The sequence below is a fragment of the Cryptomeria japonica genome, chromosome 10 (genome assembly GCF_030272615.1).
Source record: "Cryptomeria japonica chromosome 10, Sugi_1.0, whole genome shotgun sequence".
Taxonomy (NCBI): Eukaryota; Viridiplantae; Streptophyta; class Pinopsida; order Cupressales; family Cupressaceae; genus Cryptomeria; species Cryptomeria japonica.
The window spans coordinates 156,244,632-156,316,720 of record NC_081414.1 but is presented as its reverse complement, the minus strand read 5'-3'; the positions used below and the strand labels follow the sequence as shown (position 1 = coordinate 156,316,720).

At 36.8% G+C, this 72,089-nt stretch overlaps 1 protein-coding gene across 1 annotated transcript; it reads right to left on the bottom strand.

Annotated features, from left to right (window-relative positions):
* Positions 1-20,689: 20,689 nt before the first annotated feature.
* Positions 20,690-61,997, bottom strand: LOC131057699 (uncharacterized). Its single transcript, XM_057991848.2, has 11 exons — positions 58,468-61,997; positions 57,940-58,179; positions 50,445-50,577; positions 33,797-33,949; positions 33,429-33,673; positions 33,252-33,321; positions 30,099-30,305; positions 23,108-23,343; positions 22,109-22,187; positions 21,842-21,979; positions 20,690-21,595 (listed from the first exon to the last, which is right to left on the bottom strand). The coding sequence occupies exons 1-11, from the start codon at positions 61,704-61,706 to the stop codon at positions 21,320-21,322; spliced, it is 5,016 nt and encodes a 1,671-aa protein (XP_057847831.2). The 5' UTR covers positions 61,707-61,997; the 3' UTR covers positions 20,690-21,319.
* Positions 61,998-72,089: the final 10,092 nt, after the last annotated feature.

Genomic DNA, 72,089 nt, shown 5'->3' with positions numbered 1-72,089 from the left:
TGGTAACACATCCTTGATCACTTGGCATGAATTATTGTACAACAATCTATGAAAGCGAGCTATGTTATAAGAGTATTTTTTGCATTATAAGATGTGTAAGATGGAAATCACAAAATTGATGTTTTATCTTTTAGCGGGCTACATTTGTCCTTTTATGAAGATTGATGACTAGGTTGATGGAAAAGGTCAAGAACCTTCTAGAATGGTGCTTGTACTTATTGGACCCATGTCATGTTATCTCCTTGGTGACTTTTTGGTTGAGTTACAATCCTAGTGGTTTTGATTAACCTATGGGTAAAAGTACGGACCTCTTTGAACCCTCAAGATTACTGAGACCTCTTTGAACCCTCAAGACCACTATGACCCCTTAAGACCCCTATGACTAGGCTTAAGACCATTAAGACCTCTTTGACCCCAAGTAAGAGCCCTTAAGACCCCTAATAGGACCTATTATGTGATAATGGGTATTGTTATGACATAATGTGACCTATTGTCACATAATAGGTCTTATTACGATATAATAGGCCCTATTGTCACATAATAGGTCCTATTACGACATAATAGGACCTATTATCACATAAAAAGACATAACGGGACCTATTATCACATAATAGGCCCTATTATGTGATAATAGGTCCTAGTATCACATAATAGGCCTCATTATGTCGTAATAGGACCTATTATGATATTAAGACCCAGGTTTGACCACTTAAGACTACTAAGACCTCTTTGAACCCTTGAGACCACTATGACCCCTTAAGACCCCTATGATCGGGCTTAAGGCCACTAAGACCTCTTTGACCCCAAGTAAGACCCCTTAAGACCCTTAATAGGACCTATTATGTGATAATAGGTACTATTATGACATAATAGTGTTAGGTCCCAGAGACAACTGAGAGGGGGGGTGAATCAGTTGTCAAATAAATTCAAACCAAAAACAACTTAACCAACTTAATGCTTAATACCGGTAAACTAGTTCAATATGTCGGTAGACAGTTTTAACAGTTAATTGCTATACCAGTAAGGATTAGTTCATGAAACATAAAGACAAAGTCATCCACAACACATAACACCAATATTTGTACGTGGAAACCCTGTAAGGGGAAAAACCACGGTGGGAAACCTTACCCACAATCAGATGATACTACTGCAGATAGTAAGTGTACATAAATGGGGTCTGCACATGCAGAAAGGCCAAGCGCCTAGAGCTCACTGCTCAATCACAATATGGGAGTCACACTGACTACAATTGGATGGTTAAATCCAATAAGAATTTACTACTAAAATTAGCATCTTCATATGCTGGATTCAGTACCGGTGTAGTTCTGATTGTCTTCACAAAAACCCTCCTTCAATCTTCAAATGATGTCTGCATGTATAGCTCTGCTTATTCTCGCATATACCTTCACACAATCCTTTTTCGCATTCCACACTTGATCTTACAAATAAGATCTTACATTTATACCATAACCTAAGACCAATTTTAGTAGGTTGTCTCTACAAGATATTACAATAAAATTAATTTGCATATCAATTAATACCTGATGCAATAACTGATTCAATATGTTGGCTTAATTCATTTACAATAATAATAAGTCATCTCCATAGCGTGCCATGTTGATCTGGAAAAGATAAATTTGTCGGTGTAACCTGGACCTATTTGCCGGTAACAGCAAATATGCAAATGATAATGTACCAATAAACAAAACTCCAAGACAAAGTGTCCACATAATGTCTTCGACATAACCAAGTGTTTTCCATATCATTCCAAGTATTGGTGATCATTATATCTTGCCGATGTACCAGATACCGATGACTATGCATGAGTCACTTGCTTGCCGGTGAATGTTGTTGATTCCAAAGTGCTAGAGTTGATAAGTGTTTAGTAGGTGTTGACATCAATGACAAAACCATACCAAAATACCAACAATCTCCCCCTGTGGCATTGATGGCAACACAAGATGGAAAAACCATCAAAGTGCCATAATAGAAATGTCAAATACCCAAAAACCAACAATCTCTGAAATCGAGATACAGAGAGTAATAATCTCTCCCAAACAACAATCTCTCCCCCTCGGAGCAACATGTGTTTTCCTTGTGTTTTTCCATACCAATCTCTCCCCCTTTGACATCAAATGCCAAAGTTCTTACCAAGCCAAGTTCACATACAAAATACCAATCAATTTAGTATACCAACTAATCCCCCTGAGAAGTAGCTTCCCATCAAAGTTGGAATAAAAGATTTCTCTGTTAATTCTGTCGGTTGATGACAATCATCAACTTCCTAAGTCTTTACCGGTGGGGGTATGACCCCAAGCTGATCTCTGAGATATTCAAAAGTCTCCTTGGGCAGAGGTTTAGTAAAGATATCTGCAATATGTTCTTTAGTATTCACATAAACCAGTTTTATTTCCTTTGCTTCAACATTTTCCCTTAGAAAATTCAGTTTGATAGAAACATGTTTGGTTTTGGAATGTAATACCGAATTCTTAGATATATCAATTGTTGCAGTGTTATCACAATAGATAGTAATAGGTTCCTTGCATTTCACTTTTATGTCTTTCAACATTTGCTTGAGCCATAGTACCTGTGTACAGTTAGTTGTTGCTGCAACATATTCTGATTTTGTTGTTGATAAAGATGTACAACTTTGTTTCTTACTCAACCAAGAAACTAGTCTATTTTTGAGAAAGAATGCTCCATCGGTGGTGCTTTTTCTATCATCCACATCTCCTACCCAATTTGCATTTGTGTATGCACATAATTCAAAGTTTTCATCTCTAGGATACCATAATCCAAGATTTATAGTACCTTGTAAGTACCGGAAAATCATTTTTACTGTTGATTCATGATTTTCTCTAGGATTACTTTGAAATCTTGAAACAATACATATTGCATTCATAATATCAGGTCTGGTTTGTGTTAAATACAGTAAACCTCCTATCATAGATTTGTATCTAGTTGGATTAATAGGTGTAGATTCATCCCTTAGTGATAATTTGTCATTTGTGGTCATAGGTGTGCTTACCGGTTTAGAGTTCTCCATCCCAAATTTCTTTAGTAACTCTTTTAAGTACTTGGATTGACTCAAGAATATACCTTTATCAGTCTATGAGATCTGCATTCCTAAAAAGAATTTTATTTCTCCAATCATAGACATTTCAAATTCTTGCTGCATTTTAATAGAAAATTCTTTACATAATCCATCTTCTCCTCCAAAGATTATATCATCAACAAATACTTCTATAACCAGGATGTCATCATTAGTCACTTTATAGTATAAATTGTTGTTTGCATTACCTTTAGAAAAACCAATCTTCAAAAGATACTTCTCCAATCTTGCATACCAAGCTCTTGGAGCTTGCTTCAATCCATACAAAGCTTTTCTTAACCTGCAAACCATATCTTTGTTATTTGTCAAAGAAAATCCATCAGGTTGTTCAATTTAAACTTCTTCTTCAAGATCTCCATTCAAAAATGCACATTTAATATCCATTTGATATATCTTGTAGTTCTTATGTGCTGCAAAAGCCAAAAATAATCTGACTGCCTCAATTCTAGCTACCGGTGCAAAGGTTTCATTGTAATCAATTCCTTCTTTCTGAGAATATCCCTTACACACTAGTCTTGCTTTATTTCTGATAACCTTACCATTTTCATTAAGTTTGTTTCTGAATACCCATTTGGTTCCAATTACATTTTTATCTTTAGGCCGGGGAACTAATGTCCAAGTGTTATTTTTCTCAATTTATTCTAATTCTTCTTCCATAGCTTTAGTCCAAAATTTATCTTTACATGCCTCATTAACCGATGATGGTTCAATTTGAGAAATAAGACATACCTCTTCATTTGCCAATCTTCCTCTTGTCATAACTCCTTTAAACTTGTTTCCAATTATCTGATCTTCAGAATGATTCAGTCTTACATACCGAGGTGTCTTTGTTTGTTGTCGTTCCTCAGTTACTGTGGAATTCTCAGATGATACCGAGGTAACTGGATCTTCATTTTGTATCAGTGGATTCAGTGTAGGTTCATTTGTCAAAATTTCTGTTGTCGGTTCAGAGTCTATATACCTTGAAGTTTCTCTGAATTGTTCATCAATCTTTACATTTGTACTTTCAACAATTTTCTGCAATCTTTTGTTAAAACATCTATATACCTTTCTTTTAGATGAATAACCAAGAAATATTCCTTCATCACTTCTAGGATCAAATTTGCCAATATACTCATCTCTTCTGATATAACATTTACTTCCAAAAATTCTGAAATATTTAAGAGTAGGAGTAATACCAAACCATAGTTCATGAGGGGTCTTACCGGTTTCACCTTTGATGTGAACTTTGTTGAATGTATAGACCGATGTACTGACTGCCTCTCTCCAATAAACATGTGGTAGGTTTGCTTCTGATAACATACTTCTTGTTGCATCCAAGATAGTTATGTTTTTCCTTTTAGCAACTCCATTTTGTTGTGGTGTCGAGGTGCTGATAGTTGTCTTCTGATTCCATTTACTTCACAGAATGTATTAAATTCCTTAGATGTAAATTCTCCTCCTTGATCTGATCTTAGACATTTGATTTTCTTACCGGTTTCATTTTCTACCATTGCTTTGAACAATTTGAACTTTCCAAGTGCTTCTGATTTTTCTCTGAGAAAAGTAACCCAACACATTCTAGAATAGTCATCAATGCTTAACATGAAATATCTATCTCCTTGTAAGCTTTTAGTTCTAGCTGGACCACATAAATCAGTGTGAATTAAATCAAGAGCATTATTGGATTTTTCTGGAATACTTTTGAAACTAGCTCTAACTTGTTTTCTAAATTGACATTCCTTACATACTGTATTGTGAGGTTTGACAATTTTAGGTAAATCTCTAGCTGCCTTAATAGTACTGATTTTCACCATGCAATCAAAGTTTACATGACAGAGTCTCTTATGCCATAACCAACTTTCATCAATATGTGTTATTAAGCATGCATTTTCACTGTTATTCAAATGAAAGATATTACCTCTAGTCTGATTACCGGTTACAATTTCTAAACCAGTTCTATTCATGATTTTGCATTTTCCATTTTTGAATTGTAACTGAAATCCTTTCTCAACTAATTGACCAACACTCAAAAGATTATTCTTTAATCCTTCAACATAGTAAACATTGTCAGTGTTATGCTTACCATCAAGAGATATTGTACCCTTACCTTTGATCAAACAAGCTTTGTCATCTCCAAATCTCACTAAGCCTCCATTGTATTCTTGAAAGTTCAAAAATTTACCTTTGTCTCCAGTCATATGATGTGAGCATCCTAAATCAATGATCCATTCATCCTTTACTTCAACTTAGCTGCCAAGGCCTGTTCTACCGATTGAGAAGTAGGTGTCGGTTGATCTTCTGTTATAGCAACAAAAACCCATCCATTGTCTGTCGGATCCTCATCAGAATCATCAGTCACACCTTCATCAGCAATGTAACAAGATTTGTCTTTATTCTTCTTAAATATGTATCTCTGATATTTAGGGTTAGGCTTGTATGTTCTTCTAGCTTCTTCTCTTAGTCTAGCATGTCTATCAGGGCATCTTGAAGCCATATGACCAATCTTATTCCAGTTAAAACATTTAAAGGGTGCTTTACCTTCATACTTACTTCCAACTAGACCTTTAGGCATTTTCCTTGCAAATAGTGCTTCAAGTTCTTCAAGTTCTTCATTTTCTTTCCTGCTTTCTTCAAGTTCTCTTGCATAAAAGGCTTTCCAATCAGATTTTTCAAATGATGGAGCAGATGATGTTGATGCTTTAAAGGCCAAATCTATCTTTATAGTAGCAACAAGACCAAATTCTTCAATTTCAAAAGCTGAAAGTTTCCCAATCAATGTATCCCTAGTTACTGATGTATTAGGCATTGTTCTTAACTCGTTTATAGCAGTGACTTTCATTTTATATGTCGGTGGCAATCCTCTTAAAACTTTTGAAACAATTTCATCCTCACTTAAGGTTCCTCCACAACATTTAATACCCAAAACAATCTCATTTACTCTTTCCATAAAAGCAGAAATCCTTTCATCTTCTTCCATTTTCAGATGTTCATACCTGACCCGGAAGCTTTCAAGTTTTGCAATTTTGACTGTGGAATCTCCTTCATTTAGTGTTTCCAAATGATCCCAAATAGCTTTAGCAGTGGACCTATCTGATAGTCCCATGATTTGTTGATCAGATAATGCGCTCAAAAGTGCTTCTCTTGCTTTGCAATCATTTTCTTCATCCTTTCCCAAGGTAGGTGGATTAGGTTGACCTGGAGTAGGAGCAATATAACCATTCTTTGTAACATCCCAGATATCCTTTCCAATGCAATTTAAATGTGTCTCCATTCTGATCTTCCATATGCCATAGTTGGTTCCATCAAGTTTTGGACTGTCCTTCCTAAAATAGTTAGTAGACATTGGATCTCCTCAAGCTGTTCAACTTCTGCAAAAGAGGACTAGGCTCTGATACCAATTGTTAGGTCCCGGAGACAACTTAGAGGGGGGTGAATCAATTGTCAAATAAATTCAAACCAAAAACAACTTAACCAACTTAATGCTTAATACCGGTAAACTAGTTCAATATGTCAGTAGACAGTTTTAACAGTTAATTGCTATACCGGTAAGGATTAGTGCATGAAACATAAAGACAAAGTCATCCACAACACATAACACCAATATTTGTATGTGGAAACTCTGTAAGGGGAAAAACCATGGTGGGAAACCTTACCGACAATCAGATGATACTACTGCAGATAGTAAGTGTACATAAATGGGGTCTGTACATGCAGAAAGGCCAAGCGCCTAGAGCTCACTGCTCAATCACAATATGGGAGTCACACTGACTACAATTGGATGGTTAAATCCAATAAGAATGTACTGCTAAAATTAGCATCTTCATATGTTGGATTCAGTACCGGTGTAGTTCTGATTGTCTTCACAAAAACCCTCCTTCAATCTTCAAATGATGTCTGTGTGTATAGCTCTGCTTATTCTCACATATACCTTCACACAATCCTTTTTCGCATTCCACACTTGATCTTACAAATAAGATCTTACATTTATACCATAACCTAAGACCAATTTTAGTAGGTCGGCTCTACAAGATATTACAATAAAATTAATTTACATATCAATTAATACCCGATGCAATAACCGATTCAATATGTTGGCTTAATGTATTTACAACAATAATAAGTCATCTCCATAGCGTGCCATGCTGATCTGGAAAAGATAAACCTGCCGGTGCAACCTGGACCTATTTGTCGGTAACAACAAATATGCAAATGCTAATGTACCAATAAACAAAACTCCAAGACAAAGTGTCCACACAATGTCTTCGACATAAACAAGTGTTTTCCATATCATTCCAAGTGTCGATGATCATTATATCTTGCTGGTGTACCAGATACCGATGACTGTGCATGAGTCACTTGCTTGTCGGTGAATGTTGATGATTCCAAAGTGCTAGAGTTGATTAGTGTTTAGTAGGTGTTGACATCAATGACAAAACCATACCAAAATACCAACAAATAGGACCTATTGTCACATAATAGATCCTATTACGACATAATAGGACCTACTGTCACATAATAGGTCCTATTACGACATAATATGACCTATTATCACATAATAAGACATAATAGGACCTATTGTGTGATAATAGGTCCTATTATGTGATAATAGGTCCTATTATGTCGTAATAGGTCCTAGTATCACATAATAGGCCTCATTATGTTGTAATAGGACCTATTATGATATTAAGACCCAGGTTTGGCCCCTTAAGACTACTAAGACCTCTTTGAACCCTCAAGACCACTATGACCCAGGTTAAAACCCCTATGGCTGGGCTTAAGACCACTAAGACCTCTTTCACCCCAAGTAAGACCCCTAATACGACCTATTATGTGATAATAGGTCCTATTATGACATAATAGGACATATTATCACATAATAGGTCCTATTATGACATAATAGGTCCTATTATGACATAATAGGACATATTATCGCATAATAGGTCGTATTACGACATAATACCTATTACGCCATAATAGGGCCTATTATGTGATAATAGGCCCTATTATGGCGTAATGGCGTAATAGGTCCTAGTATCACATAATAGGCCCTATTAGGTCATAATAGGACATATTATTTGATAATAGGTCCTATTATGACATAATAGGTCCTATTACGACATCATAGGTCCTATTACAACTTAACATGGCCTATTATGTGATACTAGGACCTATTACGACATAATAGGACCTATTGTCAAATAATAGGCACTATTATGTCATAATAGGTATTAGGTGATATCATATAATAGGCCCCATTATGTCGTAATAGGGCCTATTATGTGTAATAGGACCTATTATGTCATAATAGGACTTATTATCACATAATAGGTCATATTTCGATATTATAGGACCTATTATCACATAATAGGCCCTATTATGTTGTAATAGGACCTGTTATCACATAATAGGACCTATTATGTCGTAATAGGACCTGTTATCACATAATAGGCCCCATTATATCGTAAGACTCCTAGAGACCCCTATGACCCCTTAAGACCACTATGACCCCTTAAGACCACTAAGACCTCTTTGAACCCTTAAGACCAAGTTATGACCCCTTAAGACCATTATGACCCCTTAAAACCACTAAGACCTCTTTGACCCCTTAAGACCACTATGCCTCTTTATCCCGCACTATCTCTGGCATTGTTAAATGGAGACAAGTAGATAAGGATGTATCCTCTACAAATGTCAAATCCATGTTCCCCTTTTACATGGATATGAGAGTCGTTAGAGGTTATTGAATCACTAGGTGCAAGGATGATCTTGTCGCACCGTTCGTCTACCCGAGATGGTTGGCGGCACATCATATGTGGTCGCAAAAGGATGAGCTACGACGGTATTTCTGCAAACAATTGTTTGTAGAATTTCACCTAGGTTGTGTTTTTGACTACAATGATTATCCACAACATGTTGGCCAGGGTAAGGGGAGATTCGGAGACAAATTCAGACACCCTGATTGACCACAGCCCCTAGTAAGAGGGCAATGGTGGGTCAAAACCTTTTGGTTCTTCCAAAAGGATTTGATTTTGCCACAAGCGATGCAGGAGATATGGCAGTTGAGGACGCGTGAGTCGACATGTATTCTAGCATAGCCACCATTGTGACTCGGGTTGATGAGATGACCTCTGATCGCGTTGGTAGATATATATTGTGTTCTCGTACCACACCTGCAATTGATCCTTCAGATCTATTTTATGATCCTTATATTCGTCATGAGCTATCGTCGCCTATGGAGATTGCACAGTTACCTGAGGATCATCTGCGAGAGATGAGCTCCTTTTTAGTGAGTGATCTTGTTGAATCATATCAGGATTTTTCTACAGTACTTGGTATCCCTCCCCAAGAGATTCTAGAGTTCATTAGATGAGTACTCCGGAGACCCTCCACTAGTAGTAGCCATGAAGGTGGAGATGTAGGGCCAAGTCGTAGTTTGAGGCAAGAGGATATTTTGATACCTCCTGTAGCTCCTCATTAGCAGACATGTGTTGATCCTACACCTCCTGAGACAATAGTTGATCCTACGCTATAGACACCAGGAGTTCGGAGAGGAGGTTTTTCATCTCTTCTTATGGATGAGGGTACTGATCCAGATGTAGTGTCATTACACTCTTCTGAGATATTTGGCATCAGGCATGCATTCGAGGAGAGGAATAAGGTAAGAAACCAAATTTAGAATTTGATTTAATTGTATATATATTACAATTTAGAATGACATATTTAAAGTTTAGAATGACATATTTTTTGAATTTTCAATTTATTATAGGATATTATGATGACCGCGAGCTATGGAGATTTGCAGGCACCTGGTGATCCTGTTCATCGGGATACACAGGTAAATTTATATAAATATATTTAAATTTAAATTCATGTGTCTTATTTTTTTCTTATATATATATATAGTAAATTGTACATGTACACACATGTTTGTACACTGTAATTTTTTAACATGGAGATTGTGTACAATGTAGGCACCTCGAGCAGGCGATGGATTAGATCAAGGATCGGGTCAGGGCATGAGATAGAGATATATTATTGTACATGCTCGCTTGATATATTCCATATACATTTGTAGATCTGACATTTCTATTACACATGTTGTGGACATTTCTCTAGATACATTGTGGACATTTCAATCATTTTTATGTACTTTTGTAGACTTATTTTAGACATTATATCTAGACATTTCATGTTTATATAGATACATTTCATTTGTTACACATATTTATTTCACATTTATAAATCATGTTTTACGTAGAGTTTAAATTATGCCAATGATATCATCTCAAAAGCTTATGTAAATTTGTGTGTATTTTCTATTACATATGCATGCATGATGTGTATTCTTAATAATCTTTCTTTTTCACCAATAGATTAGCAATTTTTGACATAAAACTCTATTTTTTAACATGGTATAGTATTTTAATGAAAATAGTTTTCCTTGAGATTGAATATAATGACAAAGAGAGTTTATATGTAATGTTTTAATACATTGCAAACTAGACACAATTAATTATTTAGCATTACAATTTTTTAACATTATATTACCAATCTAACAATGTACATAAAAGCATACTTCTAGAAGAAATGTTCACTTGAAAAAACATACTTGACAAAGATCCAATACTTAACATTCTTGAAATGTCAATGAAAAATCAAAATGTATTTTCTAAATCAAGTAATATAAATAATCACTAATAAATATGAATAATGCAATTATGACTAGTGCCTTGTTCTTAATCAAGAAAAAGTCTTGAGTTTAAAACTACAAAAAATATGTACATAATTTATTAATCAAGCAATATAAATAATTACTAATAATCTAATTCAAGTAATATAAATAATCACTAATAATCTAATGTAACAAAGAAAGGAATTTGCATGTGTGTGAACTCATGAAAAATCAAATATCAATGTATATATAATTTAGCATGTGTACTTAACATAAAGGGATCTAAAGTTAGGACCTATTAGGAGGTCTTAAGGGGATGGCCAAAGAGGATGTCTTAAGGGGGTGTATAACATAAAAGAAAACATATAAAATCTTTTCAACCAAGCATGCATAACAATTTATATAATTTAGCATACTTAACATAAGGGGATCTAAAATTAGGACCTATTAGGATGTCTTAAGGGGATGTCCAAAGAGGACGTCATAAGGGGATGGCCAAAGAGGATGTCTTAAGGGGATGTATAACATAAAAGAATACATTTAAAAGCTTTTCAACCAAGCATGCAAAGCAATTTATATAATTTAGCATACTTCACATAAGGGGATCTAAAGTTAGGACCTATTAGGATGTCCAAAGGGGATGTCTTAAGGGGATGTCCAAAGACGATGTCTTAAGGGGATGTCCAAAGTGCATGTCTGAAAGGGATGTATAACATGTAAAAGCATGTACATGTAATTGAAGAATACATAAAATCATTTCAACCAAGCATGCATAACAATATATGAAAACCATTGTTCACCATGTCAAAAAAAATAACTAGATATGATCCAATATTAAAAAATCATCTCTAAGTTTATATATATATATATATATATATATATATATATATATATATATATATATATATATATATATATATATATATATATATATATATATATATATATATATACTGTCCTAGTTCAAATTAAACATGAGTTCAAACTCTAGTTCAAATATAAAAGTATGAGTTACAAAAACAAGTTAGATAGCCTAAGTTAGCTCCTGATACATATAGTCTGGATCCTCTTTATCTTTTATTATCTCCAAAACAATTTCATGTTCTTCAAAAGGTAACCTCCACTTTTGGTTGCCACGTCCTTTTTCTGGCAATGTCTCAAATTGCAGCTTTGTCACTATAACCAAGTGACTGTAATGTAGAATTGGTTTTCCAGATATGTATTCAATAAATTGAACACCATTTTTGTCTATCTTAGTTTGCAACTAATAGGTGCCTTCTTTAACAATTGAAGCAGTTGGATATGACTGTCCATCACCGTCTACAGTTACTTCTAGCAATTTGAATTTTGTTTTCATGCATCTTAGTAGATAATAATCTACACCTTCCACATTGTCAGGATCTGCAACCACAACAAAAATATCACCTATGTATGTACATCCAGATGACACCATATAAATTTAAAACAAAAGTAAGATGTAGATAAAATTTGAACATCATTGTGATCTAAATTAAAACTAAATAAAAGAACATGTATGCACACACGCACCTGTAACGACTAAATCAGAAACACGTTCATAATCAGCTGAATATATATGATCATGAATGTCTATGTCATTTTCATCATCTTCATAAGGAGGCATTCTCATTAACTCTTTCATATCCCATTGTGAGACATGTCCATTTGCAATATTCTCACATTGACTCATTGGATTGTCCTCAACACAATCAGCACAAAAGCATGATTTTTCTCTTACTTGAATCAATGGAGGCTTGTGGTGTCCTATAGTCATCACTTGATGTAAACTTCTAATACTAACAATTGTTTGACAATTGTAAGGATTAGATCGATCAATACTTGTTACAAATATGAAATAAAATTTGCACATTTTTTGATCAACAACTTTAGGATAAAAGTGAAATGCAGCTAATGAAATTTTTAAGAATTCTTGAGAACAAAAATATTTTACCTTTCACTTCCCAAAAATAATGTTTGTTGTATGGCATGTCTCGACTAGCAAAATGACTTTGACACCATTCAACAGTTTTGTTTGAATTCTCTATGCTATTACCTACATAAAAGAACTTAAAGATGTTGTTATGTGTACTTCCTTTTAAATGAAATTATATTAAGAAATAGATACAAACAAATTGAAAACAAAATTAATAGTACCTGCAAGTTCATGTTGGCGAAGTGCACGCTTCACACATGCTCCTGCTACATCGTGCTCTCCTTTTCCATGTCCACTTTCAAAGAAGTTCCACATAAACTTAACATTGTGTCTAGCATGTTGCATGGATAGCCAATTAAAGGCTTTTACAGATTTAAATTGTCCTACTCCATAAAGTTGTATGTCATGTACATGTACAATTGAACATTTAAATTAAAATTTATCAAATTGAAATCAAATACAAATTTACATATAAATGAAAATGAATTGAAACTTATGTACTCACCTGCACAACCATCTGACCAAATCCAAAGTTGTGAAACATTTATCCCCCGATTCGCAAGATCTTCAAAAAACATTGCAAAACAATGAGCTACATAGCTCCTATCATGAACCTTATCATCGTTGATATAGAAATGAACCTCCTTGATGATAATGCGTTCATTTGGATCAGTACAGTTTTCTACCCCATCTAGATCAAATTGTGTGTGTCTATAGGTCACTTGCACAAATATTGCAACTTGATCAGAATGATAATATTGAGCTTGAATCTGCGATTGAGGGGCAAATGTATAGTTCTTGGAGAAATCTACATTTGAAATAATACAACCAGGTGGAAAACAATTTTTGGAATCACGAAATTGTTTAGCTTGCCATTGTGCACCATGACACTGTTGGATATGTGGATAAATCATAGTTGAAATATGTTCATAAAATCAAGGTAGGGCAATTCACTCTCCTTCAATGCAAATTTTTTGGATTCATCTCCTGTCTTAGTTCGATATGTCTCATATTGAAATCTCTTCCACAAAACTGGCATTGAAACATCAATATTCTCAAATTTCTAATGGAAATTTTTTCAAATCTCCACAATCAATGCATGTACTTTTTATACACTATGCATTGAAGTCATCTAAATCTTATGATTTATCACATAAAATTGATTTCACAAATTGTGTCGTACTTCCAGGGATGACCATATCTGGATTAAGTATTGCCATAGCTTTTTTATATGACTCTAAGTATAGATGAAACTCAACATGATTTTGACAGCAACAAGTTTCACATACCTTATTTATCCATACAAAGCAAGGGTGCAACCTCTCAAACATTCTCTGACATATTTTCACATCTAGAAAATCTTCCTCGAATGCTTCAAATAGTTCACTTTGTGGTGTATCTACAAAATGTTTAGGATGTGAAATATTCATACTGGTCTCTTCATCTTTCATCTATATAGTGTCCCTTCTATTGGAAGAAACACGGGAGTGGTTGGTCCAATATTCAATGACCAGTCTTCTTACATCTTTAGAAATTATGTCTTTTCGAGGAAGTCTACAAATATTTACCCAATTCATTTCAATGTTTTCATCTAACATATTTCTCCTCCTAATATATATTTGAACAGTTTTTCTAGATATATTCAGTAATTCAAAAATTGTTTTAACTTCTCTTTTATGTGACAACCTCTTACTAGAAATCGTAGTCATCAACGCTCTACGTGCAGCACTTGAATCGGCTCCTCGACTTGTGGTATTAATAAGGTTCAATGCATCTTGCAAATTTTCAACTATTGTTTCTTTTACATGACCTCCTGAGCTTTTTCTATTATCAACACCCAACAACTCCAAAACAGGAGTCATTTCTCTTTTCCTGAATAACTTGGCAAATAGTTGTGCTCTCCCAACCACAAATTTATTTTCAAAATATTGCTCCCACATGTTTTTGCAATGCAATTTAATTGTGATTTTCAGGTACCATGTGTTCAAATGAAATTTGATTGAAAAGAGAATCCTCATTAATCTCCATCAAATTTCTCATGACAGAAGAAATATTTTTCCCTTGACTACTACCAATTTCTTCTCGCACTTGAGCTGCATCTTCTTCAACATCAACAATGTCTTCTTCAACATCAACAGGTTGATCTTTATTACGTTTTGTATGGCCTTTCATTGTGTCATCCCTTATACGATCATACTTTTTTGCTCTATTCCTTTTATTCCCCATTACACAAATTACTGAAATTTGCTCTCCAAAAATTGCTTCAATACTCCTTATGAAAAAAAAAATCACTTCAACACTCTTTAAGAAAAAAAAGAAAAAAAATCACCTCTTTCGAAAAAAAATCACTTTTGTACTCCTTCAACTTCAATAAAACTTGATTTAAAACAATTAAAATATATTGTTTTTTGTTTTTTGTATTTTAAAAATAAATAAAAAAGACCTCAAATAAATATGAGGCTAAGGTGAGTGGTCCCTCACCCACACGACTTCTTGCGGGGCTTCCCACCCCTTGGGGGGCTCGGCTGAGCAGGACTTGCCTACTCGAGCGAGTCCTCCTATGTGGCATGCCAAGTGGCTGCCTACTCATCAAAAAATACTTTTTCAGGTTTTCCAACTTCTGCAATGAATTTCTCAGTCAAAAATAAAGAATCTGAGAAAATTGAAAATACCCTTTTGTAGAGCTCGAAGTCAAGAATATTGTCATATAATTTTTATAATATTTCGATTAGAATTAGCATATTAAAATTATAAAATATTGCGAGTAGGTATACTAACATTCGAGAAGACTTTGATTCCGAAAAACAAAAAAAATAGTAAATCATATCAGAAAAATTTAAAAATTATACATAACACTAGAGGAGAGAGTCATCTTCGAGAATATATAATTTGTTTTGGGATTGGTATAGATTTGATAGGGGAAATATGGTGGGAGACGAAAACTGTCGATTTCAGGTAAGTTCGACTTCGAATTGTTATAACAGTGAAAATGTACATCAAAAACAAATCTTTCTTTTCTTTTGCACTGGCTATGCATGTCATCTAAAACATATTTCAAAATCAAAGAAAAACAATATTATTTACATATAGATTTTTGGTGGGAGATGAAACCTTTGATTTGCAGTACTTTTCAGCAATTAAAAAATGGACTTTAAAAATTAAAAAAAATATATCAAAGCTTGTTTAAATTTTTTTTTTAAATAATAGGCATAAACTTCATCTAGCTTTACACATTTCATCAGTTTACATCATCTTCAAATATGAAATAGAAATGCCACTTTTATGTTGTTGAAATTGAACAGTTTTAGTGTTGTTTACCTTTTCCTTTATAAAAGTGGGACGCATGTTTTGTACTTTTACCCCTATTTTTGTTGCAAATTAAGGTGTATCAACCTTTGTGAGTTCCTAAAATTATTTAATATTTGACATTTTCATGTAATTAATTGAAAAATATCATATTTTATTTTTATAATAATTAGTATCACATGAAAATGGAGAATGGGATTTTGAGGTGGCATATTTTTCCAAGTGTTGGTGCCTTGGAATGGGTTTTGTAAGATGTCATTAAGATGGTTATTTATAGTATATTTGGAGTGCCCTATTTAGAGGGATTCTATGATAGAATTTTATGTCATGTGAGATTTTTGTAAGAAAGGGATTACTTAGAAGTCTTGTCCTGATTGGCTTTATGATAGGTAATTAAACTTGTCATGTAACTCAATTTGGGGAAGTGGGAGTCACAAACTTGGGTACCCATGTTGGATGAGCGGTTTTATTGCATTATTACAATTGTAATAGATTATATCGATTTACTAATTTTAGCAAATTATGGAATCTTCCAAAGCATTGGAACTGGGGCTCTACTACGATGTCATACCACCAAGAGGGTTTAATACATTTCTTTAAAAAACCATTGATGATTTACAAGTTGCTCATTGCCTATAAATTGGGTGATGAAGTTACAATGAGATATGAGAGTTTGCAAGTACATAGATGTTGCAAAGATACTATCAAATTTATTGTATATCTAAATAGTAGCGAATTACTCTTTATTGCCTCCATCTTTCTCAGGTGGATATTGGAGCTTTAGGAAGACAAGGCGATGACAAAGCTCCTCATTGAATGTCTGTTATGGGCTCGTTGGAAGGGCAAAATGATGAACTTTGTGTGGAACTCAATTCAAGGGCTTTTTGGCCCCAGAGAGGCTCAAAGTATTCCCTATCACAGTTGGAGGGGGTTTGTTTTTTGATTGAGCTTCTGTGAAGCTTACACTATAATGGGTGTGGCCCTTAAACCACTTTCATATATCAACCAAAAAAAATTTATTTCTAATGTTTTAATTTTTTGTTTGGTTTATTTTATTTTATTTCATGGAGGATAAACATCTTATACCGTTAGCTTAGTCGGTTAGGGTGTTGGATGTATAAACTAATTAACTTCCCTTAGCCAAGAGTAAGATTAGATGGGAATCAAGTAAAGTCAAAAGGATGTCTATTCCACTAAATTCACCTGAAATTTGATCTATAAACCTCATCCATTACACTTACAAGATTTGATCTCTAATGTGCTTTGTGAACCATCCAACTATAGTAATAAATCAAATGCCATTGAATTGCCTTAACAAGGAAATTAAATTTCCATAAAATAATTATTGTAAAAAAAATTAAAATGGATCAATTTGTAAGGAATCTAAATATTTTTATTCTTTCCAAAATAGTAAAATATACGAACATTTATTTAAAAACTAATTAAATAAAAAATTATTTTAAAAATTAATGTAAATAACCTAAAGAACCAAAAAAAATCAATTTACAAAATCAAGAAATACATTTTAGGTTTCAAGTTTGACATTGTTTACATAAGAGGGTTGTGGATTTGACTTTACCTTTAACCATTATGTTTGAAAGTGCATTTTAATTAAAGCATTTTTTTCTACAAGGATATTATAGTGATCGATATTTAAAAGAAAATTTGATGAATTGGATAGAAAATAAAATACTTTACCGAATTTGACTCAATTTTATCTCCCACAACAAATCTTTCTCGTAAGAATGCTTCGATTGATTTTAGAAGAGTTGAATACTTGTAGAAATATACTTTAGTATTTAGAGTGATCTTATTCCCCTATATCCTTCTGGACCATATTTTCATGATGATGTGGGGCCTAGGTTGACACAAGAGGTCTCCTTGTGTATACAATAAGATATGATCTCTACTAAATTAACGTCTGAGGAAAAGGTAGAAAGTCTCTTTTAGTATGCACTTAAAAATATATGCAAGGTGATGAGTATAATACTTATGAATAGAAGAAACCCTAATAAAACATGACCAAACACTCCTAAAATGGTATAAATTATTCGTGGATCTTATTCTTGAATTGTCAAGATTTTTCCTTGTAACTTATTTTCCATTTGTGGGGCATCTTTTGTTAAAAAAAAAAAAAAAAAACTTTTAAATCCCCTAAGAGAAAACCAAAATAAATAATTGATTGTTCATTTGGAAATGACTAGAGATATTATGCTTTAAGTATAGATGTAAACACCAAAGTCATAATTCCATATGGCCAACTACACTGAACATGGATGGTGACGAATGAAAGCTCATATAATAAAGAGGATAATTATTATTCATCAACCATGGACAATAATGTTAATTAAGTGAATCACGTTCACAAGGACGGATTTCAATAGGATAATAAGTGTAAAAAAAAAACCTAACTAGAAAATTTTAGTACCCCTTCAAAAATTCAATACAACATAATCAAGCTAAAAATAATATCATTCCTAACTTTAATCAAAGAGATGGTCCAACAAGAACCCCTTTGTTTGGCTTGTCTATAAAGTTTTCCAATGTTTCTATTCTCTAACACCTAGTTGAGACCTCATAAATTTCATGACATTTGTACATCAAGCTCGCATTAAAAACAAGAGTGTTCTCATAAACAAAGTGGGATTCAACAACACAAGGTCCCTTAAATAATCAACTAAAAATGGCATTGATTTATATGGAGATTTTGACTAGTAGACATTGACAACTTCAACTTAAACCAAAAAAATATTTGTAAAGTAAATCTCTACTAAAGATGATACCAAAATACATCACCACAACAATGAAAAAATACTCAATCACATCTTCTACTTCTACTTTCCAAAGAAAAATCTTGCATGCAACAAAGATGACATACTTCAAAATCTACCAACCACAAATTCCATATTAAAACACTTCTCATGATGATTTGTAGTCTTTTTATTTTGTAATTATTATCAATCTTGTAATTGAACAACTTATCTTCTTTTTTATAATGTAATCTTTAATTATATGTTTTTTGTTTGTTTTTTTCACTTAAAATAAAAAGAAACGCTTTTTTGAAATTCTTTGGATGACCAATACCACTAGATTTACATGTTATGCTCACTTCTAAAGCATTTAAGGGTCCAAACCAAAAAAGACTAATGTAGAGTCCTTGACTTGTACCAATAGAAAATCTCTAGAAGCGTCACAAAACTATCTTAGAGACCATGATTTAAAGCATAGGTCATTGAGTGCTTACTAATATGCAACTTGATGTGAGTGCAAAGGTCATCCATAACATGGTAGTGATCCCGTTCTTATGCAACTCTATCATGCCACCATTAGATGGAGGAGAGTGCGTACTCTTGGTCATGTGTAGATGGCAATTCAAATAAGCAGTTATGTGATTGAAATTATCGAGAAGAAAGCTGGCGTTAAAGTTAGGGATGGTATTAGGTATCATTTGGTTGTTGCAACTTCAATGGAAGGATAACACGTTAACGTGATTGAAGCTAAAGATAGGCTTTTCAATCTTCGGCAAATGGGTACTTCACATCAATTGGATAACATTGGTGAGGAGATACTATTTCTAGAAATAGGATGTGATGTGGGCAAAGAAGCAAGCATTGTGAAGTAGATAGGTCTAACATGCAAGTATATCAATATGTGGCTCAATTTGTCAAAATTGCATGTGTCTAAATTTTAGAAACCATTTCCTATGGAATCCATGGTGATTCTTCAATGTGGCTTTTTCATCTCTTGTAAATCAAATGTAGACGAAGATTGTATTCTTGCAGAAGGGGTGTCCTCCTAGGGTAATGCATGTTGTCTGGTATTGTGCATTTAGAGTATGTGAATGCATCAGCCTTAAACACTATCTCAAGGGTCAAATGAGAAACTTGTCTTGCAGAAATATTGAATGTTTTTAGGCATGTCTTCATTGATGATGAGCTTGACAAGTTGAATTGCTTGCACATGATGTATTCTCTAACGTAAAATTTAGCTTTTAGAATAGCATTTTGTTGAGACCCTTGCCATTTTGGTCTTGTTATTTGTAACGTATCTATTTCAATCTAGGATAATGCTGGTAACTAAACCTAACAAATATTTTATAGATACATGTTTATTTCCTAGATGTCCCTTCCTATAGTTCCATTTTCAGTGTTCCAGATTAATCTATTAGTTATCATTTTGAGACTGATCATGCATAAAATCTCTGAATGCACAAAATAAAACATCTGAATATTTAAGTGCATGTAGAGCATCTCTCCCTCCAATCTTACAAATGCTATCCTACTTGCACCTGCTTAACATCCACAAATCAGTTCAGACGATCATGAAATAAGATGAATTCACCCACACACCCTGGCTGCTAGAAATGACAAAAGTTCATTCACCATGCTAAGTACCTTTATTTGTTCTCAAGCAATGTGAATGCTTAAAACTGTTTTTACATTTTTCTGCTATATAACAAATCGTCGACAACATGTCCCATAGTTACAAATAATCATGGAAAAAAAGTACTTACTCAATATATTTAATCAATAACTATACACTAGAAACATTGTGAAATGGCAATTGATGTTGTTGCCATAAAATATCCACTCTTTTGTACCCTCCACCATCACCCCAACATTAATGTGTGTAAATGACAGAAACATGCATGAAACGGGATGAAGAATCTACAAATAATCAGCTTCATTAAAACATATGCAACAGTTATATTCCTTGTCTATACATGTGATCTTCGAATTTAAGATCCCCTGCTCTCAAGACCCCATAAAATTTGATTTACAACTTTAGTCATTTGAGAAGGGGGCTTTACTCATTTACCAAATAACATCAAATTTTGCAGACTAATTAAACAAAACTCTCCAAAACTTCACAATCTTCCACATACATTGAATATGTAAAATTCAGAACCATCAGTTTCTTGTAATTCAAGAAGCTTAAATTCAAATCTGCCACGCCTCCCATTCCATCACCTGATAAGTTGAATATGAGAGTTATGATGGTGCTTTGAAGAACCAAAACTCCACTCCAGCGCTTTACTCTTGTACTAATGTAGGAGCCCACATCCCAGAGGAAAAGTTACATGCATAGCCCCACCAGAGACAAGAAACCACCCATGCTCTAGCATGGCATTTAGATTTATGTTACCAAAAAATACCCAGAGAATAGAAGCATGAATAGGTGCTTCAAATTATATTATACACCAATTCAAAATTGATGCTAACAAAAAATACCATGAGAATAAAGGCATGAATAGGTGCTTCCAATTATATAATAGGCCATCAACGAACATGTTGCTTCAGCTATCATCCCAATCATCCCACCTAGATCTATCACTAGATCTGTTGCTATTTGAAGCCCAGCGAGCGTAAGTGTCTGGTTGTGCAGCATCTGGGCCATTTTGCCAGCGCTGGTATTGGCTTGTATGTCCATTCCATGATTCCCAACGCTCACGTTGTCGCCTATTGCCTTTCTCATACTGATAGCGATAAGCTTCTGACACAGTTTCAGATCCACTGTTGCTTCCTCGTGTCCGTAGTTTCCGTAGCTCTTCTTCAGTATCATAGCGCAGCCGCTGTTTAGTCAAACAAACTTCTTAGCATGATTTTTCATATGAAGAAAATGCTTACATTAGAGAAACAATATTATGTATTTTCAATCATTAAAATTTGCTAAAGGTACATTGAGTTGAAAATCATGAAAAGAGAAAATGCTTGGAATTGTTTTAGAAGGAAAGAATTGAAGTTGACAGGAACCAGCATTCATGTAACTGTTAGTACTGGCAGCCAAACCAACCAAATTCAAGAGAACAATTACAAACCTTACTAGAGTCTGAAAGAATTGCATACGACTCTCCAATCATCTTAAATAGCCTCTCTGCATCTCTCCTAACCTCCTCCCCTACTTCCTTCCAATGGCTGTCATCACCACTATCACTTCGCACTAAAAACTGTCCAGCCTGTGGCATTGTAACAAAAGAAATTAGGTACACTATAGCAAAGAAATAACCATGTATTTCATTGCAGATTTGGTTTTTATGGTAGACCCAGCACGTATGCACTTATTGAATGATCGATATTTCATTTACCTTATCAGGATGGTGTCTCAGGGCTGCTTTTCGATAAGCCTTCTTGATCTCAGCACCACTACTAGAAGCCTCGACGCCCCTGTGAAATAAATAAAGATCCTTCAGAGTTATAACCAGCTTCATGGCACTTGTTAGGCAGTTTACATGAATGAATGAGCCAATGCCAAAGTGAACCAAAGAATCTAATGAGCTTGCATTATGGCATACAATTAATTAAATATTATCAAAAAAGAACTGCCCTGTGGCCACCGCAAAATTTAGAATGATGACTGAGTCTATTAATTGATCGTTTGAAACTTTATTTGTATGTATGAAAAGTAGCATGCATCTCAATGTGCTCTACTCATGTTCATATCTTACCAGCAGGGTGAAACATTCGCATTTCACCGCTTAGCTTTAACTTAAGGACCTCAAGGGATCAAGGTATGAAAGGCAGGCAAATGGCCAAAGTTACATCCACTAATTTTGTGTGAGCTACAAGAAGGGAATTTCATCGCATCGAGTATTGCTTGAAAAGTGTTATTTGAGTCCCAGCAGTTCATATTTGCAGCTGTCTTATTTTCTGTAATTATGTCCAGAATTTCAAGCAGTAAACAGTTTAAGCTTTTGCACTTTTATATTCTTACAGAAATTGGAGATAAATATATGTTGCTTATATTATCAGGAGAGACCATTAATAAGATAACGCATTGCAGTCTCTATATAGTATGTATACCATATCTTTGACATTATTCTAGACAAAACTAAAAAGTTAACAGCAGTATTCACCACATTCTCCATGAATTATTAAATAAGTTAACACTTACAGGCCGAGAATCAATTAGAAGTGTATGAGAAGATGACCTATATTTGTCTATTTGACACCAAAATTATTAATTGCTTAAAACAAAGTCAACTGTAAAACAGAATATCAGACATACCCATGAGGCCAAACCAGAATTAATATAAACAACAGATGCAGCAAGACTTAATCAGCATTAAGTAAAGCAGAAGACATACAAGATCAAGTAATGATCCAAAGGATGTTCCCTTTTCATTTCTTCTTCTGCCTTGGCAAATCGGTCACGAGCATGTCTCAGATCTTGCGTACTGATACTTACGCTCCCTGATCCTAAAGTTTGGCTTCCTTTGGACTGTTGCTGTTTTTCCAGAAGAGTAATGAGCCGTTGAAGATCATTAGTAGCTTGTCCATAGTCACGCACCATCTCATGCAAAGTGGCCCTCCGTGATATTGCCTGCTTCATAAGACCAAGATTAATATAAAAACTAAAAGGATAAAATCTTGCATGCATTACATGGACATGAAGCCAACTTTACTTTATTTCGCTTTCTAAACAAGGTGAAATATAATTCAAAGACTTAGTCTGAAAATTTCTGCACAGTAGAGTCCCTTTAAATTTTTTTATATTACTAGCCTGTTGTGTAAACTTGATGTCATTCATTTTTAAATAATTATAAAGACTAAAATTTTGCAAATGATTTTAAGCAAAACCAAAATGTGTGGACTTAACAAATAGTACGATATGAATATTCTACCATTCAAAGAACTATAACCACAGAAAACATAATTGGATTTATAATTTGCTACTATGTGTTTATGATATTGACTCATTGAAACTGTATAAACTTATTTTCTTCCTTTATTCATATATGCATATTTTCAGATTTCATTGTGTTTCTACATTTCACACCTTGCCCCCAAAGAGAAAGTTAATCCAGAGATAATAATGAATCTCCGAGGAGAGGCACTCACAGATAGATGGGGGAGACAGAGACAGTTGTACAGCAGGAGAAACTAAATTGCTTTAATTTAACCATCCACATTTTAATCAATTTTTATATGGGTGGATGTAAATCCCCGATCCTCAGTGCACCATGTGAACAGACTTTCTACAGACACAAAAATTCAGGTGTACCAAATGCGCTGGAGGGTTACATTTGCATTGCACATTGGCAGAGGAATCATATAAAGTTAAACAGACTATGAGATTGACTTAAAAAAACTACATTCTTAAATATTTTGTCTTTTCTTTTTCTCTATTTTGTCTATAATTAGATTTTTTATTCTCTTTATGCTATTGACTTATTTCAATTTACATTTTCTTTCTTTATTCACATGTAGAATTTTAGATTTCTCTCTCTAAATTTCCAAATCTCAAAAAACAAATCCAAACTATCTATCCACCTTACTCCAATAAAAAGTTAATCCAGAAGAAATAGTTAATCTACAGGGACTCACAGATAGAAAGGAGAAACCAAGATGCAGAGTGGGACAGCAGGGAGAGACTCCAGAATTTTGTCCATCCACAATTTTAATCACTTTGCAAAGGGCAGATATGAACTCCCAAAATCTTGGTGCACCATGTGAACAAACTTTCCACGTGTACCTAAAAATACAGGTAGATCACATGGCTAGAAAAGTAACATTTATAACTTAAAAAGCAAAAACATGTGATTAGTTGTGCTTAATCAGCACATCTTTGACCCAGTCTAACCCATGTATTTTCAAAAAAGAAATGTGAAAAAAAACACAGGTTATTCAATAAGCCACATTGACAACATGAGTTATCGAATAACCCACATGTTCACATTTTCACAAAACTGCCATGCTTTAAAATTTTGGGTTAAATTTGCAATGTTTTCTTGTTTTAAACCCATGGAGTTGAATTCCATTTACACTTCCAGTTGTCAAGCCATAAAGCTACTAAGTTAATATTTGCAATGCACATTCGAAGGGGAATCATAGATAGATGAATCCATCTTTCCCAAAAAGCTGATGTGCTTAGATTAGAATAGACTGGTGAAACTTCAGGGGATAGAAAAACTTCATCCACAGAGAAAGTGGGGCACACATACAAAGGAGACGGTCTTCTTCTCGAATGGGAAGACACTGAAAGCAAAATTGTCCAAGTGGGAAATTTTTCTGTTTAAAAGAAGGCTACACCAAGCACATAATGTGAAATTTATGATTCACAAATGTGATGTACCATATCAAGCATCCTTGAATAATGCAATCTCATTTTTACAAGATGTTGGAAAAACTTAGGCACCAAGGCCTTCATATGTTTCCTGCTAGTGAAACCAAATTAGGAGCACTGCTAGAAAATCATGTCAAAGATTAGTTTGCAGAGGAAACAAACGGAGTGAACACGGAGGAGTAATGGCCTATTATCACAGATGAGTTCACACATATTTCTACTTGACCACTCATTATCAATGTAACAGTAATATTTTTGACAAGACCTTTCCTACTTTAAGAGCCACTGATTGAACTGTAAGCACAAAAAACTAACCTTCTATTTTGAGATTCTGTGTTTCAATAGAGGAGGTTGGACCTTCTCAAGTTCTATAGTGATTACAGAGAGTGCACATCAACAGGGTTACTTGTTGAGAGGGACACGTTGCAAAGATTGATCGGATATTGACGTTGTAGAAAGTGGCTAGAGATGTGCATGTATTTATCCGCAATCACCATACCCTCTAACCACAGAGAGAGTTACTCAAGCCCATTGTAATCAGATTTGCTATCTCTTATTTTTTATTAGACAAGATTCTTCGGGTGTGGGAAGCAGAACATGTTTTTTACAATGAAAGGTTCAGGTTGAGAGAGTTGAGGAAAGTTTTGCAGGAAATAAAGACGTGCAACAATGATTGACCATTGCATAATGATTGGTGAGCAGATTCAGATTCTATTGCGTTTGGTGATATTTATGAACTTTTACCCCTATAATTGATGTTATCAGAGACAGATTCAGATTCTCTTGCATTTGGTGATATTTATGAACTTTTGGTACCATAACAAGCCACATAATCTAAGCTAAGCCACAAAATCATCTCAGCTACCAATGCCACATAGCACAGTGCCAAATAGCCCAATGTTACTTCAAAAGATGCACCATGATCTTGGCATTACACTTCAGTGCCATCATGGCTGTAGGTAAGCAATATGTCAAGCAACACTTCAGCAAGCACCCAGCATGATTGGCTAACCACAAGTTGGCATAACACACCAATCTACCATGCACTGTCACTGTGTCACGCCAAAATGATAGAAACCAAAATGATTTGCAATTGCTCTGACCACTGACCATCCTTGTGATTGTACTTACATTTGTAATCAGCCCCTAACGTTGAAAATTTTGCATAACACACATTCCAGCTAGACAGCTTAGCTAAGAAATGCTTTCCATGGTTCTCTGATTGTAGAAATCTTCATTATTAGCCTTCTAGTTTTCTTGTCCTCTTGTATTGTATGCACCATACCTATTTGTTGTCACTGAATAAAAGAGTATCATTTTTCTCTCTCATTGTGTACATGTATGTCTAAATTTCTATGTCACAGGGTTTGCCGAATTTCAGCCATGGAGTTTGAAATTCGGCGAACTCCAAAACACGAGTAAAAATTCATTAAAACTCGCTCTGTGTTCGTTCGAGTTAAAGGCATAGTTTTTGTTTAATAAAATATATTTATAAAAACGTTTTTTTAGGGTTTTTCATGTTGAGCAACGTGATTGTGTTCACCTTCGAAAGATTTTTTAACGCTTTCCAATATCAAACAGCGTGAATAAGCAAATCCATCGCTGAACGGGATAAAGTTTCTTTCATTCAGTGTTTTTCAATGTCAAAAAACGGGAGCGAAACCTTATACTCCAAGTGGCCGAAAGCTTCAGAAAAAAATTAGAATACAGAAATAGGGTTGCCGATTATAGAAATAGCACAACTTTTTATGATTTACATTTGGAGAAGGGTCGGCTTCTCTATTAATTTTAAATATTTAGATTTAATTTTTAAGACTTGTTTTTATTTTAAATATTAGTTTTTTAAATAAAATTTAATCTCTTTATTTTATGTTTTAAATAATGTAGATTTTTTATTTAATTTTTTTATTAAATATATTAAACTATAAAATATGTATTATTTAGTATATTAAATTTGATGTAGTTATTATTTGTATTCAAAAGATAATATTATTTTTATGGATTTATTATTTATTTAAAAAAAAAAATTATATAAGGCGAGTTTAATGATGATTTTTTTTTTTCGAATTTTTTGACCTAGCCGAACTTCATCCGAATTTTATTGTTGTCAAACACGAATTCGAACTCGAACCTTGTGACACAGTGTTTAATGATATGTAGTGTGTTTTTGTTGCACTTTCATTATAACTCGGTAGTTTACCGGGTAGACTATTCAGCTTTGCTCCGTGCAACCATCCTAGTTGTCCAGTGCAGATCACCACATGTGGCTTTCCATTCACAAAAAGGAGCCCCAATAAAGTTCCTTTCAATGATGATAGCATCCATCACTCAGCATAGGCATGACAATACCACACCACTTCATTCATTAATTATGCATCTAATCTAAAACAGCAGGAATAGAATCCTAGAAGAATCCCTACACCAGCAGACAATACTGGTTTATTGCTGCTGTTACAAAGATGTACAATGTGGAAGAGGCTAAGGTTCTCAATTGATCCAACAATAGAGGAAAAAACTACTTGCAGCACAGTATCATACATATTTTACATCCAAAGACTACCAAATTATTAATCTCAATCAACAGAAGGGTTGGATGTTTTTCTTCAAGATGCAACTAAACCAGAAGACAAGTAAGAAGGAGACCTACTAAAGTAATTAGTAAAGTTGCCAAATCCAAATGATCTTGACCACAATGATTGTGTTTAAATGTCCAAAGCTATGACGTTACGGTTGTTAAGGACTTAGCATTTGTGAAGCACACAGAAGCAGAACACTATTTACCATTTGTAAAGCTCATTCTCCATTAGATTTATTTTGTACCATTTGTTAATTGCTATCAGCCCAAGCCTATACACTTGCCACTTAAGTCTTCACTTGTTATATCATATACCATTGTATTTCATTTTATCATTTGAATTGGGATACTAATGTGCTAGTGCAAAGTTAGTACCCAACCTGGAAATATGAATAGAATGATCCATTTTTTTGGCATTTGTCATTTACATGTAACTGTCATATGTAGATGAAATCTTCAAATCACATATGATATTATGACATGTTAGCTTTATGTATTCCATGATTTTATCAGAAGTTCAGAAAACAAAAACAAAATTTACAAAAAACATTTTTCATGTCTATGTATATAACGAATTTGGAGAGATGACGGAAATATCAAAATTGCAAATGAATATTTGTATAAGATATCATTAATGCACGTTCTACAAAAATTTTGGGCAGGATTATGAAATAAACAGACTTCAAAATAAGATATAAGCATCACATTGAATTACTCTAAGATAAAATTATCCTGAGGGCTACAGTGAACATAAAACATACTTCTAAGACCTTTTAGCCCCCTGTTATGGTTGTTACAAACTTTAAAATTCACAATCTGTAAAAAGTGGCTTACCTCACTCATTGTAACTAAAGGTTAGAAAATAGACTCTTTTTGCACAAAATACAAGAGGTTTCTAACTAATCTCTTTTTGCACAAAAACGAGGTAGTTTCTAACCCGAAATGCAAAGTTAGTACTAGGAAGTTATCCTGTGAAGCCTACAAATACAAGGTCATTTGTAATGTAAAGGGGACTCTTACAAGGGGGAAACTCTGCAGAAATTTTCAGAGAAACTTGAAATGACTTTTGATTTTGCACAATGTATAGAAGGGTTTCTAAGATTGAATAATCTCACAAAGATAATAAAGGATGCATTTGTTCCTATGTTCTAAATGATCTCCTGAGTTATTGTTACTAACTAATCATACATTGAATTAGTGATCCCTTTATATACTTATGTGAATCAATGGTTATCCATGCAGTTGGTGTAATGAGATAGTCATTTCTTGGTATCTTAAGTTGAATGTGTAAAAGTAACTTATCTCCTCGTATGTTGAGATTGTTATCTTTCTTTCTTCGTCGTTGCATATCAAAACTTATCTTGTGCTTAAACCCCATTTGTAATCGTTATTCATTGTGAAACTCAATGGTATTTGTATATCTACAGTTGGGGTTTTCGTTAGTCATCTTTCTTTAGTTTTCTTTTCTCTCATTTTTGTACTTTCAATTTAAAAGTACACAGAAATCCAAAAACCCGCATCATACGAGGAAGCTGCCCCTTTCAAACACAGAGGAAGATTGCATTTTCAACGCAATCTCTCCAACTGTTGGAACAGTTGTCACTACTATTCTGGAAAACAGGGTCAGTTACGTAAACGAAATCGCAGTGACAAATCTGTTTACCAACACAGTCAACAGTTGATGAATGACGAACCCATTCTAGAGATGGGGATTGTGGACTTGTTGACTATTTGATGACCAAGCATTACGTTACGTCACACTTCCATATCTTTCAAATTGGATACTTCTTTACATGAGCTGAACTTTTTGACAAATGAAGAAAAGGAGCTACCTTGTTGTAGGAGATCAAACGAGAGTGCTGCTAATTATCACAAAGCAATGCTTTCGTTGTTGCATCTGGACTCCATTAAGTCAGATTTATCATATTTGTATTTAGCTTTCAATATATCTACTTAGCTCAAAGTAAATTTGGATATTGCTTCAGAGCACCCTATGTGATGTACTTAACAGTCCCATTAACTCTGTTCAGTTCATTTGCAGACAATAAATATTTTTTTCTCTACTTAGCATTTCAAGAAGTTGTGCCTGCTGTTTCTGTGCACATGCACCTGTTAGATTTTCCAACCTGGCACATGCACATGCACCTGTACAGTTATTTCATTAATGTTCATCCATTGAATGAAGTATAAGTTACAAGGATGTATGCACAGAATAGTGCTATAACATACAAGGGAAATAACAATAACATTTTAAGTGAAGAGAGGCAACTGCTTCCATAGATGTAGGAAATGCCAATAAACACAAACTTGTAAGCTCCAATTATAGAAAATAGAAACACCAAGAAAAATACAATTATTTTAATATACATCTGGATTACTTCTACAACACAGAGTAAAATTAAAAATAGATTAGGAAGATTATGAAATGCACACAAACCTTGCGATAGTTTATATCAAGAGCTATAGCTCGGCTACAATCTGCAATAGCATCAGCAATATGCCCCAAAGCTTGGGAGGCCGCAGCTCGATTGCAAAAGCAAACTGCCGTGAAAGGCCACGACTCACCATTGCATGCCAATGCAGCCGTGTAATGCTCCACTGCTTCAGAATGCTTACCTGCTTGAAAAGCTTTATTTCCTGCAGCCTGAAACCATTAAAGCATCAGTCCATGCCCTCTTTCAGGAAGGAAACTTATATCATACTAATTAAGAAAATACACAGGCTACTTCATAAAGTACAGTTGATAATTAATGACCCACAACTTGCCTTTTCTTTTAACTGACTCATTCACCAAGCTTCTCAGAGGCAAATTAGTAAGTGTCATTATACAAAGACATCACCAAAACATATTTGCAGTCTTCCACACTTGGAGCAGCAAAAATGATGATACATCAATAAAATCCACAACCAGATGCTTGATTATACTGGAAATATTTACTGGTGTTTTAAAAACTGCAGATTAACCATAATTTGTATTGGTCATGGTTTGTCACTTTTCATGTATACTATTTTTTTTAACTGCTGATTTTGAAGACTTAACTAATCCTTTCACAATTTCCATTCAAAAATTATTCAGAAAAATCATCTACTTTTTGTCATTTTTTCGATTCTTCCCACAACGCTTAGGCCCTAGAGTATAAGACAGGAAAAAAAATTTGAGGGTTGAGGGGGAGAGGTGTGGGACAAAGGAAATATGGCTGTCATTTGTGCAAAGAGGACTATAAGGGCAGCCACAAGGGTTCACTCTCATTTTGGGGGCATAATAGACAGGGTAAAAGGGTAATAGACATGGAGGGTGAGGCAAGAAATAATAAAATGCCAATAGGGTTTATGCAGCCTAGTGTGTTATTGCCTACCTAATACATAGATGGTGAGAATCAAAGAAGAAAGAAAAGGACCACTAGTGTTAATGAAATGTTTAATATGCAACCACAAGAAGTGGCCAAGTCTTCTATTGCCAAATATTTCTATGCCAATGCCATACCATTTCATATGGCACACTGTCCACATCTTAAATAAACGTTCAAAGATGCAATTACTGTTGGTCCTTCATTTGTCTGCTCCCAGGGAACATAAGCTATGCACCTTCCTCCTTTATAAAGTTATATTCCAAAGTGGGTATAATGATGGAGGGGATGAAACAAGTTTGGATAAGATACAGCTGTTCTTTCATCGATGATGGGTTGACTGACATTGACATCAACCACTCATCAATATCACTGTCACACGTTTTGTTGGCTCTTATTTTCTTAGAGCTATTGATTGTTCAAGGAATAGGAAGGATGCAAATTTCCAATTTCAAATTTTGAAAGATACCACAGAAGAGGTTTAACCCTCTAATGATATACAAATAGTGACTGATTCAACCAAAATATGTACGTTAATTGGCTTGATGGTGGAGGGTGTTTACAAGCACATTTCTAGACCCCATGTTGTGTTCATGGGTTGAACAATGTATTGAAAGGCATTGGGAAAATAGATTAGATGAAGGTAGTGGTAGCAAACGCTAAAGGCATACAGATGTTCATTTGTAGCCATCACACCTCACCGGCTTTGTTAAGTACTTTTTCAAGGAACGAATTCCTCAAACCTATGTATACTAGATATGTTAGCTACTTTATTTTGCTGAAGAGGATACTTGAAGTGTAGGAGCCTCTACAATTAAAGATGGTTAATTCAAGGTGGGGTAGACGGCCAAAGGCAAGCACCGCTTAAGAAAAATCATGAAACAAAATCCTTGATAATAATTGGTGGTCCATTGTGAGGTAAAAAATTGTTGATTTTTAAATTACTCATTTTATTATTAGATTATTGTGTTCATTCTTTGTAGATATGTTTTCTCCCTTCATCTCGCCTATCGTCAAAGAAATAAGATGAGTTGATACAAAATCTCGTTGCCTTATAGAGATTTGTGAGACATCTAACAACACATTGGCAGATGAAGCAAGCCATTCATAGGAAGGAGACTGATTTGGGATTTTATGAGGTGCATATTAGGCCCATCATGATATTAGCAAGGTTTGGGAGAGTGCCTCCATCTAAGGATGAAGAGGTGGAAAAAGGCCTCGTGAAATCTTTTCAAAAGATGTCTCGTGATGAGGAGTCTGCCTTACTTAAAACAAGCTAGCCTTTATCAATATGTGTGGTCCAAAATTCAGCAGACTAAAGGCAACAATGGATAAAGCTACATTAACTCACACTAACCCTATTGGATAGTGAACATGGCATGGCAAGAATGTACCAAAGTTGAAGATACTTGCCACTCATCTCCTTTCACAGGTTGTCAATTTCCCTACCACAGAGAAAAATTTGTCTACATATAGCTTCATCTAGTCAATTTAGAAGAATCGACTTACCTCTATACAATCAAACAAGCTAGTTGTCATGCATGGTGTCTTGTGGCTTTGGGATTAACAGACTCCTAAGTATCATCAAACTTCAACCATATTTTGGGATATAGATCCTGAAAAAAATGCCACACAAGTTGATGAGAAAGCACAGGAGGGATCAACTGTCATTCCATTGGATGAGGTAGCCCCTTGTAGTGGCAATGATTAGGACTTGAACTCCGATTTTGATGTAGCATTACCAAATATTGATTAGGGAAAGCTACATAGTTTTTATATTTTGTCATTTTGTAGTTGAAACTTTCAGCCTTTGAGCAATTTGTTGTAGCTTTGACAATAAAGGAATTATATTTTGTTAATTTGTTAGTCGACTCACATGAAATCTCAATTCAACTCTAATATTATGTATTAATCTTCTCTGATGTATATGTTGAATGCCTTAAAAATGTTATCATATGAATTTGAATTTTTCTATATTTTTTTAATAGCAGCTCCCTAAAAAAGTGGCCTCCCAAAAAATCTGTCCCAAAAACACTCCCTGCCATCTCCTGCCATCCCCATCCTAGAAACTTGATGGAACATAGTTTTTTAAGTTAAGATCAAGCTCTACATCTCAACAACTAAAAGTGTAAATCAGGAAACAGTACATATATATTGAGCAGCACAACTCTGCACAAAAGAATAAGTGCACAAAGAAATGTCCATAATTTTTTATTGACACTGATTTTAAACAGCAGAAATACCTTGTGGCGTAATAGATCACGGACTGTAGATATAAAGGATGTCAGTGTTTCCTGGCCCTGATTGCCAGTCCTGCACACCAATATATTTGTTCATAAGAAACTTGGGAACTCAATTTTAATACCCTGGAATGTAAACAAATTCGATTATCGCCAATAAAAGAGAGTTAATGCACACACCTTTCGGCAAGAGAATTTACTTCCTCATACTTCAATAGTAAATCAAGGGACTCCTCCAATTTGCCCAAGTGGAAATATGCCTTGGAACTTATACGCCACCGCCATAGCTTAACAGGAAACTTTGCCAAGCTCCCAAGTGAATCTTCATTTCCCAGTTGAGTTTCATTGTTTGTTAAAGAGTAATTCCGTTCTGCAGAATCCAAGCTTTGCTCACATACCTGTATGGCCTCCTCATATTTTCGTAACTAGAACAAAAGCAACAATTGAAGTTAGAATCATAGAGGTGGAAAGTGGAGCAATTCAACTGAATTTCCAAGATAATCCCCAACACAATTTTTTTTACATTAATGAACATGCAATGCACTCACATATAAAAGAGCAAGAGCTTTTAATTCAAGCAAACGCTCAGAATGTGGACTGATTGATAATGCTTCATTTAGTGTACGCATTGCATTTGTTGCATCTCCAAAATTCCTCATATCTAGAAGTTCTGCTGCTCGATCTGTATATTCCCACCCTTGCTGCCAATGTAAGGAGAAACTCAGAAAACAGTGAGAAATAATAATCAAATTAGAAAATAAAACTTTGTGTAAATGCATTAGTTGGCCACATAATGGCAACTTAGAAAGGGTACGTGGACAGCTTCCAGTGGAATGATATGCAATTTCAAAATCATTTGAGACACTCTCGTATGAACAAAATATGAGAAGTAATAGCAAAGAATTGAATGTTTGAAAGCAACCAAATTCGGTTACTTTTAGATGCCTCCTAAGCACAGAAAAGATACTAACAACCATAAAGTAAATTAGAGCAGCTAGTCTACATTTTATCCACAAATTCTACTGAGAAATTTTCTACTATATTTACATACGAGACGATAACCGATTTGTTCATATTGAACAAAAATTCCTACTCCAAGATTAAGACATTGGGAAGACAAGAGTGGATAGCTCTTGTGTATTTCCCAACTTTTTAGAATACGTAGCCTCTGATTTTGTAAGTGCAATTCACAGCTACAATAATGCAAACCTCAGCGTTCATTGGCCCAAGCAAGACATGTATAATGTATGCTTGTCATTGCCACTATATTTAGTTGTGTGCTTACTCTATATGAGAAGTTCATTTCGATACAGCTCGTCAAGATTTGTGTTTGCCTTCTAATTAAGGTGTCCATAAAGGTTTACCGCTCATAGAAATATGCTGCCTCAATTGCACAAGGGTCCTTATGGCTACATCAAATAAGTGCCTTGTTCATGTGCTATGTCTGATTCTCATTGTTTTTGTTTTTTGATCGGTGACATGGATTTTTAGCCTGGTCCAATCGCCAAGTGAGGCCACAAACCAGGGGGCCTCATCCCCAAGTACATTATGGTGAGGTATTAACACCTCTGAATCTTGCATGCTCTATTCTCACTTTATCTCTCCAATCATCTCTCCTTATCGCTCCATTCTCCAACTACAACTCTGACGGGGCAACATGGACCTCAAACCTAGCGAGGCATCTCGGTTCTCAAGAACTGCGGAGTACACTAGACCAGCACGTGGCAAGGAAGACCAACATGGACCACCGAAGGAGATCACCGGCCAGCATCATCAGGGCATGAACACCCTTCCACCAAACGGTCAACGAGCACACCAGCACGGACAAACCGGGGTACAACACCACTTGAAACAGCATCCGCACGACCAACTGCCATGAGAAGAACCTGCACAACGCAAGAGTTTCGAACACGGGACTTCCCAATCAACAGGCTCGTGATAAACCATCACGCTGCGGGGTTAACCCCATCTGATTCTCATTGTTTATGTTTATAGGGCCTCATTTATTTTGTTATCCTAGATAGCCATGAATAATAAGTTTGTGCCACAAAGTACTAAGCCCACTTTTTTCACAGGGTCGCCCACTTTTTTCACAGGGTGTTCAAGATGAATGTCAAGTAATACCTAATTGAATGAGGTTAGCTGATGGCTATAATCTCATAGTACCAGGAACCTCTACAAATGGGTTAGAATACAATTTTTGTGAGTTGATCTTTTAAAATTTGTATTAAGAAATTATTAAAAATACCTTCCTAGAATAACAGAAAAGAACTAGTGGAGAGATTCGAGACAAACAGGAACTGCTTGAAGAACAAAAAATTATATTCAACAATAATGGATCAACTCTTACCATGTGGGATTTTATATAGTGGAGGGTAAGAATGAAAAAGAGGAACTTTGTGGATAACAGGAGACAAAAAGTCATCTCCATGAGAGCTGCTGCTTCTCCTACGCAACTTTGGTTTGTCTTTGTGGTTAATGTGTTTTTGTAGAATTCTTGTTACTGCTGCTTACTTTCAGTGTTGAGTAGTCAGATAGATTGCAACTTGGGTTTATTAGCAAAATTGTGGCCAGAATGCTAAGGAGTTCTCTTCCTTCATTTAGTTTACCCATAATTGGAGGTTGAAAGATCTCTAAATTTGAAGTGCTCAAATAGGTAGAAATTAGTGATGTGCATGCACAAGTTTGGTCCTTTCTCCTATAACCCCTTAGACACATCGAATTTATTCTTAAAGTTGAGAAGGCTAGAATTATGCTCTCTCATATGCATGGTAGGGTTTTGATTTCAGCCAGTTCAATGTAGGTTTTTCCAAACGCCCACGAAAGATAAGAAGATGGTTTGTGAGTTTACTAGTGTCGGAGGCCTTTCTAATTGTTTCCTCCATAAAAAAGGTCATGTAATAAAATATCATCCCCTTGTTCTCAAGAAATCAGCTGGGCAACTGTTGATGTGTTTTTTAGACAACTCTAACATAGAAAAAAATACCAAAGTATTTTACCCTATCTTGATCAAAATCCTCCCAGATGCTGAACTATGTGATCAAATGGGATGACTCCAAGGTTCCTAATGTCAGTTCTTGACGTGTGGGTAACTCAATGGCTTGATGTGTTTGCTGTATGCACAAAGGGACTTACAGAATTGTTCTGATTAAACCAAATTTTCATGAATAGGAGGGTACTTGCCACAATTTTCAAATGACTTATGATTTTGCAAGATGAGTACTTGATCCTATCTCTAACAAAGCTTCTAAAATAAAATGCAGAAGGAAAGGGTTTAGAGAGTTCTATTCTAATCCTCGAATGCAAGAGATAGTGAATGACTTTATGAAATTCAACTAGGCTAAGTTTTGTCATACAATGAACAACTCCACAAAAGCTTAGTGCAATCTTCTAAGGTAATCAATAGATATTCAAATTCATACTCACAACACTAACACCATCCATTCGATCAATATCAATGTGCAAATAGGAATTGAAGGTAAGCTTAGATCAAATTCCAGTTGACCACAAAAAGAAAATTTACAATCATCAAATAGCTAGTGGTATGGATAAACGAATTTCATATAGATCATTCAACAATGTCTTTCATCCAACTAAAAATACTTTAAGCAAATTCTAAACTAAATTGAGGATTAAAGAACCACACAATACTCCAAGATCTCATAAAAATCACTAAGTTCACTGATTCAATTCAATTTTTGGCAGCATCTAAGTGACAATTCTCAAAATCTCTCCCTTACAAATGAGAGGAGAAGGGGTTTATATAGAGTCTCAAAATGAAATGAATGGCCAGGATTCATTTAGAATCAACATAGCCCTAATTAGGTTTTCTATCAAAAAATGGAATCTTATCCATATCACAAAGCTTGAGAAATGAGGTCCCTATCTCTATCTCTGGCTGCATATTCAACGAATCTAGACATAACTGAATTAAGCTCCTCCATTGTGACACTTGGCAAACCATCTTGATACAATTCAATCATATCCAAGGCATCTGAGAAAGCATCAAAAATGTTATCCCAATCTTTTGCAAGTTGTTGATGAAGATCATAAGCGAGACCAAATCGTCTAATTGATTCTTCCCAATAGACTCTAGCTCTTTGAAGTAAACGAACTTCATCTTTTCTTTCAATCCTTCCAAGTTCAAGTTGTTGGAAGTGTGGACATCTTGTCCCAATAATTCTTCAATTGATGTGAGGATCTTAGACTGTATCTCTTGGACCGATCCCTCCATCTCCATGCACTCATCTTTTGCATGATCAAACACTGACTTCTTCATCACCAAAGAACAATACCATCCATGGAAATCATACACATTTCCCTCCTGGATCAACGTTGATGTAGGAATCCGCTTCAACACCTTAAGGCGAGGAATAGTCTTGTCTTGCACTGACTGGAAATCTTCCCATACTCCTTCCAAGCATTGTATCCAGCTTATGAGCATCATTGTCCTATCATAGGCTTGGACGAACTGGACTAGGAAGTCATCTGCTTGCTTTGAAATATCTTCTATCCATTTTCCAACCTCCTGGTATGTATTCCTCATCGCCTCATGATCATTGAGTGACCCATGAGCAATAGCGATAGGTGAAACAAATGCAGGATCCTCACACCTTAGGGGATTCAACCCCTCAATGTATTCCTTGAGTCAGTTATTCTCCATCTCTAGCATTTCCTTCTTTTCTTCAACTTTGTTCAATCGTGCTTCAATAGCCTTGGCGGAATCATTCAACTCCTAAAACTCTCGTTGCTTTGTGGATGGTCCAAAGTCAATTGTTGTAACCTAATAGTCCATGGGAGTGATCTCATCTCTAGGCTTGTCAATTGTTGGGACAGCCACCTGCACATTGCGAGACTCTGAATCATCTCTAGTAATTTTGGAGAACTTCTTTGCCGCCTTCTTTTCTTTAGCCTTACCAATCCGGGCTAAGAAGTCATCTATATCTTCAATGGGTTGCACCTCTATAATTTTCTTCTTTTCCATAATATTTATCGACCAATCAAGAATTGTAGAAAATCCCATCCCATCCTCGAGTTGATCATCATCATCAAGTCCTCTCAAGGCAGAAATTACCTCATCCTCTGTTCTCTTCTTACTTAGATCCACCACATCATCTCCTAAATGGACCTCAAGCTGAATGGTTGGAGATCCTGGTTGCCGTTCTTCATCTTCATGTGGTGTTGATTGTGCTGATGCATGTTCATCTTGATCATTATCCAGTAGGATCTTCGTATCGGAACCTTGTTTGGATTCATTGTCTTCTCCTTACATATCATTTTCCTTAACGGATGAGGAGCTCATGGTTGATTGAGGAGTGTTGGACTTGTGCTTCTTATGTTTGGATTCTTGACTGGCAATCTCCTTATCTTTCTTCTCTTGGAAGTTTGACTTTCCTCATCATTATTTGCTCTTACATCGCTTATAGTTCTTTCATCGTCATTGAGAAAAGACTCCTCACTCTTCATTTTCTCATAGGTTAAGGTGGTATTATGTCTCCTTCGCTTGTTTATCTGCTTGTCTACCCATTATCTAGAGCAATATTCACTTCTCTCATTAGAATGTTCAAGTCTACCATCTCAGGCTGTGACCAATCAAGTGATGGAACTAGCTTGTCCTTCTCCTTCGCATATTGAGGATGAATATGATTCCCATCGTCCTTAACTTGATCAGGAATCGAGAAGAAGTTACACTTCCTCATGAAGTCCACTAACATTCGAGACGACATCTTTCCCCTAAATGCAAACTCATCTGTAAGATTTGCCCAATAGTCCTCGATGTCAACCTCATGTGTAAACTTCCCTCTTTTAGCTATCAAAATCCTTTGAAATGGATCAAAACAGTTCCTAGCCTTGTATATCCCAAGATGGAAGAATTCTAGCTCTTCATTAACTGTATCACTTGTTGTTGTAGTGGGGCATATCTCCATCATCTTCCCAGGCGTGACAGGAAAAGTGATACCTTGCCTATGCTTCTCTTTCTGAATGCAATCAAATTCTGATAACTGCTGCACTACCTCAAGCAACACCATCTTGTCGGTCGGATACCTAGGAAGCTTGTATGGTTCGAAGGTGAATCCTTGAATCCTTAGGTATGTTAAGGTAGGGAACTGAATAAACCATGATCCATACTTCTCTACTAATGACAGTGCCTCCTTGGACAACCTCTTATGTACTCCACCTTGTAGCAACCGTGTGAGGTACATGGTGAACGTATCATTCAGCCTTCTATACTGTTCTTTCTCATGTAGGTGGAGTTGTGGATAACATCCATATACCTTATATTGTCCAAGCTTATTCCCAACTTTGCCCTTGCATATTAGCCCTTAGTCATGTAGAAAGACTTCGTCCTCTCCAAATTCCTCAACTGGACATCTAAGTTATCACTTATAATCTTTGCCCGATCTATCATCATTGTTCCAGCTGATATTTCCTCAATGAAATAAAACATCCATGTCTCAAATAAAGCTCCTTGAGGTGATCCCATAATCCTGTTGAGTAGCACTATCATGTTACTGTACTCTTCTTTCAAATTTGAACATAGGAATCTCTTAGGTAACTTGGAATGGTGATGCCTTGTCTCAAGGACCCACTCATTATTGATGAGCGTCATACATGCCTTTGATCCTTTCTCGAACATAGATTGGGCGTCCTCTTTAGTTCTTTCTTGCATGCCCTGGTGGCTAGGAATCCCAAATGCCTCTCTTAATAACTCCTCGGTAAAATACGCAAGCACCAATCCCTTGGGTGTTCGGATTGTTCTTGACTATTGATCATAGTGCCTCGCACACTCAACCATGAGCTCATTGCATTGTATTGATGGTGGAAAGCCAGCTGTGGTAGATTCCAGTCTTCATTATGTTGACTACTAAGGGAGAGAGTAACTGGTTCTTCATTCCATACAACCTTCGTTTCATCCTCTTCCTATCCAAGTACTCCATGTTAGTGTCTCCAACCTTCTTACATTTAGAAGATATTTGCGGCTCCAAATAGTATCCTTCAAGCACATTCTTTAGCTGAGTCTTCCTTGCAGCTATCACCGCCTTTGACATGGTACCTGTACAAAGTTAGAAGTCAATAAATTTGCAAAGATAACTCTAATAATTAATTTTCAAGAATTGACTTTAGTTCTGATTTTAAATGATTTTCAGACTTATGAGCTTTCTAAAATCAAAAATTTGAAGTTATGAAACATAATTCTGTAAAATACAAATGCTTAGATCAAAATCTGGAAAATTCCCCTTAAATAAACCTGATTTTCAGACTTACGAAAGGTCTGATTTTAATGTGTAAGTCTGAAAATGTCCTTCGAAACTCAGAAAATGAATGATGTTGCAACTCAGTTCGCAGTCTCAGGTCTGATTTTTGAGTATAAAGGTCTGAAAATATCTCTGAAAATCGTATTATATCAGCTGGATGTCATCTCTTTCATGGCGCAATTCATGTGGCTCGTGATTTTGTTTGCTTGGCTGGAAATGATATGTTTTCAGCCTGAGATGATGGCTGGTAATGGTGTTCTCAGCCAACAATGGCACCCTTGATAATGCTGCAAATACCTCCAATGGTGGCACTATTAATGCCTTAGGCAAAAATCGCACCTCTTCCTCCTTAGGTGATTCCAGTCCTCCCTTCCTTCCAGCTCACCGGGAGTCCAATCAGCCACCTGATGATATCATAATGCTTGCTGGCCTGGGTTCTTATTCAGAATTTTATCTTTCACTTTCACCACACAGCGAATGTGGGATAAAATATGTGTTAACCCAGCAAGGTGAAAAATCGCACCCCATCTAGACTGATTCGTCCTTAAAAATTCTCAAGTAATGTCAATTTCCAGCCCTTGGTGGAAAATCGATGGCCATTGGGACATTATTTTTCAATGATATTCAGCCATCACCTTACAACTATACCTCAAGTGGAAAATTGATGGTCATCTGGACACATAAATTTGACTAAATCTTTGCAAATCAGCCTCAAGTGGAAAATCGACCTCCATCAGGACTCAATATTCATGTTGTTTTTGCATCATTTAATCCATTTTCCTCCAAGTGGAAAATCGATCCTCATCAAGACACTTAAAATTCACCTTACCTTGGTCATTTTCCCCTCAAGGAGAAAAACATGGGTCATCAGGACTCATTTTCCTTATGCATTTTCACTCTTGTTGACCTAGTGGAAAAACGACCTCCATCGAGACTCATTATTTCCTTTGTTTTGTCCCGAGTGGAAATTCCACGTCATCGAGACTTTCCACAAAAACATCTTCCTTTACTTGCAAACTTAGTCCTGGAGTGGAAATTCGACCTCCATCAAGACTTTCATAATCCTTAACATCAAATTGGTACCTTCATGCTCAAAATGGAGTGGAAAAACGACCTCCATCGAGACTTTATCAATTTTCACCTTTATTGCTCAGTGGAAAAACGCCTTTCATCGGGGCTTTGTAATTTATGACTTAACTGCTCAGTGGAAAAACATTTTCCATCAAGACTAAGTTGATTTTCATGCATTTAAAGCCCAAACTTACCCAATTTCATCAAATTATGCAATGGAAATTCTATTTCCATCGGGACTCCATGAATTTTCTCAAGATTTTAAGGGTAGAAAATAGAAGGCCATCGGGACTTTGTGCATTTCTGACTTATTTGCGACATTTCCATTGTTTCTCGCTCACATTTTTAAGGCAAAATTGAAATTCAACACTTAAGAGGGATAAATCAAAACTCTAAGGCACCTCGACACTTAGGATCATTTTAACAAATTTAACATCCTTTTCAACATTTTGATCCTATTGACTTCAAAACTTAAAGATTAACATTATTTGCAATATGAAGACATGAGAACATGACCATTATCCAAGGATAAGACTTGGACGTTTGAAGCTCAAAATTGTCACTTGACTGCCAAACCCTAAACTAACCCAACTGGAAAGCACGAAGAGGGGCTCCCCATTTGCAATGGGGCGATGTGTGAAAAGGTCACAACAGCAAGAAACCCTAATATTTCCAATTCTAGACCAGCCAAAAGTAGCTTTGATTGTTTTGGAAGAAATCGATACTATACTTATGATAAGGCCTCTTTTGAGCCTCTCCCTGCTTTCCATAAGGTACATAAACTATATGAAAATCAAAGGTCTCAAAGCACAAGTGGCTATCCCTACAAAATTTGTCTATATATTGGTCTACGGCCACTTTTGAAATTGTTTTTAACCTCACCACTGAGAACAACTCTGTCTAAGCCGGATTCTTTAAAAATGTCTCTTTCCAAGACTATATGAAAAAGTTATCTTCATCATGTGTCCTTAGACCTTCCACTAGGTAAAGAGATACAGAATATGAATGAGATTTTACAATTTGAGCATAATACAAGCCCACAAAAGGTCACATTTTGTCAAGAGATAATGTAAGGAAGGCTAAGATGAATGGTGGTGACTCTAGCCGCCCTTCATCCCTCAATGATTCTAGTGTAAATCTGTTACCCACATTTGAAATACCCAAAATTTGAACTTTGAATTGGTCCTAAGGTTGTATGAAGGCTCAAATATGTGTCTCTGCAAAATGAGTGAGAATGTGATCCAACGTTGTCATCCTTAATCTACATTGTGATCAATCATAAATATGTCGGTCAAAATGTGAAAAAATGGATAAGTTATGAAAATTACAAGGAATTGAGGGAAATCGCTTTGTGAACATGTCCTGAGCATCATTTTGTGTCATATGACCAATTTTTGTCTGAACCCAGTTCACAGTTTGCGATATTTTAAATTTTCAAATTTTGATGTCCCTCCCTCTAAAATTAATTAAAATCCCTCACCCTAGGTTTCGTCATGATGATCAAATGATGGTATATACTCATTTTCCTACCTTGAAAGCATGTTTCAAATTTCAAAGCCTAACTCCTTACCATTTAAATTATTTTTAAATTGGTTTCTATATTGTGATCATTTCGGGGGAAAAGTTATTTATAATACCGTTATTTTCATATCCCTTTCTCCCACTTCGTGGTCAACGGCTCCTAAAAGTCAAAATCATAACCTTTGAGAGATTTGAGTTAGGAATGCTCCGTTTTCGAGCATTCCTAACCCAAATTTATAACCTCAAAAAGTAGAAATTAAGATTGCTCCGTAATGGAGCATCTCTAACTCACAATTATAACCTCTCACAAAAGAGGTTAGGATTGCTCCGTAATGGAGCATCTCTAACCTTCCTTTCTAGCCTTGTGTGGACCCGCTTTATGAGTTACATGTAAAGGTTAGAAATGCTCTGTTTTGGAGCATTCCTAACCTTTATCACAAGACAAATGAAAGCATGCTCGAAATCTCTGAGGAACTCAATTTCCGATTACAGTTGGAGAATTCAACTAGTTTGGAAGGAAAGGTATACTGTTGGAGCAAACTGTTACATGTAGGCTCGTGACCCAGATCGAATACGTGAGCATAAGAAACAAAGACCATAAATATTGACCCAAACAAACAGTGTGGTCATAGTTTCGGGTCGATAAGTTAAATAACCAATGGCGGTGTGCTTCAGGGGCCCCCTACTATTTTGGCAGCAGCGGATAGAGCAGAAGTAGAGGCAATCGCAGCCCTACTATTCTAAAGGGTTTCACCCGTAGCAAAAGAAAAAAAAAAGGCAGTTAACTTTATGAATGAACTTCAGAAGGGCCCAGTTGATCTTGTTGACTGACCAAAGCCCATAGCCCCAAACCCGTAAATTGATTTATCAATTGGCATTGATAAGGAGATCCCGAACCACCATCAGTTGAAGTAGTTTACCCCTATCGATCGCCGAATTGGTCAGTTTACCAGTTCGAATCCCTGACGGCCCTGCTATTCTCAATGGGGCACCGACGAAGACTACCGAGAGAGCAGCAAGCTATGTCGTAACAGGACTAAGGTAATCTAACAATCTTCTATTGATGATTGCTCCCCCTCTATGAAAGCTTCCCCTACAAGGAGCTAGCATAGACAACGCACGCGAACTGTTTGACAAAATGCTTCAAAGAGATGTCATCTCATGTAATGCATGATTATAGGATATGCACGAAATGTTTTGTTGAAAAAGCTTGTGAAACTTTCAAACAAATATAAGTGGCAGGTGTAAAACCAAACCTGTAACCTTGCTGTCATTCTCGCTGCCTGTGCTGAAATAGAAGACTTGGAACAGGGTATGAGGAGCGACCAAAGCAAATGCTATTCGCAAGTTAGTTACAAGCATACATCAAAATAGGGCCGAGTGGGTGATAGTTTTCCTGTCATAATGAAGTATAAGTTTCATAGTCCCGATTACGCACCCATTCTCAAATGTACGCTTCCAGACATTGGCGATACTAAATTGGGAAATGTGAATCTTCCAAATTTTTGGAAATCAATGGAAAATAAGGACAAAACTTTGACAGCTCAGAGGTTGCTAGATAGTGGATTGGCACATGCGGCAGGATACCCCACATCAGTCCAATGCCCAGAATTAGTTTTAGAATGCATGAAAGCATTTAATCCAGAGACAAAAGAAATTAGGACAGCAAAAGGTAATGTGGTGGTTAAACTAGATCCAATCTCTATTGCCATAGTGTTCAGATTGCCTTTTAGAGACCAATTCATAGAGGTAGACAAAGAGTATGCATATAGTTATTTTGTCAATAATGAAGCCCAGTGTCTGAATAATATAGCTAGAAAATGGTTGGCAAAACCAAGAAGAGGGAAAACACGGCTTCCTAAGATAATACACAAGTCTCTGTTGATGGAGGATATAGCAAACATGGTTATTTTATTGAACCGGGTCATGGGAAATGAGGATTCGAATGACTTGAAAGGGTGAATGTTTTTGTTCATCAACATCATATGTGAAGGCATACAATTTATTAATTGGGCTAAGATTATTAGTAATAATCTTTGCGATCAGCTACTCAAATTGAGAAAGAATTATAATTACTATATGACATCATTATCTCTTTTACGCCATTGCCAGAATGAAGAAATGGCCAGGGTTGAATGTTGAAGGCATTTATGATGATGCAACTCAGATTTACAATTATCATCCGCAGCTGCAGTTGGAAGAAAGTTATCATCACTTCAGGCGGGTTAATGATGCCTTTACTATGTTAACAGTAAGAACTACAAGGTAACATTGGACGAAGAATATCTCTAGAAGCAGCAGCATTGGTATAGAAGTATGGTAGTTACTTCATACAGTTTCTGAAGTTCACATACATCTGGATAGGAGGTTATGATGGCTACCCTCTCATGTTGCCAAGATTTGTTGAAGATAAGTTGATCCTCATTGAGGTGTGCAGGCAAATTGCACAGGTCAACAAAATTTGCCGGAATAAAAGGAAAAGCATTATCTCTTTTCCCATTGGAGTCGGTTATTACAGCTATGAGAGCTACTAAAAAACTCAAAGTATCGAGAGGTCTATAGCAAAGATTCACCTGTACCCTTATGATATGAGATTTCCTTTTGATAGCAAAGGGTATGCTACAGGAGAGTTGGAACTTGGTGTAGGATTTGAGCACTTTCCTAATATAGAAGATTTCTGGCAAGATTGTGAAGATGATTTTGAGGTACGAAAAAGGGATTGGGTGAGGCTCACTGTCAAGTAGATAGTTGATTACAAAATTAAAATAAATGTGAATGGCATTGAGGATGATGAATCTGATTTGATTGATGCTTTTCATTTTGAGAGGATTCAACTTCTTCCTCTTCCACCCATAAATTAGTCACTTCCAGAGATAAGAAGCATTCATGAAAGATCAGCCTATGTGGTTCGAAGAACACTCGAATGGATTAAAAGTAAGAGGATTGAGGCTACAGCAACCCGACCTCCACATAAAGGTAATACTTCAAAAGATAGAAGTGGTGCACAAGGAAGTTCTTCTCTTCCAGCTAATTCGCATAGGTCAAATCTAGCTATGAGTCTACACCAAAATATATCCAAAGGAGGTGATGATGGAGAAGATCCAAAAAAAGGGAAGGATCTTGCAAAGGCATGTGAAGTTAGTTCTATCATTAAGAAAACGAGGTTAAAGACAAAAGGAAAGACAATGAATCTTGCCCAGGAGCTAGAAGCTAAGTTAGAATGTATGTCACCTCAACATCCTCCCAGCATGGATAATTAGCAAATCCCCTCTGTCTCACCTTCTATCATTATTTCATTACCACATGATGATTTTGCCATTCATGAGGAAGCTGAAATGAATGATGTCCATACTGAAGTTCAATCTCCACTCTTTCCAAACAATCCAACATCTTTAAGCTCGGCATTTGTGAATAATCAAGAATCATTGCCATCATCTTCATCATTCTGGTTACAGCAGAGCTTACAGAATAAGAAGAAAATTATTTAGTTGATAGCCCCTAGTTTTGATGCGGTTGCAAATGCACTTCACAAGACAACCAAACCCAAGAAAACAAAAGTTGCATCCAGATTGGGAATTAATCAGTGTTCCACGGGCGTTGGGGACGGGGGGACGGGGGGGACGCGTTTCCGGGACGGGGGGACCAAGGGCCTAAATTTGGGGACGGCGGGGGGGACGGCAGCGGGGGAACAGCAGCGGGGGGGGTGGCGGGGTGGTGGTGCTCATATACTTGTACATATACATATAGTACTTGAAAAACTAGTTTTGAAAAGATGTATGACAGTATTACAGTGTAAGAATTACATTTCAAATGAGACTATAGGAAATTTGAAATACTAAATCTAAATACCAAGATTTCTAAGTTGTGTTGTTATATGGAGCCTAATCAAACTCGGAGGTTAGATTTTCCCTACTTCTATCGGCGCGGTTTCCCCCTATATTTTTCAACGGGGGTTTGGGGGCAGCGCCCCCAAGTTAGGGTCAAGGGGCATCGCCCCTTGCGGGGTCAAGGGGCAGCGCCCCTTGCGCGTTCCCTGTCGCGATATAGGGCGGGGTCGAGGGGCAGCGCCCCATGAGGCCAAAAATACTTTTATTATTTTCTAAAGGCGTCGGGTGTTATTTTTCTATTGGCCCACGTCCAATTAGAGTTACCCCTTAACCCTCAAAAAACTTAAAAACTCACTTTTTTAAAAAAATTTAATTTTAAACATTGCATATAAGTGGGGGCGACAGGAGACGTCTGGGCATCTCCCCATCCTTGGAGAGACGTCTGCACGTCTCTTGAAGGACGGTGAGACGCCCAAACGTCTCCCAAGGAGACGTGGAGGCGTCCCATGTCTCTTTGGGAGACGCCCAAATGTCTCCCAAGGAGACGTGGAGGCGTCTCCATGTCTCTTTGGGAGACGCCCAAACGTCTCCCAAGGAGACGTCTCCACGTCTCCCTGGGAGACGCGGGGACGTCTCCGCGTCCCGGCGGCGCTTGGGTGGCGGGTGGCGGGACGGCGGGGGACGTCGCGTCCCTGTCCCCCCCTCCCCGAGACGTTTCTGACGGGGGGATGCGCCCAAAAAGGGGGGGGACGCGTTCCCGTGGAACACTAGAATTAATCCTTCATCAGGAAATAGTCCTTCATCAGGAAATTTGTGTGTTCAAGTAGCCTAGCCTATTGTTGAAAAAGATTAAGTGAAGCTAGTGAGGCAGATTTTAATGTGACACGGGTGGATCTAGGACCTACAACACATGAGGGAGTTGTTCAAAAATTTCAAATTTCCACAGCTATTCTTGTTGACAAAGCAAACAAAGATAAGGAACTAAAGGATCAGCTAAAGCAACAGATACAAGTTCTCTCATCCTATATCAAATCCGTTGTGGATTCTTCAGATGCACAGTTGGAGTTCGCACCAACATCAGCATTAATGCATGCTGAAGGAATTATTGAAAAGAAGGTGATTGAAGATATACATAAATGCAAGAGACACAGTATAATGGTAGAGGAATGGATTAATCAAATGAAGTCAGAGACATTAGACTTCATTGGAAAAGCCAAGGATGTTCACATGAAACTTGATGTATAGGATCAAAAAATTGCTGCAGAATTGAAGAATGCCAAAGAACAAGAAATGTATTGGCAAGATACTTTGAAAGAATTCCAAAGAATAGCTAAAACAGATATGGATGTACTCATTGCTGAAAAAGTCTTCTCTCATAAAGAAGAAAATCAATCAAGTACATGATGCAAGAGTATAAGTTGGAAATTGGAGAATATCAAGCAATGCCTAGGTGAGTATCAAAAACTCTTGGCAACTTGTGAGCAAACAAAAATGAAGGTAATAGAGGACACAATGAACATTGTTGGTGATATATCAGTAAAGGAACAATTTCAGCAAATAGACAGTCAGGTGCTCTTAAGCAAATTTCATGATAGAATCAATACTGAGTTAGCAGATGTGCAGGTTTCAGATGCAGATAGAATGAAGAGACTCGATGTTATTTCAGTTGCTTTGGAAGCTTGTGACATGCCTTCGTATTATCATGATTTGATTGACATTCAGGATGGCCAAGCTACTGTCAAATTGAAGATGAACAATGTGATCATTCCCAGATACAAGTTCATGGTAGATGCTCTCAAAGCATACAGGTTGTTCAAGTCCAAAACACCAGTTTAGCAGGATCAAGTAATCAGCCAGCGTGCTTCTCCATGATACTGAGAATTAATATCATGCTTTCATCTTTGTATATTCTCTTTTGTTGTGTTTTGATTAGTTAGTCTCAAGTATTATTTTCAGTCTTATTGATATAAAATGAGATTTTCCATCTCATGGAGTCAAAGGTTAGAAAGTTGACATTTTCTGCGCATAAATGTTTAAGTTATTAACTCATTGTAATTTGCGCAAAAAAGAGTTAGTTAGTAACTCAGGATTGAAGTTGGTTATGAGGTAGTTACTCATAGGATATTATAAATAGTGGAAAGATAGATTGTTAAAGGACTTTTTTTGGACTTTGTGAGTTTTGGGACAGCTAAAAATTTTGGATTGTATAACTCCATCTTTTGAATACAAAGCAAATAGGAAGTGTTTCCATGATTGTCAAGTATTCATTTGCTCGATGTTATGTAATTATCATGTGATATTGAAATAACAAGTTTGCAAATTACTTTCCCAGTTTCATGAAGACAATGGTCATATGACATTATAAACTTCTTTGGTATCTTTGAGGTATATAAGTGTCATGCAAATTTCAATGCTTCATTTCACTACCTTCTTATGCGTGGTCTAGAGTTGATAGTGATGAGGTTAGAAATCAATGAAATCTTAATAACAATCGTATGTTTGTTGTATAGATTTCTTCTAAGTTCATTTATAGTTATTTTCCCCTTTTCCTTTTAAATTAACTTTATTCAAAAATACAAATACCCCTATCATACGAGGGAGCTGCACCTCTCAAACGCAGAGGAAGATTGTGTCCAAAGAACGATCTATCCAACTGTTGGGAACCCTTTCTTTGTCACTCCTCCATTGGGCACATAGTAGAACATTTCGAAGTGACGGATCTGTTTACCAACAAAGTCCAATGAATCATGATGATGGAGGCCAAACATTTCCCCTGCACCTCTCAAACATTTTAGTGAAGATTCAATGAAGGGGAAGCCTTCCATTGGCTCTAGTGACTCAAGGGAGGAAAAAAACACAAAGAGGAGATTCAACCCCTGATTCAGCCAGACTCCAAGACATTTGAACGACATTTAAATAAAAAAAGATCACAACAGATTGGAGGAAGATTTACATCAGAGATAAGAGGATAAGTTCTATATTTTCTGAGAAATATTTTCAAAATTAAATCTGAATTGTATAATAAACTGCTAAGCTACAATCTCTACACTAATTTCATACTTGTAATTAATCGTGCAACTATTATTTGAGTTAGGATTTATTATATATGAAGAAAACAAGGAAAATTTAAAAGGGAACTTTACACAGGAAGCTTAAATATTTACATATAAAATACATTATGGAAGGCATGTAGCTGAGCTAGGTCAAGAAATTTGAATAGTTAATTACATATTTATGAATATCATAAAGATATGCCTTTACTTGTATTATGACCCTAAATATCAACCATAAGACTTTAATGAGCTGAAGCCTGCATTCCATCTTTTACTTAAGCAACCATCAGCCTCTCTGCATAGAACAGAGAATGCACAGACAACATGGCAAGGATCTCATCTACCACATGGTTGATGGACACAATAAAAAACTACCTCAGCTAAATCTTCCACTGATTATATGACAGTGATCCACTTTTACACTGCACCAATAAAAAGTAGGGGTCCTACATAAAAAATACAACAAACCTGTGCCCTTCTCAGCCCTTCAGAAGCTTCAGATGCTAACTTCAGGTCTAGATTATCAACCTCTTGTGCCAAGCGTAAGCATGCTTTGAATAATGAAACTGCAGCCTCACTCTCTCCAAGGGAAAGGTGGCAACTACAAACATACATACAAAAGCTGCATAAGCATAAGCCCAAAAAACTAAACAAATTCTGTTTGCAATTATAATGATATAGTTTAAAGCCTGTCAAATATGCATTCATCAAAAGGAATATGAATAGAAATATCTGAGCCCAGGCTGAGATTATGCTATTATGGGCTCCCCATATAAGCATCTCGGTTCTTTGGGAAATAAAAATTCTACTTTCCTCTAAAACGGTAAATGTCAGTAGCTTAATGAAGTTTCACCATAAGAAGAGTTAACAGTGCAGCACTCTTTACAAAAATATTATGCTACTTTTGTACGATAATAATCTAGGAAACTCTTATCTTAAATCAATTTTAGTTGATTGCATGAAAACTATATAAGCATGCTTCAAGCAGCAAGCATCAATCAACAATAAAATTGTGACCACAAAATATAACATAGCTTGAAAATGATTTTCTCAAATGCAAGAGAAGGATCGTTTACATATAATCTGAATGATAATAAACAATTTTGGGAAGTAACATAAGGCTCACTAAAAAAAACCAAAATAAAGAGTTCACTCACCACATAATATTTAACATCTGCTGATAAACATTGAAAATAGATGACCATCTACATTGGTCAAAGCATAGATTTAAGGTTTAAAAAAATTGATGAAAGTGTCAATACATGACATATTACTAATGAATAGCAATTATTCACTGCTAACACCAATCCTAGTGCTAAAACACATGCTTAACTTCTCAAGGACAAGACATTTTATTCTGCAAAGCTATATTGTAATTATTAAATAGGCCGCCCCTAGTTAAGGAGTTGGGAACTAGCATATTCCATGAAGCCAATTAGCTAACTCTTTTAGCAGGAACTGCTTAATTATTTTAGGAAAATATTTTGGGTCCAGTGGTTCAATGAGTTTTTGTCCAGCTTATTTTAAATAATTACCAAACTTAGAACTATGAAATGTAATAAATGAATTTTAGAGGTAAAGGATAAAAGAAAATGTTAAAAAAGAAGTGGACAAAATGCATAGCCATATGTCAAATTTGTGGTTTCAGAATAGCTGCATAATTCAGCCTGCACTCTCCATCCTCAGTCAAACATGCAAATCCTGAAGTAAAGCTGCTTCACTATTATAGGAGAAGATTTGAAATTATGAACTGTGCTTAGAAAATTGCATCACACCTAAATCTTAAAAAATAAAGCATTAAGTATTTGCAAGGGACCATACAGCTCATCTTAGTTCTATAAAATGAAATGATCAATGATAAATGAACATGCAGCCTCTCTCTCTCTCTCTCTCTCTGTGCATGCGTATATACAAATTTGTTCCATGGTGAGTCCTCTAAACAGACATCATAAAAATAAAACAGCATCTATTATATAGTAGGTAAGCATTATTGTAATAAAATGAAGATCGATAAAAAGGCATTTGCCCTTTATAAAGATATTATAATGATACTTTTGGCATCTGTGAAGCCATGTCATGAAACACAAATACAAGAACTTATGAAGCTGCAATAACCAAGAAAAGAAAAGCAATGAATATGCCCATTTCTTGGAAAGCGAGGTGTAACTTATGAGCACTAGGAAGAGTAATATTGATCCATAAGAGGATCAGTTTTGTGTCAGATTTCATGGCAAGGTACAAAGCAGCGTGGGTAAACATGTGGAACAAAGAAGTTAAAGAATAATCAAAAATTGGAAAAATGAAGGTTTCATGCGCTACCGGTTTCCCACAGGTGCAAGCAGCAGTTTCATGCACAACAAGAGGCACTCTCAGTCAGCAGCAATTTCATCATGCCTCAGAGAAACAACCCATACATGTCCAAATAATATTTCAACTCCCATCTCTTCCACTTTCTTTGCCCTTTGGCATTTTTTGTGGATCTGTACATCCATTGATAATGGTAGAACATTTAAAATAAAGACAAGTGAGAAGATTGGAAGTAGTAAAGGCAAATAAGAGATCTAAAAATCTGTGTTTGCACAATGGGTCATTGTAAGGGGATCAAATTGTATAGGTAGCTGTATTAGAGTTATTAGAGAGTGAAATCCTATGTGATTCAGTTTGTTCAAGTGCTAGGAGTCCTAATACTGTAATCATAGTTGGAATAGAACAATCCAGTGAGCAGTAGCTCATAACTTGCTGGATTTTTGTCCCATACATGGATTTCTCCAGGGTAAATTCTCTTGTTTCATGCGTATGGTGTTTTGATCTCCTTTAAATTTTCCAAGTTTCAGCTCTTGCAATTAACTAATTAGTATTTCTTTTATTTTCCAAACCCATAATCTAAGTTGTTAGTACACATACAGGAATAGATACAAGTACGGGAACCTGGTACATGGGTACAAGCAACTTTTTTTTGCCCTTGGGTTATGTCCGAACATGTATGTATATATATAATATATACCAAAAATTTAAAGAAAACTACAGAATTGTAAAACTAAATACATTTGATAGTATGATACTTCATTATTGATCAATGCCAAATGACAAATGCCAAAATGGAAGGTGATAAAGATGAATATTAAATGCCAGTTGATAGTTAAATATTTAATATTTATCTTTATCAATTGGCATTTAATAGTGATACTTGTAGTTGTCTAAGTTCCTGTCTCCACTCCCAGACCACCTCATTGTAATCAAATTACTTATATGACAAGAGATCCCACTAACTAGTGCGCATTTTGGGGTTTTTAGATGCAAAAAAAGGTCAAAAAATGTCTTCTTTTGTTACCTTTTGGCACTCAGCGCCTTGGGTATGCCCATGTAGGCCGTACATACTCTGGGCATATCTAGACGCTCGGGTACATACCGAATACCCTAGTAGTTATGCACAAATGTCCCAAGCTAAAAAAATTATCCACTATTGGTACATGTGATATTTATTAATGGACCTTCCATTACCAAACCCGTACCCAAACCAACCTGGTACGAGTGTGAGACGCCTTAAGGGTGTACCTGGTAACATAGCTCGTAATTGACAAACTAATGATAGACTCCCAAATCTATAATCAGCAAACTAATGAATGAACTCTTAAATCCATAATCAGCAGACTAATAAATAGACTATCAAGTTTACGGATCTAGTGGTACTGGAGTAGTTTCTTTCCTTTGTGGAAGTTGTGAGCATTTTGCAGGTTCATATCCACAAGAAGACCAAGTGGAATGATTTAGTGGAGAAAGGAATTAAGAAGCAGGGAAGATAGAGAAGAGTTCTTAAATCTTAAATGCTAAAGCAATGTTCTCCAAGATAGAAGTCAACATCTATGACGAACCTAATGGAAACAATCATTGAGAAGATTTGATCTATGGAAGATACCAAGGGCAAAGGTAAAACCTACTCCAAGGAGGGCAAGAAATTCAAATGGTGAAACAGTCTACCAATCAAATCTCTATTCAAAGCAGAAGCTAAAGTTGTGATTCTGCCATTCGAAGGAGATTGGGTGCGAAAAAAGCTTAGTCATTGATTGGCACAATTGGAGATATGCTTTAACATGCATTCTCTTACTTTGGAACCAAAGATTTCCCTTGCTAGGCTAAGATTAGCAAACCATATTTTGACTTGGTTTGAAAGTCTCTTGTACTTCATAACTTCAAGAAAACAAGCTCCAATTAGTACATGTGATTATAATTAAAAATTTGATTAAGAAAGAGTTTTAACCTATTTGTCATAGAGAAGAAAAATGTACAGAATTGTAGTTTTTTGAAAGAAAAGGGGACATATAAGCAAAAGTACACTAGTGAGCTTTGTAGAAAGGGCAGCTTAAATGGAGAGATGTGCAGACTAAGAAGGTCTTGATGTAGTATATTGGAGGTCTTCATAGCCATCTTCCTAGGCCCATGTTGTGTTCCAACCCTTGCTAGGCTAAGATTAGCGAACCATATTTTGACTTGGTTTGAGAGTCTCTTGTACTTCTTAACTTCAAGAAAACAAGCTCCAATTAGTACATGTGATTATAATTAAGAATTTGATTAAGAAAGAGTTTTAACCTATTTGTCATAGAGAAGAAAAATGTACGGAATTGTAGTTTTTTTAAAGAAAAGGGGACATATAAGCAAAAGTACACTAGTGAGCTTTGTAGAAGGGGCAGCTCAAATGGAGAGATGTGCAGGCTAAGAAGGTCTTGATGTAGTATATTGGAGGTCTCCATAGCCATCTTCATAGCCATCTTCCTAGGCCCATGTTGTGTTCCAAACTTGTGGACATATCTGAGGCACATGCCCATGCTCGCTATGTTTAAGTAGAACTCATCCATCCTCCCTTCCACAAGTACCAAGAAGAAATCTACACTTCATTGTGGTAAAAATGGTTATAGAGATTCATCTCGTCATAAAACCCTCATATTCTAATTGGAGGAATTTTGAATGTATCCTTAAAAAATGATATTTAATTATTATTATTGATATTAATTAAATTTTTGTTATTATACTATATTCTCATTATTGTATTCATATTAAGATCTTAGTAATTATTGATATTCATGTTTTATTATAAGCAACCGATAATGATTGCCCCCGATAAGCAATAACGATAAAGGAAGGGCAGCGACCTTTCAAAGGGGTCGCTGCCACTAAAGGTTACGACCACTGTTTGTGGCCTTCCACCACGGATGGAGGGGGCATAAATAGCCTCCGAGCATTTGAAGAAAAGGAGGATAGTGGGATCTACACTGGGATCTGAAAGAATCCAAGGGAGAACACTTTAGCAGAACAGAAAACAATAAAGGGACCAGCAAAACTGTAAGAACTTTCCATTATCTGCATTAATAGACATAGGCCTATCTGGTATATTTCCTTGTTATAAAGAGCATCTGATTTTTTGAAGTAATCAATTATTGTTTGATAATTAACTACTGAATAATCGTTAAGCATCACATTGATATTTAAGATCAATATTACATTTCTGTAATTATTACTGAATTGAGAACTTGGATGCCAATAATTGTAACAAGTTAATAAGCTCTCTATAATATCTATATATATATATATAGATATATATATCCAATCATGGTGAGAGAAGGGAGGGATCCTAAATAGGGGGAACGGTGTTAGGGTCACCTCTAAGCACGCCACCTCATGGTATGTGACCCTGGAGTCCCCATGAGGCTAAAGGAGGGCGACGGTGGACTTTGAGCTTGGGAGGGTTAGACTTTCTGGGCACCCTATTAGGAGATGTCCTTACCCTCTGCACCATGAAGGACTGAACTACGTATATCTAATCATGTGAGTAGGAGAAGGTGACATGATTGAGGGGGGAAGGTTATAAAGATGCCTCACTAGGTATGCCACCTCATATGAATGGCATGAGCCACATGAGGCCAAAGGGGGGCAAAGGTGCACTGCCTTTGGGCCTAGGATAGAAGGTCGCAAGGACACCCAATCAAATCAACCATCCTAACTGACTATGACTAGGGGTTGTTTTAATTAGCTTAGGTGATCTTACAGCAAGTTGTGAATTATGTTCATGATCTCTACATTTGTAGTTTAATTTCTAAATGTTGTTATTTACTTTATGTATTATGACTGTAGGTTGTTTTTTAACTTATTGCAGATTTTCCCTTTAAGAAGATATAACCCTCCCTTATTAACTAAGAATAGTGATCTAAGGCAAAAAAAACTTGGGAAATTAACAAAGGGGACATTACACATCTTGTTGGAAGTTACATTATGAGTAGAACACTCATAAGCAAGGTAGGAGAGGTAAGAAAAGCTATATGCTTATGATACACGAAAAGAGTGGTAATTAATAAGGGTAAAAAGGTGAAATGTACTTCATAGGTAGATTATAGGATTACTTGCATTACTATGAATATGAATTTGTTGGCTCATAAATCATTGTTGAACATCAAAATTCAAGTTAAGGTTGTTAATATTGAAGCACTTCTTATTCTTTTTCTCAAGCTAACTTAATTTCCAAAGATTTAGTTGATAAAATTGGTCTAGAAACTTGTCAACACTCTAAGCATTACACCTCGGGTTGGATCAAAGAAGGTGCTAATTTGAATGTGGGTATGGGTAGACAATAGAGAAAGAATTTTGCTATTAATTCCAAGTTTGTTGATGAAGAGGTTCTAAATGTTGCTCTTTGGATGTATGCAGTGTCATCTCTAGCAGCCCTACATATATGACAGAAACGAGTGTATTATCAAAGGGTAAACAAGTACTACCTCATCAAGGTTGGACAGAGACAAGAAGCAGCAACCAATAGTTGTCCTGAAACTTCATGGAAAGATGTTGAGTGGTAACACAGATCATTCCATTGAAGAAAATCAATGTTGATCAAGTTTCCTCCATGTTCAAGCACTTTAACCGTATCACATGATACAGACAGTTGGAAATGAAGGTGTTCCAAAGTTTGGTTAATATTTCTTCTATCGTCCAAGGTAAAGTGGCAGTCCTGTCATCTGTTGAAGGATGCAGCCTCCCTCTCTTGTTGAGTCACTATAGTTTGGGGGACCAAAAGCCTCCATATTGAGGATGTTTGATCCATAAAAGGATTAATTTTGTTTTCCAATTCCATAGCAAGGTACAGTGCAGCTTCTGTAAACATGTAGTATAGAGAAGCTAGAAAAGACAGGAGAAAAATGAAGATTTCATGCACTTCATGCAAAATTGCCGATTTCCCACAGGTGGCGATTTGTACATGACAAATGGCAGTCTCCGTCAGCGGCAGTTTTGCAGACGAAAGCAGTGGCCTTACCCAAAAAATGGAGGTTTCATCATCATGACAAGCAGCAGTTTCATCATGTGGCAAAGAAACGGCCTATACATGTCCAAGAAACACTTCAGTTCCCAACTCTTCCACTTCCTCTGCTCTTTGGCATTTCTTGTGTTTCTGTACATTTATTAAAGACTAAATGAACATTCTGAATGAAATGAAAAGAGAAGATTGGAAGAAGATGGAGTCCATAGAGAGTTCTAAAAACTGTGCACAATGGGTCATTGTAAGGGAAAGAAGCTGTATGGAGAGCTGTATTAGAGCTGTATTACTGTAAATTGCCATTGGAATTGAGAGATTATGTGAGTAGTAGCTCACAATTTGCTTGAGTTTTTCCCCATATGAGGGTTTCTCCAGGGTAAATCCTCATGTTTCCTTTTTGTGTAGGATGCTTTGCTTTCATTTACATTTTCCTAGTTTCAGATCTTGAAATTGACTAGTTGTTACTTCTTTCATTCCCTAAATCCAATATTAGTGAACAATGGAATGTAAGTTTCAGAACAGGTATCATTAAAAATGACACCATTGGTTCTATCAATTTCAAAATGTAAATAGCACAAGAATTTCAACATACTTCCAAGTCTGTCTAACCATAACAGTCAAAAGCATGCATAGCAATTAGATACTGAGAGTGCATAGTAAACCTACCTAGCAGCTCTTAATTGAACTCTCAAAAAATTTGGATCAATGGCCATAGCCCGCATGCAATCTGCAAGTGCCTCCCTCATTCTTCCAACAGCCATCCGTGTGGCTGCACGATTGCTATAGCACAGCATCGATGCTCTGATACAGCTTTGAGATGTCTCATTAGGAGATACACTATTTGCCCCTCGTGAATAACAATCCTCTGCTTTAGGAAAGTCTCCATTTGCATATGCCTGATTTCCACTGATACAATAAACATACATATATATACAATATAACACGTTAGCTAGATCTAAGGCATACATATAAATAGCCTACAACTTTGTCAAATCAACAAATATATAATGTAATGAAGCAATAGTGTAAGCTAGATGAATTTCACATGCCCTTCTGTATCAATTCTCTCAAACAACAAACCATATACAGGCGGACTAAAATCAGGGGAGAACCACATATGAAAGGAAGCACATAATACCAGGCATATGCCATCTTTCAAAAAAATAGAACAGTATCAGTCAATGAAATCCTCACCGAAGCCGCCATTTTTCACAAGCCTGCTCTGCTACTGCACTCTTCACAGCTCTTGGACTGACTACCATTCCACTGTCCTCTTTGTGCTTACACTGAAATGGAAAAGAAGGCTCTGAAATGGTGGATCCATTGAACAATCTACCAGGATTACCAGTTGTTTTGGCTTCCCCTTCACCTTTCTGTATTGTATCTTTAGATTTACCTCCTCTAGGTATTGAATTATGCACTTGCATTCCATCTCTTTCATCAAAACTCTGTGCAGTTAAATGAGGCATATCAAATTTTAATTCACCACTTGATGCACACATTTTTTCTCCAACTTTTGGTCGAAATTTTCTTCTGCCAAATTGTTTCAATCTTGACGATTGTGTAGAACTTGTTGGAGAAGATGCCCCAAAGGTAAATTTCTTATTGTGACAGCACCCTTCATCTTCTGGAGCATTGTTCATATTTTCACAGTCATCAATTTTCACTTGCTCCATTCTAGAATTCAACTGATCAGTTTCAGAACTGGGAATAGATGCCTGCTCTTCAATTCTCACTTTCTCTAATCTAGCAGTTAACAACTCACTTTCAGAACTAGGAATAGATGTCTTCTTCTCGATTCTCACTTTCTCCATTCTAGCTCTCACTTTCTCTAATCTAGCAGATAACAACTCACTTTCAGAACTAGGAGTAGAGGTATTCTCTTCGATTCTCACTTTCTCCATTCTAGATTTTAATTGCTCACTTTCATAACTAGAGATAGATGAATGATATTCAGAAGATGACGATTTACCTTTGCCACCTATATTACAAACATTGCATTCTGATTCATCTGTTCTACCATTTGTCTGCCTTGAGTGATGCTCTCTCCCAATAAATGACTCCTCTTGGTGGAAAATTCTGTAATTTCTATCCTTATCATCACCAATATGCAAATTTGCAGCCGCAGCTCTTAGCTCATCAACTTTAGCTTCCGTAACTAGCGACTCATGCAATTTGTGTTCTGACTGAACACCAGAATGAATAGGAGTTGCCCATGCAACAGAAGATGGTCCTAAGCCTGGCATGTTATCATAGCCAGCAGGAACTTCCTCTTTAATAGTACTTTCATTGTAAGGAGAAAAATCCATTGGTGATCCTCCATCCGCATTACTGGTTTGCAAAGAACTTGGCATATGCATTCTTGTATTTGAAGCAGATTGTTTTCCAACCTTACGACGCACAGAAGCAGACGAATGATTTTTTTCTCTCTTTTTCCTTGCACTGCAATTCTTGCTTGGTCCTTTTTTGGAGTTAATCTTAGATAGCTCATTTAAAATCGACGATAAATTTTCCATGAATGGCCAGGATGTACCCTTTGTAGGCGATGAAACTCCAGGTCTTGGTATTTCTAAAACTGAAGGAAGAGCTCCCATTTCTCCACTACTGCTTAGAGCAATAAATGGATCTTTATTGGCAGTTTCTTTTGCAGAACCACAAGGAGACTGTGGAGCACTGAAAGCAGAAGCCGATCCTGAAGATAAGTTAAAAGGTTCAGCCATTGGAGTTGGTTTTGGAACTTCCTTGTTCATACTCTCTGGCTTCGCTGCTGCTTTAAAGGTGAAGATTGAAGGCAATGACCTACTAGATGTAGCTCCAAATGAACTATTAGCTGCAGAACTTGCAACATTTTGACCAGAGAGAGGTTTCTGAGCATCAAATGGATTATTTGTAATACAAATGTCACTGCTTTTCAAACCAGAAAATGGTGCTGGGCTAACAAATGAGATATCAAATGTGCTTTGCCCACTACTCTTCAGACCCTGAAATGTACTACCGCTACTGCTACCAGTGGCAACTCCTTCCACACTGTTGTGCAAATTCTGCCTACGCCTAGTACCGGTTCTAGGCTGTTCCTTCCGCCCTGCATTAAACATGAATGGACTTGGCAGATTAGTGTCTGCAGAGCCAAAATTTATGTCATTTGCCTTAAATTCTGGCTGTCCAGCATCAACACCTGAGATGCTGTCATTGATAGCCTCCTTGATTGTGCTTCCCCATCCAACATTAACATTTCCAATTACCTCTGGAAACCAAGAAACTGAGCCTGCCCCTGCCTCATTTTCCTTTTTCTCCTTTGATGGTACCTTATTATCATATGCCCCTGCCTCATTTTCCTTGTTCGCCTTCAATGGTTCCTTATTATCATATGCCCCCATCTCATTTACCTTTTTCTCCTTCACCGAAACCTTATTATTGAATGCCCCTGCACCGAAGGTAAAACCCCCAACTTCAAACTTCTTAAAATAAGATTTACCAGTTGAAACCCCTACATTGCTATTAACCTCGGAACTTTCCGTGAAGAGTTTACAACTGCTTGACCTATCAACCAAAACGTCACGTTCCTTAGCAGAATTGTTCCTCGCAGAATATTTCAGATTGCCATTATCCTGCCCAAGCTTAAAACCCTCGTTACCAACATTCTCCCCAAAAACACTCGGAAAGGAGATTTGATTGTTTAGATTTGCGCTTGTATTGGAGGTTGGATTTACAAAACAATGATCAGACTGATTAGAACTCACCGATCTAAAAGGATTGTACCCAGAATATTCATTATCAACGTTATTTTTACAATCCCTACCCGAAAACAAACTACTATTGACCGCTGATTTTCCCTTGGCCGAAACAGAAGAACCACTCCGTCTGACCTTCCCCATCCTTGGTCTCGGAGCTGAAGTAGAATGGGATGGTACTTGTTTCCGAAAATTGGAACCCATTTCACACAGCGGCGTGGATTTCCTGGGGGAAGGAACAAATGCAGAAGTCGTCCAAGAATTGGCAAAGGGGTTAAAGTTTCCAGTGGCATTCATCTCACCGTTATTTAAACCGTGCGCCAGTGATGAAGAAGATTCAAAAGTAAAGCCTGTGTCTTTGATCTGATTGGTTTTATTAATCCCTATAGATGTGGAATTATTAAATGCAGCATTTTCCGCGGAGGAAAAAGAAGAGGAAGAACTATAAAAGGGGAAAAACGATCCCCCTCCAAAGCTACTACCAGACGATGATGCAGAAGAAAATGACTGAGGAGCCGATGAATTTTCCTTGAAGACAAAAGTTGAATATGGATTAGGGTTAGGGTTTGGGTTAGGATTTGAATTACCAGTAACGAAGGAAGAACTGAATAGAACGGGCTGATCGCGGTTTCGAATCCCTTGGCCTTCGTTTTCCCTGTTGCTGCGACTTGCGCTGCGTGCATTCACTGTTGTCGACATCATGTAATATTATTTATTTTCTTTTGTATGAATTTGGTTCTTATTCTTGGCGATTTTTTTCCCTCCTTTTGCAGCTTCTACATTTGTGTTTGAATATCTTCGTCTGCTAAGAGAGGATCGCTGACTGATCGGCTTTGGAGTTATGTCGATTTGCTAGAAACTCCCTTGAAACCGCTTTTCTGGGCCGCAGAAAAGTGGTTTTCGAATTTTCAGAGAAAGACTGATTACTTTTGAGGGCCAAGAATTGTACTGCAAGAGAGATCCAGTTTGTAGAGATTTTACAGTTTGCTTATTTGTGTAGACTGCTAACATTTTTCTTTAACGTCTTTTTCAATTTTATTTTTTTGAATTTGTGTTTAAAAACATTAGTTTTTTTAAAATAGGAAACCAGGTGGGCAAATAAATTGAGAAGGATAATCAAATTGTAATGGTAATGGCAGGTTTTTTTATTATTATATTATTTAGGAACTTGCATATTTTTATAGATATGATTGAGTGGAGTTTAATTTTAAAGTGATTTTTTATAAATTAGATTTATTTATTCGTAGTTGTTTAGTCAAATGATGGCTATTGGTTTAGAAGTATGTTTATTCATCAAACTAGTGTATGCGGGAAAAGTGGGCTGATAAAACTTAATATGTGAAAATATTGCAAAATAACTTGTCCACACACACAGAGGACTTCTTGATGCAAGCTATGGAGTAACGTAGTATTACTCAGCTTCCCAAGGTGGGTCCCATGGTTCTCTATCTTACAATGTCTCTCAAACCAATGTTTTTGCTCTCAGATCACTGAGCAAAATGGTTTAGGGATGGCAAATGCAAGAACGAGGGATGCTTTGATAGTTTTTAATATGAAAGGTATGCTAAGCTATGCCTGATCTTAGAAATGCAATAAACTAAATGATAAGATGACAAGATTAATATAAATACTATCCTAACATGATATATTAGTCTATGATTGAGCTAAATGATAAAGAAATTATTCTAAGCATGCATATTTAGACTAATTTCTATTCTAAAGAGAGGCTAAATGATGAGCATAAAATGAGATATAAAAGTTTGAATGTATTTGAGCATAAGTGTGATACTACAAACTTGGATGATTTAAAATGGAGGAATGAGAGCTCTATTTATAGCAAAAGCAGGGCAGTGGATGACCAGGATTGAAAGATTCAATCAAGGGTTGAGTTTGAAAATTGGGGATCCATGTGCACAATTTGCACCAATGAAATGGTGACAAGTGTCAACATAGGGTTGGGTTGAGAGAAGGGGTTGGAGGCATTAAAGGTCTAAGAAAACCTCATGGTTATCTAGAGGGTAAGGGTCAAGCTTAAATTAGGATTACCCACTGGATTAAGAGTTAATCCAAGGATAAACCTTTGTGCAAATGATAGAGATAATCATGGTCAAGGCATTAAAAGTCTGATGAGACCCTTGGGTTGGATGAAGGTTGAGTTAAAACAAATGTTTTAACCATGTAGGAGGGTTTGAGTTAACCATTAATGGTTATTGGAGACTTTGGGGGATTAAGTGGTTGAAAGGTTGAAGCCTTTAATGGTTATCAAAGACTTTGAGGAATTAAGTGGTTGAAGGTTGAAAGCCTTTAATGGTTATCAAAGACTTTGAGGTTTGAGAAGTGACTTCCCTTTGCTTAGGGATGTGACAAAGTTTAGAGAAGGGATTAGGTTAATTAGAAGTGATTAGAAGATTCTAGAAAGGATTAGGATTTTCCAAGTGGATGGAGGGATAATAGGATTTAATTGAAATAATTTAATTCAATTCGGTTGCCATTTGGAGAAATTAAATAAATTAGATTTATTCAAATTAGGATAACTATTTAATTAAATTTGAATTTAATTAAAAGTGGATAGGGGGGATTTAATTGAATAAAATAATTTATTCATTAAATGGGTATAGTGAATTTAATTTAAATAAATTGAGTAATTTACTTAATTAAACAGAGGAATGTGGATAATTTAATTAAATAGAGAAATGAACATAAAATGTTCATTTAGGAATATGATCATTTTTATACGTCTACATTTTGCCCCTCTTTGAAGTGACGTGTGTGCACATGTTATTTCAAAGAAAATGATGCGTTTTTGTGATTTATGATTAAATGCAATTTTTGTTCTTTCGATTTACAAGTTATGCCTCATATTTGATTTGATGTGTGATGCCCCAGATTCGATATTTGATGGTGATGCCCCCTCGGGAGATGAATCAATATTTTGAAAAATTTTGATTTAATTTGATAAGTTGCGTATGATGTGTATGATTTTGTGCATGTAAAATGTGTGCAAATTGATTCATCTCCCGATAAGTTACAAATGTTATGGTTTAGGGGAGACCGCGACCATATTACAGGTCCATTTGGCTAACCCTAATTTCATTTTCCTCTTATAAAAGGGGAAAAGGGCTTGAATTAGATTCATTTGTGCTTTGTTGACTTTGAAGAAAGAGAATTTGGTCTGCAGAGAAAATGCTTATTCTGTATCATAGACACTGTTTCGAGCGTGTTCGGAGGTATCGGAGACCTGCAGCGCGTGGACCACCAGTAAGTCAACATTTTTGACCCCCTTTTGACTTTTTATTTTGTCGTTTTTTAGTCATTTTTTTAATTTCAAAGTTCAGATTAACGGTTTAGCGCGTCTAGGGCGTAGATTAGCGCATACGAAGTTTAGAGTAGCGCATTGAGTCGAATTTTAGGGGTCGCGTCCAAAATAGATAGGATAGCGCATAGCAAAAATATGTTAGCGCATGTAGGTATAATAGCGCATGGCAGTCGTCGGGTAGCGCGTCGGGTCAACAGTTTAGCACGTAGGGTAGACCTAGCGCATAGAGGTCGCAGGAGTTCGCATAGGTAAGGGGTTTTAGCGCGTAGGGTTAACCTAGCGCATAGGGCCAAACGGGTAGCGCCTAGGAGGTTCAAATTAGCGCGTAGACAGAGTCTAGCGCATAGGGTAGGTTAGGTAGCGCATGGGGGAAAAATTTTAGCGCGTAGAGTATCTGTTTTAGCGCATCTGGAAAAAATTTGCGAGATGAGCCGATTTGAAATTTTGTTTTGGTCTGTCTGTCATGTTTTTATGCGTTTGTCCAATATGAGTGTTGATATAACTTGTTTTGATTTGTGATTTTTCAAGTTATGTATAGATATCAATGTGTTGTGTTTATCAAAATATGATTTGTTTTGCATGTTCTGTTTCAAGTTCAATGTGTGAAGCCTGAGTTGTGTTACAAGCCGATATGGGTTGGAAACTTGAGTTGTTTTACAAGCTGATATGGGTGGGAAACTTGAGTTGTTTTACAAGCTTATGTGATTGTGGAGACTTGAGTCGTGTTACAAGTTTTGATATGGTTTTTAATAACTTGAGTTGTTTTATAAGTTGATATGAAATGATAGGATTTTGAACTTGATGTAGATGAGCAAATTGTTTCATGTTGTTGATGTAAGTTTAATTTTGATATCTTTGTTTTTGATGTGGAAACTGATATTGGATTTGTTTTGCTTGTGGACAGGAGCGATTGGGCGTGGTTCAGTCGCGGGAGAGATTTCCTAGACCGTGGACATTGATACCGCGGTTGTCGCAGGCCGACCTGGACATTATTGAGAGATGTGGATTGACTTCTCTCTTGGATATGCCTCGGTTCACTGTGAACCGGGGGCTAATGACAACTTTGGCAGAGAGGTGGCACAGTGATACGAACACCTTCCATTTTGCCACTGGAGAGATGACAGTCACACTTGAGGACTGTTACAGGATCCTGCGTATCCCTATAGTAGGGGCACTACTACCCTATGAGCAGTCAGAGGAGGGTGGTACAGAGGCACTGCGCCGCATATTCCAGGATGATACAGTCTGCGGCTATGAGATTCCATGGCAGGAGTTTCTAGATTTGGATTACACACCACTGCCATCCGTACTAGCAGGGTTCATTGGTGGATTCCTTTGTCCTGATCGCAGGTCAAAGGGATTCTCGGTGGGATGGGGGCTAGTTTTGGAGGAGATGGTCACTCAAGGCCGGAGGTTTGCATGGGGTCAGCTATGCTGGCTCATTTATACAGGAGTCTGCATGAGGTAGTATACCTCGGTTACGGCAGTTTGTCAGCTGACGTGACATTATTACAAGTACGGTGCTGGGAGCATATTCCAGTAGCGAGGCCACTAGCAGACAGGGACAGGCCCGTAGGGGCAGCATATGCCTATGGATACAGGGGTCTAGTTGTCCAGCGTAAGCTGAGCAAACTAGAGCATTGGAGGAGGGTTTTTGATGATATAGATACGGTCACTTGGCGACCATATACAGGATGTGAGGTGTGGGCGGAGGATGGGCTGGAGATGCCCTTTGTATTCATGACCAGGTACCTGATTGGGAGGACCTCGTTCGTGATTGAGCGATTTGTGGTAACCCGAGTTTTGAGGCAGTTCGGGCGCCAGCAGGGTATTCCGCAGGGAGCTTGCCTTTATGCACAGCGGTAGCAGGATGTGGCTGATTGGGGGCCGACCATTGATAGTGTCGTGGCGGTGGAGGAGTTTGTGGAGTTGGCCGGGCAGATCTGGGACTATGCCCCGGAGATTCAGGATGCGGGTATGACAGATGAGTTTGCCCGATTGTTTGCTGCACTGGCGGTGGCCAGGATATCTGATCCTGAGGAGATGAGGCCAGCCTTTGATTCAGATGAGGAGGAGGGAGACAGGGGAGACGATGGAGATGATGGGGAGGATGGAGGACGAGGACGAGGGAGAGGAGGTAGAGGGAGGCGGGGAGATAGAGGTGTGGAGAGAGCAGTGCGACAGGGGAGAATAGAGAGGGGGAGAGGTGGATTGGCTATCAGAGCCGGTAGAGAGGAGAGAGTGGGGGAGGTGCTAGCTGCAGTGGGGGGTGAGGATGAGCCTAGTCGACCAGCACAGAGGAGGAGGACGGATGTACTCCCACCTCCAGTACCGAGGACAAGTCGAGTGGGAGGGGTTCCTCCAGCACAGGTACCGCTACGAGTTTGAGTTCCAGGTCATATGGAGGATGCTCAGATACGGACCTTGCAGATTACTGTGCAGCAGCTGCAGGCACAGATTTTGACCTATCAGCGGCAGATTTCTCAGTTGACTACTAAGCGAGACACCGAGATAGAGCGGAGGGGGCGAGCGGAGGAGGTGGTGGCTAGCATGCAGAGAGCAGCGGCGGGTGGTCCGATGAGAGACACCCTGAGAGAGTTAGCGCTGAAAGCGCAGGAGGCAAAGTATTATAGGCGGCACTATGAGGCTGCAGTAGCTAGGGACCGGCGAGTTCAGAGTTTTGCACAGTCGAGATCTAGTCGATCTTGAGCCATTGGATCGCGATCTGAGAGCCGAGGTGTTACAGGGCCACTGAGACAGGACCCTCCTGGAGATCCAGGGGCAGGTGTATCTGGAGCGAGACCATCTCCGTCAGGGAATAGTCATACTTGAGAGACACGATCTCTGTTGTATTTTTGAGCATTTGTTATTCTTTGTACTGGACACAGTGTTTGGACACATTTTGTACATTTTGATCAGTTTTGAGATATATATATATATATGGCACCATTTTTTATCATGTGATGTGTTTATATGGATGCATGTTATGTGGGTTATTTTACGTGATGATGCAATGCTTAAATATATGATGTAATGTATGATGCAGGATGTATGCTTTTATATGCTATGAGATGTATCTTGAAAATGAGATGTTAAATTGATATGCAAACATGCCTAAATGATATGCCATGATGTAAAATGATATGCAACTAATTGTAAAATGATATGCAACTAATTGTTTTTTGGAGCATCTCTCATTCTGTATTTTCCATCCGATATAGCCACTTGTTTGTTTTCTTCGTAGATATCATCATTGAGCATTGATTTGTTTAGGATATGTTGAAAATTTATACAAGCATAATGGTATAATTGAACCATAATGACCTGAGAAAAATTTACATGATATTTGATTTTGCAAGATAGCACAAGCATCAAGGTATAATTAAACGAGGACGACCTGAGTGCGTATTGCGTAAACAGACAAGATTTGATCATTTGTATGCATGAAGTGGAATCAGGCCTTCAGTGATATTCGATGTATCACGTCTCAAGGCCAATATTCACACAGTACAAGTGATCGCCTCACAAACAGAAGAGTAAGAAGATATTGGAAGTTCCTCATGATCTCTAGTTGTGAAGCATTTTAGTGAGACAAGGAAGAGAATCTAATAATTCAAAAAGTTTAAAATGCAAAACTAGTTAAGACTTTATGCTATAGTGCAACATTCAGTACTTCAGAAAATCATCCATCCTTGGTATTTTTGTGATTTGTTTGGTTTGGTTTGGTGATGAAGTGTAGTTTTTGGTTTTTGTGATTTGTTGGATGTCATGTTGTTGAGTTTTGCATCTAGTCTTGATGTTTTGAATGTTTGCAATATTGAGACGATTTACATGCCCCTAGCCGAGTGTCCCTCTTGATATATACAGTGATTTCCAAGCCATGGTGGATTAGTGGTAAGAGGATATATATAAACAAATCGGGATAGTGACTACGCTAAGTATGTCCTGAATGGATATTTGCTAAGTGTCGGGCGATGGTCGATAGTGTTTGTATGGATAAAATGGTATGGATATAGATGGAGGAGCCATTCTTCCACAAGAGCGCCTGTTTACCAGGTTTGCACCCTTTGTTTTTATTGTACTTTATGTTTTTGTTTTTTCTGGACTTTTTTTATTTTTTTGATGCTTTTTCCGTGCACTGGGCCACTTAAGTGTAGTACCTCTTTAGATGGATGTTGTTAGTTGGTTCATCGAGCACATCTCCTTCAGAATTTGTTAGCTGATAGGCACCTGATCCATAGACTGATATGATAACATAGGGACCCAACCAGTTAGGTTCAAATTTCCCTTTCTTTTCTCGATCTTGCTGATTTCTTGGATTTTCTTTGAGGACTAGGTCACCAACCTTGAAGTTGCGGGGAATGACCTTGTAATTGTAGCTCCTGCACATGCGTTGTTGATATGCTTTGAGATGAGTGTAAGCATGTTAACGTCTTTCATCTAATAGTTCAAGTTCTTGCAGTCGGTTAACTCGATACTCTTCATCTGGGATTAAGCTTTTTAAAGAGACTCTGAGAGATGGGATTTCTACCTCCAGGGGTAAAATAGCTTCGGATCCATATACCAATGAGTATGGTGTTGCTCCTGTAGGTGTGCTAATGTTGGTTCTGTATGCCCAAAGTGCTGGATTGAGTTGTACGTGCCAATCTTTGTCGGCATCATTCACTGTTTTCTTGAGGATTTTCAGTATTGTCTTATTAGATGTTTCTGCTTGACCATTTCCCTGTGGGTAATATGGTGTAGAAAACCTATGTTGGATTTTGAATTTTTCACATAAGTCTTATACATCTTGGTTTTTGAAAGGTTGTCCATTATCTATGACGATTGAACTTGGAATACCATATCTGCAGATTAGATAATTTAGGATAAAAGAGGCAATTTGTTTCTCAGTCATTGTGGTCATGGAAACTGCTTTGATCCATTTGGTAAAGTATTTTGTTGCAGTTATAATGAACTTGTGTCCATTTGAAGATGAAGGATGAATTTTGCCTACTAAGTCCAGTCCCCACTGACAAAAGGGCCATGATGTTGTAAAGAGCTGCAGTTCCTGTGTTGGTGCATGCATGAGATTACCATGGATCTGGCATTTAGGACATTTCTTGGCAAAATGATATGAGTCTTTTTCCATTGTAGGCCAGTAGTATCCCATCCTTAGAAGTTTTTTAGCAAGAGTAGTACCACTTGAATGTGTGCCACAAATACCTTCGTGAAGCTCGTGTAAAGCAGAATCGGAATCATTACGATCAAGGCAACGAAGAAGAGTACCATCTAGACCTCGACGATACAAAGTATCAGCGGTAAGGGTGTAACGGGCAGCTTGTTGGATAAAGTTACGGGATTGGTCAATGGGTAAGATATTGTGTTTGAGATAGTCGCATATTGGTCCATATAACGGAGAATCTGAACCAGTCAAGGCATAGATAACCCAGGATTCAGAATGGTCATAGGCGGGGGAGAACAGTTGCTCCACCAAGAACTCGTAATGACTTTGTTGCTCTGGAATTTGTAGTAATGAAGCAATTGTAGCCATTGCATCGACTGCTTTGTTGTTCAACCTTGGTATTTGCTCGAAGGTGATGTGCACAAAATACTGTTTGAAATCATCCACCATTCGCTTGTAGGGTAGTAGCTTGTCATCCTTTGTCTGATAGTTATTGTTAATTTGATGGATGACCAGTTGCGAGTCTCCATAGACCTTTAACTCTGTGATTTTCCATTCTACGGCCATTTTGATGCCTATAACCAGTGCCTCATATTCGGCCACATTATTTGTGCATGGAAACATAAGTCTGTATGATCTTGGTATAGTGTGTCCTTCAGGAGTGATGAACAGAATGCCAGCACCCGAACCATGTCGTGTATAAGATCCATCAAAGTACAGGGTCCATTGTTTAGTAGAAAGAGCAAGAACGTCCCTGTCTGGAAATTCAATCTCCATGGTGTGTTTTCTTGGTAACGGTGCTTTGGCCAACTGATCTGAAATTGCTTGTCCTTTGATGGCTCGTCTTTCTGTGTATTGGATGTCAAATTCACTAAGAATCATGACCCATTTAGCCAATCGACCTGTAAGAGCTGCCTTGTCGAGTAGATATTTGAGAGGATCAATTTTTGCAACCAGCTTGATGGTATGTGCTAGCATATAATGTCGAAACTTCTGAGATGCAAAGACCACTGTTAGGCAAGCCTTCTCAATGAATGTATAGTTGAGTTCATAGCCATTCAATGTCCTGCTGATGTAATATATGGCACATTCCTTCTTGTTGATCTTCTTGTGCCAATAGTGCCCCAGCGATATATCTGTTGTTGAGATATATAAAATAAGAGGCTTTCCTACGACTGGTGGTACCAAAACTGGTGGATTCATCAGGTACTGTTTGATTTGGTAAAAAGATTCTGCACACTTGGCCTCCCATTTGAATGGTACATTTTTGTGTAGTAAATGGTTAAATGGGAGACTTTTATCTGCTAGCTGAGTGATGAATCAACTGATTGATTAAAGTCGTCCTTGTAGAGATCTGAGTTGACTGATATTCCTTAGTGGTGGCATGTCCATAATGGCTTGTACCTTTGTTGGATCTACTTCAATATCTTTAGCTGAGACAATGTAGCCTAGTAACTTCCCTGATGTAACCCCGAAGACACACTTCTTAGGGTTGAGTCTGACTTGGAATTTCTCCAATCGATCAAAGATCTTTGTTAAGATGCTGAGATGTTCTGCTCTGGTGAAGGATTTAGCTAGTAAATCATCCACATAGTCTTCCATAAATGTGTGCATCATGTCATGGAATATTGTGGTCATTGCTCTTTAATAAGTGGCCCCTGCATTCTTTAAGCCAAAAGGCATAACATTCCAACAGTATGTTCCCCAAGGGCAGGTGAACGCGGTTTTATCTTGATCTTCTGGGGCTATTTTGATTTGATTATAGCCCAAGAAACCGTCCATTAGTGAGAGCATTGCATGGCCTGCTGTGAGATCTACAATGATGTCGATACTGGGCAGAGGAAAGTCGTCTTTTAGACAAGCTTTGTTGACGTCTCTGAAGTCTGCATATTCTGATACTACCATCTGGTTTTGATACTGGAACGATGTTGGAAATCCATTCTACATAGTCAATGGGTCGAATGAATCCGACGTCTAATAATTTCTTTAGTTCAGTTTTGACCATGAGTGCCACCTGTGGATTCATCTTTCGTAGCTTTTGCTTGACTGGCTTAACTCTCGTAGAAATGGACAAGTGATGCATGATTAAGTGTGGATCTACTCTGAGCATATCAGCATATGACCAAGCAAAGTTGATTTGCTGTTCTTTAAAGAAAATGATGAATACTGATCTTTCTGCCTCTGTCAGAGATTCTGCAAGGTGTATGTTTCTGGCTGCTTCCGTGGTACCAATGTTGACTGATTGAGTAGGCTCAATCAATATGGGTGATCGCTCATGAAAGTGCTAAGGAAGAATGTCAAGTCTCCCATCGTTAGGTGCCTTAAAAAGGTTTTCACCCTCAGATGCGTCCTTTATTTTTACTTTTTTGTGATCTAGAACTGTCATTGACTGGTTTTCAGCATTAGATCCTTTATTTGGTTCATTTTTGCGACTGAGAGACTTGGCACTCCCTGATTGACAGATATTGTTACTTTGTTCACTGGTAGAACCTGTTTCCGGATTCACGGTACATAGATAATGGATAATGGATTCATCATCTGGGAAAATTGGTATATCATGGATTTCAGATTCATCCCAGTCGATGAGGTCAGGAAAGACAAGTGGTAA

Coding starts and splice junctions, on each gene's coding strand:
- LOC131057699 (XM_057991848.2), bottom strand. CDS start 61,706: ATGATGTCGACAACAGTGAATGCACGCAGCGCAAGTCGCAGCAACAGG. Junction 33,674..33,796: donor AAGCTCTTGCTCTTTTATAT/GTGAGTGCATTG, acceptor CTTTTGTTCTAG/TTACGAAAATATGAGGAGGC. Junction 21,596..21,841: donor TTCTTTCAGACTCTAGTAAG/GTTTGTAATTGT, acceptor TTGACTAAACAG/CGGCTGCGCTATGATACTGA.